Source organism: Rhinopithecus roxellana, chromosome 2 (assembly GCF_007565055.1).
Source record: "Rhinopithecus roxellana isolate Shanxi Qingling chromosome 2, ASM756505v1, whole genome shotgun sequence".
Classification (NCBI taxonomy): domain Eukaryota; kingdom Metazoa; phylum Chordata; class Mammalia; order Primates; family Cercopithecidae; genus Rhinopithecus; species Rhinopithecus roxellana.
The window spans coordinates 127,731,520-127,803,608 of NC_044550.1; the positions used below are offsets into that span (position 1 = coordinate 127,731,520).

A 72,089-nucleotide genomic window follows, 5' to 3' on the forward strand; every position below is an offset into this window, starting at 1 on the left:
TGTGTAAAGATTTCTTGAGTAATATCCCATAGGCACAGGCAACCAACAAAAAAATGGACAAATGGTATCACATCAAGTTAAAAGCTTCTCCACAGCAAAGAAAATAATCTACAAAGTGAAAAGACAACCCATAGAATGGGAGATAATATTTGCAAACTATCCATCTGACAAGGCATTAATAACCAGAACATAAAAGGAACTCAAACAACTCAATAGAGAAAAATCTAATAATCCAATTTTAAAAAATAGGCATCCTCTGGTGGATGCTGAGATTTAAAATAATAATAGGCCAGGTGCAGTGGCCTGCATCTGTAATCCAAGCACTTTAGGAGGCCAAGGTGGCCAGATCACTGGAGCTTAGGAGTTTGAGACCAGCCTGGGCAACATCGCAAGACCCTGTTTCAATAAAAAGAAGAAAAAAAGAAGAAAATAATAATATTATAATAAATATGCAAAAGCTCTGAATAGACATTTCTCAAAAGAAAACATACAGATGGCAAATAGGTATATGAAAAAGTGCTCAACATTATTATCAGAGAAATGCAAATCAGAACTATTATGAGATGTCATCTCATGTCAGTTAAAATGGCTTTTATCCAAAAGACAGGCAATAAGAAATGCTGGTGAGGATGTGGAGAAAAGGGAATCTTCATACACTGTTGGTAGGAATGCAAATTATTACAACTATGATGGAGAACAGTTTGGAGATTCCTCGAAAAACTTAAAAAAAAAAAAAAAAGAGCTATCATATAATCCAGCAATCCCACTGCTAGGTATATACCCAAAAGAAAGGAAATCAGTATGCACTCTCATGTTTACTGTAACACTATTCACAATAGCCAAGATTTGGAAACAACCTAAGTGTCCCACAGCAGATGAACGGATACAGAAAATGTGGTACGTGTACTCAATGGGGTACTATTCAGTCATAAAAAAGGATGAGATTCTGTCACTTGCAACAACATGCATGGAACTTGATCATTACGTTAAATAAGCCAGGCACTGAAAGACAAACTTCACGTTCTCATTTATTTATGGGAGCTAAAATTTAAAATAATTGAAGTCATGGCAATAGACAGTAGGATGGTTACCAGAGGCTGGGAAGGGTAGTGGGTGGCAAGTGGGACGGGTGGGTGCAGTGGGTGTATGGTTAATGGGTACAAAAAAAGAGTAAGATCTAGTATTTGCTAGCACAACAGAGTGACTATAGTCAAAAATAATTATACATTTTAAAACAACTAAAAGAGTATAACTGGATCGTTTGTTACACGAAGGATAAATGCTTGAGGGGATGGATATCCCATTTACCCTGATTTGATTACACATTGCATGATGTCTGTATCAAAATATTTCATGTAACCCATAAATATATATTTCTGTGTACCCCCCCCCAAATAATACATTTTAAAATAGAAATTTTGTACCTGGAAGTGAGGTTCTGCTGTAACAAGAACCTAAGACATATGGCATTCACTTTGGGACCAAGTAGCAGATGGATGCTGCCAGGATCATGAGATTGCTAGTGAAATCCTAAAGGGCCTCAAGGAGGGCGTTAGCAGAAGCCCAAAGGGCTTCCAAGGACGATGTCAGAGGGAGGAAAATGTTATTGGAAGCTAAGAGACCCTTTCTAAGCAGTAAAGCTTAGCAAAACTGTTACCTGAGGTATCACCAAAAATAGAAAATGTGCCTAATGATCTAGCTAAGATTTCCTGGCAGTGTTGAATCTGAGTCCATTTTGCTTTTTCTACTTATCCAAAATAAAATGAGGAAGAGGTATAAAGAACAAATTATTCCACTCCCAAATGGAATTTGGAAGAAATATTAAGGCTCAGAATAGCCTGAAACTTTCAATGGCTCTCAAAGACCTAATCCAAAGTGGGGCAGTAAGATCCTTTGCTCAAGACCTCAGGAAGATGACATTGCATCTTAAGACATTTCAGACATGTAAATGGCCCACGTGCCTTACCAGCATGCCTTTTAGACCCTGTCCAAGGCTTAGAATCTCAAGGATGTTGTTCATCAGCCTCACAGGGAGCCCAACATAGAAAAAGGACTATTTCCAATAGATTTTATGAGTGGCTCTTGTGTAATAGAATAGATTATAAATTGATACATGAGAAATACACAGGAAAAAGAAGTATGTCAGCTTGGACAGGGGTAGTAGTAAAAATAGGCCTTTGGACCCCCAAATTCTGTGAGGGAGTAGGCTTTACAAAACAAACAACAAAAAAACCTACTCAGCTGCAAACACAAGTGCCTCAATAGAAAAGGAAAAATCAGAGGGCAGGGTCAAAAGCCCCAGAGAACCACCACCAGGGAATACACCTAGACCCCAAAGAATGGCCACATTATGCTGGCTAGACTTCAGAATTGCAAGCCAAGCCTTGCCTTTTCTGTTTTTGAACGGGAATCTCCAGAGTAGTGATGTTATGCCTAACAGGTGAACAAAGCAGATAACTTCTTAAGTTCAGGCCTTCAGATTGAGAGAAATGGTATTCATGACGCTTTTATTTATGAAGCTTTACCCAAGGAGCCTCATCCATACCTTACCCCGATTAGATGATCAGCTCCTAGACTTTGAGCTGTTGTAATGGCATAGGAAATGGAGGTCCTCGGGAGAGGGATGTGAATTACAGCGGCCAAATGATAGACTGAAAGATGGTTGTGGTATCTTCCATCCCACGTGTTCTTTCCAAAATGTGACTAGGTGGGGGTCTATTGGTCCAGGTTCCTAATGTCCACTACAAAGCAGTGTAGTATTTGCATATAACCTATGTACATCCTCCTGTATACTTTAAGTCTTTTATAGATTACTTGTAATACCTAAAGTAAATGCTATGTAAATAGTTATTACAATGTATTGTTTGGAAATAACAAGAGTTCAATACAGACACAACCATCCATTTCTCTCCCTCAAATATTTTCAATCTGCAGTTGATTGAATCTGCAGATATGGAACCCACAGATACACAAGGTCATTGTATACCAATTTTTTTTTCTTTTTAACATCTTAGTCTCTGTTATGTATACCAAATTTTTATTGTTTTAGAATTTACAAATTCTTTAAAAATGACAACTTGCTTTTTTAAGGCAGTTCCTTATTACTCAATTTATCTACATAAATCATATTCATTATATTTTTACTTTTTTTAGACATAGGGTCTCATTCAGCTGCACAGGCTGGAGTGCAGTGGTGTGATCACAGCTCACTGCAACCTAGAACCACTGGGTTCAACTGATCCTCCCAACTCAGTCTCTCAAGTAACTAGGACTACAGGTACACGACACCATCGCCAGCTAATTTTTATTTTTTTGTAAAGATGGGGTCTCACTTTGTTGCCTAGGCTGGTCTCAAACTCCTGGACTCAAGCAATCCTCCCACTTCAGCCTCCCAAAGTGCTGGGATTACAGGCATCAACCACTGCCCACTGCCTCCAGCCATATATTATTAAATATTACAGATGACTTTATTTCCTTTACCTACATGATTATAACTAGCTTAAAAATAAATCAATAAATTACAAACAATAAAACCATAAAATCAAGGAAGATGAGGGCTGCTGCATGTTCCTTTACATTTTATTTGCCATAAACATTAAGATAATACAGCAAATACCGGAGAAAAAACGCTTTTTCATAATTTCCTAATGTAAAGCTTCACACTTAAAAATTATGCTTGCTCCCCCCACCCACCCCAATTCAACATGCAGATATCATTTATTTTCATATATGCTGATTCTAGAGCACTGTAATCTCTTGATGGTTTTATGAGAGTATCTTTGCCCTTGCAACAATTTCACAAACTGTATACAATCATGGTATAATACCATCATTCAAATGAATCCCCAAGGTAAGGACATTTACACAATATTAACACTAAAAATCTGTTTTTTTTTAACACGCCATAGAAGTCAAACTACAAAAACCCAGGATCTTGTTTTAAATGTGTTTATGAAGACTGCTGCTGATCTCAAAGCATGCAGGTAATCACGACCACCTAGATGAAGCTGGATGTTGAAACTCCTTCAGTAGGTCCAATGATGTAATTTTTCACTCATCCCAAGTATCTCCATATTTGTTTACTTTGACTAGGAAAAAAGCACAAATAATTGATGATTCCAAGCAATAATAAGTAAAAGATTATTTTAAGTTTGTTGCTATGATGAAAAGTTATGTTTCTCTCTCATTTGAATAAAAGCACATGAGAGTCAAATTATAATTACAAAAAGGGGACGGCCAGACTTTTGTCAACTTGGGGTTGGACAAATGCATTGTATCTAGAATTTTACATAAATAGTTAGTCCTCATAACAAACTTCTAAACACAATTCTCATTTTAATGGTGAGAAAACAGATTAGTAACTTGCCCAAGGTACAAGCCCTAACAAGAACTGAGATTTGAGTAGAGGTCTGTTTAGATCCAAAGCCTGGGTACTTTTACATCTTTACTGTACTACCTAAGTAAGTGTGGCACATATTAAGTCACATGGAAAAAAAAATTAGTGGGAAATAATAAAACAAACATTTGAATTTTCGTTTTTCACAAAAAATACAGCAGTAGAAATGGTCAAGTGTTCAAGTTGGAATTAACTCAATCTTCTCTCTCAGGGCTGTAAATACTACTATAAGAAGAAAATACTACTACATTTCACAGGTACTCTACATTTTACATTTTGAAACATGCTCCACTGTCTATTCTACTCCTTTACTTTTTTGCTCCTCTTCAACACAGCCTCTGTCTATGAGTAATCATAACAATATAAAGCAGCAGTTATCACAGTGTGGACTCTTTTCAGGGAATACATGAAGTCAAAATTATTTCATTATTATATTGACATTATATATCCTTATCCTTCACATTTTGCCTTTTCCCCTTGCTCTCATTCCCTCATGAGTACATGTTACACGGTTTTCTAGAAGCTACAGGATGTGTGGTGACATTGCTCTGGCAGTTAATAGAATACGTGCTTGAATTTTTAAAATTTCTGAGTCTTAATTTCTAATTAGACAAACATCTAATTAGGTGAAAACGTTAAGTGACACTTTCGACCCTGTGAATCTACCCTGTACTAATCTCAATAATATTTTAGAAAATCACTGAAACTATTTCATAACAAGTCTTTTCTTTAAATTATATAAAGCACACAAAAAGCCTTTTACCAAAAAAAAAAAAAAAAAAAACCATTTCACATTCTTGTGTCATGTAACAGAACTTGAAGACTTCAGTCAAAAATCACAAATGTCAAAATCCAGCAAATACTAAAGGTCTACAAAATTTCCTTTCTTAACCTCTATTACTATAGAAGCCTAACCCAAAATACTCAATTTCTGATACAGTGTAAGGTACTATGCTATGCAGACAATAATAGAAAAGATTACAAAAATAAGAAAAATATTACTTTCTGCCCTCACAGAGCTTACAATCTAAATCCTCAAATTAATTAGCAGAACAAAGTACCAACGAGTCTTTACTTATTATAGATAGCAATAGCCACTAGATGGATAGTTTATACTAAATGTTGTTTGATGATAAACATTCAAAAGTATGGTAGATCCCTAATTTATTTCAAAGGTAGATTTTTTTACATCAATAATATGATGCAGATATTATCTATCTTTGTTATAAAAACAGAACTCCAAATGCAGCAACCACTAATGATTAAAAATAAAATTAGCTCTAAAAAATGACCATAACAACAAATACGAAGGACTTCCATGTATTTTTGCATTATCTGTGGCATATGACCTTCAAGAAGGTACCAAAGATCTATTCTTTCCATTTTTAAAGTAGTAAATAGAAAACCTTGAAACAATGACACATACTCTGAAATTCCTTAAGAGAAAATCATAAAAATCCTATACTGAAATAGCTACAAAACCCTATTCAAATGCCCTCTTCCTTTAGAGGTAAACTTGTATCAAAAAATTTACTTTGGCTAATGTATAGCTATTTCAAAAAGACTTAAAAGAAATCAGCATTTAAAAATTCACAATTATTTTTTAAAAGTAGGTTTTTTTTGCTTTTTTCCTCTTTAAGAAATGCCTTAGAAGCTGGTGTATATGGTATATAACTCTTTCAATTTCACAAATGTACAAGAAAGGTCAGGCACAGTGGCTCCCACCTACAATCTCAGCATTCTGGAAGGTCAAGGTGAAAGGACTGCTTGAGCCCAGGAGTTTGAGACCAGCCTTGGCAACATAGGGAAAAACCCACTGTATCAAAAAAAAATTTTAACAGCCAGGGATGGTGTCATACACCTGTAGTCCCAGCTACTCAGAAAACTGAGGTAGGAGGACTGCTTGAACCCAGGAGGTCAACCATGATTACACCACTGCACTCCACCCTGGGTGACAGAATAAAACCATCTCAAAAAGAAAAAACAAACAAAAAAACACAGAAGAAAAAAATAAACAAGAGAAAAACCCAAACGTACAAAGAAAATCAATCTCATTACTCAATCATTCCGTGGTTAGGCCACAAGTGGTATTACAGCACAATGCCAACCTCAGGTCACTACAGCAACTTATGTGATAGGTGTATCATTAGGAAAATAAGACTATCAGATCTCCAAGGAGATTTTTTATAAGAGAAAAACAGTCAAATGAGTATATAATCTCTACCCTGTGTTACAAAACTAATACTTACTGTCTTAAGTCTTACTATTTGGAGTTCATTATTTTCTTTTTTTTTTTTTGGACACAGAGCCTCTCTCCATCATCCAGGTTGGAGCGCAGTGGCGTGCTGTCAGTCACTGCAACCTCTGCCTCCTGGGTTCATGCAGTTCTCCTGCCTCAGCCTCCCGAGTAGCTAGGATTACAGGCATGCACCACCATACCTTTTTTTGTATTTTTTTTTTTTTTTGTATTTTTAGTAGAGACAGCATTTCACCATGTTGGCCATGCTGATCTCCAATTCCTGGCCTCAAGTGATACACCCAACTTGGCCTCCCAAAGTGCTAGGATTTCAGTCATGAGACACCGCACCTGGCCTTGACTTCAGTATTTTCTAACACAAAATGGCCTTTAGAACACCTTAAAAATGGAAGAACTGGCCAGGGTACGGTGGCTCACGCCTGTAATCCCAGCATTTTGGGAGGTTGAGGCAGGTGGATCATGAGGTCAAAAGATTGAGACCCTCCTGGCCAACATGATGAAACCCCGTCTCTACTAAAAAATACAAAAAACTAGCCGGGCGAGGTGGCGGGCGCCTGTAGTCCCAGCTACTCGGGAGGCTGAGGCAGGAGAATGGCGTAAACCCGGGAGGCGGAGCTTGCAGTGAGCGGAGATCCGGCCACTGCACTCCAACCCAGGTGACAGAGCAAGACACCGTCTCAAAAAAGAAAAAAAAAAAAAAAAAAAAATTACAAAAAATTAGCTGGGCGTGGTGGCAGGTGCCTGTAGTCCCAGCTATTTGGGAGGCTGAGGCACGAGGATTGTTTGAACCCAGGAGGCAGAGGCTGCAGTAAGCCAAGATTGTGCCACTGCACTCCAGTCTGGTGACAGAGCAAGAGCAAGACTCCGTCTCAAAAAAAAAAAAAAAAAAAAGGAAGAACAGATAACTGTAAAGTACTATTTTAAAAATATTTTACTTTGGTTAACTGCTTAAAGAGTTAAATCACGTATTAATTAATTTTTTTATAGTACTGTTTTAAAGTAATGTTTTAGTTTCCAATCCTAAACAGTACAGTGATTCAGACTAAACTATCATACCTTCTTTTTTTGGCACTCTTTCATGCATAGGACTGACTGAGGGGTCAGTCTTTTGTGTTAAAGATACTTCATATGACTCTCTGTTCTTATTCCTTAATTCCTCATATGTAATATTTTTTCTTTTAGGACTTTCTTCAAGGTTGGGATCAGGTCCTAAAACAACAAACAGTTAATAAATGGTAATAAAAGGATTTGTATAACTCTAAAGCAACCAAATTTTACAAATGCTCCTTACCTACGATCAAAATAGTATAAAGAATCAAATTATTACCACCATTTCACAGGTACTATACTTTCACCAAGATAATTATCAAACTGAAACCTACTTCCGCCTATATTTTTAAGCTTTTATTTCTAAAAATTAAAATGGACATCAAAGATTTTAAAAACTAAACCACAGCCAGAAGAAAAATAGGTATCATAATATATAACCGTACAATTTAAACTCATTAAAATACCAGTGTTTTAAACTGGAGTTATTCATACTGTATACAGAATTAAAAGAGAAATATATTCTACTAGTGACAACTGAATAACACTTGACATAGTACAGATTTTACTCAATATATAAATAGTCCTATAACCACAGACTCTATGAAAACAACTACAGCTATTTTCAAAAATCATTTATTTTACCATTTTATGAAATTTAAACAAAAATACTTGAAAACAGGCCAGGCACAATGGCTCACGCCTATAATCCCAGCACTCTGTGAGGCTGAGGTGGGTGGGTCACCTGAGATCAGGATTTCGAGACCAGCCTGGCCAACAGAAAAACCCCATCTCTACTAAAAACACAAAATTAGTTGGGTGTCGTGGCACACGCCTGTAATCCTAGCCTAAGGAGGCTGAGGCAGTAGAACCACTTGAACCAGAGACAGGGAGGTTGCAGTGAGCCGAGATCGTGCCATTGCACTCCAGCCTGGGCAACAAGAGCAAAAATCTGTCTCCAAAAAGAAAAAAAAAAAAGTTGAAAATAATTACTTGAAAAGTATAAAACATAGCCTTTAATCTGAATATGTATTGTTTTCATTCTGGTCTAAAAGATGCAACGTTGATGCAGAAGAAAGTATCAACTGTTATTTTGGCCTGGGAACTAACATTTATTCTTTATTTCTCCCAAAGAGAGTCAAAATGTGAATATTACATATTATCATAGAGTCAAATGTAAATATAATGCAGTGGTTCCTCCTAATATTGGTTGACAGGATCAAATAGTGAACACAGTTTGTAAAATTTATAAACAGCAACAAAGGCCATATGAACATTAAAAAAAAAAGATGCTAACATTCAGTGAACAACTATTTAACTTACAAAGTCTTACATACCACATACCACACCAAAAGTACTATTTTTCAAAGATGTTTTCAATGAGACATATAAATCGGGCATATAATTTTAATATTAATTTTTTAAAAAATAATTTTTGTGATATTTAGAACTCAAAGGTAAGATTCCAATGAATAATTAGAATTTTCTAAGCAACATAACTATACATTAAATAATGTTTTCAACCATAAACTTCCTTTTTTTCTTTTTAAGACAGAGTCTCACTCTGTTGCCCAGGCTGGAGCGCAGTGGCGCGATCTTGACTCACCAAAACCTCCGCCTGCTAGGTTCCGGTGATTCTTCTGCCTGAGCCTCCTGAGTAGCTGGGATTACAGGCATGCGCCACTATGCCCAGCTAATTTTGTATTTTTAGTAGAGACAGGGTTTCGCCATATTGGTCAGGCTGGTCTTGAACTCTGACCTCAGGGGATCCACCTGCCTCGGCCTCCCAAAGTGCTGAGCCACTGCACTCAGCCGTTTTCAATCATAAACTTTTATTCTGCTAAATAAATATATACTGTACTGATATAAAGCAAAGAGGATTTAAATTTCTCCTAATTAGTTCTTGTATTATTATATGATGGTTCAAAACTAAATTTTTCTTACTAAAAAAAGAATGTAAAGGAAAACATTGCAACCTTATATTGGGATTAAAACACTTCGCATTTCATTAGTAGTAAGTAATTACTGAACTCATTTCCCTTCACCATATATGTTATATTAAAAATTCTGAAGGAAATCGTGGGTACTTCAGGAACCTTGGGTTCTTAACCCCACTCTGCTGACAATTAGGAAATGTCCTTGGGCAAATCACTAAGCTTCATTGAATCCTGGTTTTCTCAATTGTTTAATATGGTAGTTTGAGTAGATGATCTCTGAAGTTCCTTCCAGGTCTAATACTTTTTCTTATAAAAAATATTTTACTGTTATAAAATTCTGGAACAAATAATGAAAATATAAATAAGACAGAAGAAGACAGAAGAGAATTTCGCATATTGTGGAGAGAATATGATTTACTATTTTCAGAAGGTTACAAAGAACTGGAAGGACTAAAAAATGAAAAATGTAAAGTGGCACTGATTTAAATGTAACTGTAATAAACTCTAAGTCTCCTAATAGCAACGAAGGAGTGCTTGCTATTTTAAAAGATTAATAACTCTCTGAATTCCTGGAAAACAAAAGCAGAACTAAAGTAGGACTTAAACCAAAGAAGATGCCATGGTAAGGGAGGACAGCATCTGGGACAAAGCAAAAGCAGGCCACTGCTGGCCCATGTGGAGAGCAGTAAAAAAGTAGCCACTTTGATTTTCTCTAGAAAAGTGGGTCAGAAGGCAGAGCAGTGGATGGATGGATGGCTGCTGTGGAAGGCATAAAATAATATTAACACATGGCCTTGCTAAGTAGTCTGTGGGTAGAGACCAAAGGGTTTTTTGTTTGTTGGCTTTTGTATGGAAAAGAAACTATATAACAGAATTTCCTAATGCAAATGGTGGGAAGGATGCAAGTCATTACAAGGAAAGAGTTAGTGCATGTCTAGAACACAGTAGTGCCCCCTTATCTGTGGTTTCGCTTTCCAGGGTTTCAGTTACCTGCAGTCAACCATGGTCTGAAAATATTAAATGGAACATTCCAGAAATAAACAATTCATAAGTTTTAAATTACACCCTGTTCTGAGTAGTGTGATAAAATCTTGTGAGGTTCCACTCTGGTCCATCCAGGACTTGAATCAATCCCTTTGTCCAGCATATCCACACTGTCTACACTACACTGCCTATTAGTAAGTAACTTAGTAACCATCTAGATTAAAAAAACATAGAACATAAAGGATTTGGTAATATCTGAGGTTTCAGGCATCCAGAGGGGTCTTCAAACTTATCCCCCATGGATAAGGGGGGACTACTGTACAAGAATAATGGATTTGAACTTCAGACTGGTTAAATGAGACACAGTGAGGAACAAGGACGGCTGCCTTTGGAGATAAGATGGTGACTTTAGCCATTCTCTCCTAATCTGCCCATTCCCTTCCTTCCTTTTCTGACTAATTTGATGCCTTTGCTTCCAACCATTAAAGAAAAAAATAAAAAATCAGAGTTGAGGATTAAGAAGCTCTCAGTAACTTTCATCCAAACTCTTTAATCATCTGAACTTCCATTCTTTCCTGTCTCTTCCTTAATACAAGGGTAATACTCACCCCTTTGCCCTGACTTTTGCTCTGAAGTAGTGCTGTCCAACATAACTTTCTGCAATGATGAAAATGTTCTATATTGGCACTAACATGGTAGCCACTAGCACATACGACTGTTGAGCAAGTGAAATGCTACCAGAGCAATTGAGAAATCGAACTTTAAATTTCATTTAATTTTAATTAATTTAAATAGCCACATATGGCTAGTGTCTACTCTATATTCTGAGCTACCTAGAACCCCTTCTGCATTCTCTAGAACCTTCTCTGACCTATAATCAACTTCTCCCTTTCCACTGTATACTCTCCCCTCCCTTTAACTTCTTTCCCTCTGATCTTTTAAAATTTAAAGAGTATACTCTACAAAGGTCCATAATCCCTTATCCAAACCTTGGGGTCCGATATGTTTCACAATTCAGTTTGAGATTTTAGAAAAATACTATAGTAAATACCCCTTATATTACTTAATATCCATCCATTCAGAGGTTTAGGACAGAAATGAGTAAGCAAACACATTAATGGAAAAATTTTATCTGGCAAAGTAAATAAAATCTACATTTATATAACTTATGTGAATTTAGGTCAGGGTATTCTGCTAAATGAATTCAGGTCAGATTTTGTTATTAGTTTAATTATTAAAAAACAAAAACAGGCTGGGCACGGTGGCGCATGCCTGTAATCCCAGCACTTTGGGAGGCCGAGGTGGGTGGATCATGAGGTCAGGAGATCAAGACCATCCTGGCTAACACAGTGAAACCCCATCTCTACTAAAAATACAAAAAATTAGGCCGGGCGCGGTGGCTCAAGCCTGTAATCCCAGCACTTTGGGAGGCCGAGACGGGCGGATCACGAGGTCAGGAGATCGAGACCATCCTGGCTAATAGGGTGAAACCCTGTCTCTACTTAAAAATACAAAAAACTAGCCGGGCGACGAGGCGGGCGCCTGTAGTCCCAGCTACTCGGGAGGCTGAGGCAGGAGAATGGCGTAAACCCGGGAGGCGGAGCTTGCAGTGAGCTGAGATCCGGCCACTGCACTCCAGCCTGGGTGGCAGAGCAAGACTCCGTCTCAAAAAAAAAAAAAAAAAAAAAATACAAAAAATTAGCCCAGCGTGGTGGCAGGCACCTGTAGTCCCAGCTACTCAGGAAGCAGAGGCAGGAGAATGGCATGAAGCCAGGGGACGAAGGCTGCAGTGAGCCAAGATCGCACCACTGCAGCCCAGACTGGGCGACGGGGCAAGACCCTGTCTCAAAGAAAAAAAAAAGAAAACTTGGCTTAAACCTTTTTGAATTTCAGGATTTTAGATAAAGAATTATAGACCCGTATTTCCTGTTTCTAATTCCTCATCTTACACTACAGACCAGACTGAAGGAAAGAAACTAATGTTTTTTGAGTCTATTATTTGCCAGGCATTTCCTCTGATTATTTCATTTAATTCCAACAGTTCATTAAGAGAGGTTATTATCATCTCCATTCAACTGATCAAGAAACTGAAAGGATTATAAAGTAGTTATAACAATATTACTACATTATTATAATGTACTAGTAGTTTTACAAGGTCACATAGCTAGCAAATGTCAATCATGATTCAAATCCAAGCCTTAATCCAAAATTGATGCTGTTGCACTTATATGTGTGATCTTCAAAGCTAGTATTTACAAACTTCACAAAACATTTTCACATGGATTTTCTCACTTGACAACAGTTCTTTCTTATATTATAGACAAGAAAGTTGAAAGCCTTTAAAACCCAGCCTATCAAATGTAAAATGTAACCTTTTTAAATCGTTCCTGGAGCCTCTACTTCCTGAGACATGATTTATCATTTCTTCTTCACTATTCCACTAAGCTTGCCTTAGTATTTTCAATTACTGGGACATACTAGTAATTTATCCTTGTATTTCTGTATCTTCTAACAGACTGAGAGTTTTTCAGGCAAAAGAACCAAGCGTTATTCATCTTCTTCCACGACTAGCAGAGTCCTCAACATCTACTGGTCCTCAAGAAAAGTTGAATGAATGAAGAAACAAATGAACAAACATGCTGAGGTTAGGTTGATGATTGATGGTAGAACACACAGGTGATATCCAGCAGAAAAGGTCATCAAATAAAGTTTATACATACGTTGGACCATAAAATGTTGAAATTCATTTCAAGAGAAGTTTCTACCTTGGACAATATGATCAGTAATACCAGTGGGAGCAGATTCATTCATAGAAGAACTGAATGGAATTGGCTCATAATGAGGAAGCATTTCTATGTTGTCTGCTGCTGAGGATGTCACAAAAGATGATTGACCACTCACATTTGAGTCATATTTTGACTTCTGGTAATACTGCCTGTAAATAAAAATCATATTAAGAAATATGAGTCATTGCCTGTATCTTGAATAAGTGTTAAAATAACTTCTTTCATATATCTTATTTCCATAACTATATATACATATACTTTTTTTTTTTTTTTTTTTGAGACAGGGTCTCACTCTGTCACCCAGGCTACAGTGCAGCGGTGCAGTCTTGGCTTATTGCAATCTCCACTTCCTAGGCTCAAGTGATCCTCCTACCTCAGCTTCCCAAGTAGGAGGGACTATAGGCATGCGTCACTACTTGGTCGTTTGTAGAGATGAGGTCTCACTATATTGCCCTGGCTGGTCTCGAACTCCTGGGCTCAAGCAATCCTCCTGCCTCGACTTCCCAAAGTGCTGGGATTACTGGCATGAGCCACCCATCTGGCCTCGAAATAACTTTTAACACAGTTATTTATAAACAGTAAAATGAGGTCTGGTCTTTCTGCCAACAAAACACTTTTAAAAAGTCCTGACCCACTTATACATCTTAAAAGTGGTCACTGTCAATATAGAAAAATAGGAAATGTATACTCAACTTTCTATTAGCCTTTCAAGATAATTTTAATATGTTTAAAAGTTCTTCGAAAGAAAAAGCACCTTAAATCAGGTCTAATTTCAATAACCATGTTCATTTCCCATGTCAATTGAGAAGGTAATGTCACAGCTAAGAATCTATATAAACACTAATCTGCTAAAGCAGATACAAGTAATTCTCTCTCATGGGGATTACATTGCCTGCCTATCTGTTTAAGAAGCACTAAAATGAAAAGTTGGTATCTGTTAAGAGATGGATGGCATTGATAAGATTTGGGAATTCAAAATAAAAGTCCAAACTATAGTAACCAAAGGTCTGCCAAATTGAATCAAGACAAAATCCTTTATTCTAGAACATGTACTCCCAGTAGGATACAACTCTACATTTAAAACAATGAAGGCCAGATGCAGTGGCTCACCACGCCTGTAATCCCAGCACTTTGGGAGGCCAAGTGGGGCAGATTGCTTGAGCACAGGAGTTTGAGATCAGCCTGGGAAACACAGTAAAACCCTGTCTCTACAAAAAATACAAAAAATTAGCTAGGCGTGGTGGTGTATGCCTGTGGTCTCAGCTACTCCAGAGGCTGAGGGAGGATGATCACTTGAGCCCAGGAGGCAGAGGTCACAGAGAGCCGAGATCACGCCACTGTACTCCCAGCCTGGGAACCAGAGTGAAACTGTCTCAAAACCAAACAAAACAAAAATGAAGAACCAGGCACAGTGGCTCACACCTTTAATCTCAACAATTTTGGAAGCCGAAGCAGGAGGATCAATTGAGCCCAGTAGTTCAAGACCAGCCTGGGCAACATAGTGAGATCCCCATCTCTATAAAAAAAAATTTTTTTAATTAGCTGGGTGCAGGGGCTCACGCCTGTATTCCTAGCTACTCCGGGAGCTTGAGGCAGCAGGGCCTTGTGAACCCAGGAGTTCGAGGCTGCAGTGAGCTAGGATAATGCCATTGTACTCCAGCCTGCGCGATAGAGGGAGGCCTCATCATTCATTCATTCATAAATAAATAGTGGCAAGTCTTGCTCCAATTTTTGAAACAAATTACTTTTAGCCTACAGCAAATGGCAAGTATCCAGTGGTCCTTCAGGCAATGTTTTTGGGACGTGAGTTATAACAACATCTAGTTGTTTCTTAAAAATTAAAAATCTTAAGTAAAGATCAGAATCTGGCCTACCCAGGTGGTGAAGATCGTCGTCCTTGTCCTGATCGTAAAGCTTCTCCAAGCGGGGAATTTTCAAGGTTCTTGAATTTCTCTTGGCAAGTTTTCACGTAAGAAAGTTTTCCAGCAAAGTATCCCATGATACAAGCAACTTATTTGTAAAATCAAACAAGAAGTGTAACTGAATGTGCCTTTCAGACAAAAGTATTTTCTAAAAGAAAAATTTGTTTTAAAGTGTGATTCTAAATATGTCTTCGGTTTAGAAAGACTGAGATTTCCTGAAATAATGGTAGAAGAAACCAAAACTAAATCAGATCAGAGTTCATAGACAGAGTCTATGGATGTAATTCAGTTTCCAAAAAAAAGTGTGCCAAAATAAAGTTGTTATAAATAAATTGAATATGGTATACTAATTACTTTGTAAAATATATAGGAAAGATTTAGTAAAGGTATAATGAGAAGAGGAATGGATAAGAAATAAAAGCATCCAAACATTTATTTATTTCGAGTTCTAAATAAACAGAACTAGATCACAAGGATTTAGGCCATTATTTTCCTACAAAACAGAAAATCATATGCACAGCCATTTTCACAAGATTGTTTTAAAATAAAACTAGGTGTAACAAATCCCTTAAAGTAATAAATTACGAACCATAACCTAAACGTGGCAATTACTGCATCACATGAGTTTCCAATACAAAAGAAAGGCTAACCTGAAAGACTCATGAAAAGCCTCAGGCACTTCTTTGAAGAGCAATGTAGCTTCTTTTTCTATTAACTTTATTGCAATGTGTAAATAAGTTACGCTTATTTACATATTAAAATGTAAATTAGAGAGATTTCTTTTAAAAATTAAGCTTAATTTTAAATATACTTTGATTAATCAGAATATGTGCACAACTTTCTTTCCCCATAGACAGACCAAAAATGTATTTTCAAATACTTTACCCTTACAAAATAAATTTAAATTAATAGTTCTATTACATTAGAAAGACACAAAAAATGCCTATTTCAACTAATGATTTTTTATGCTAACAATAAAATATCCAAGTAATCCACTTAATGAAATGCTTTAACAAACTGATTTATCACAGCACGTAACCACATAATATGAGTAAGACATGATAAAACATTTGATAAAAATAATTTTATTTAAGTTTTAAAAAGCTATGAAAACTACAATGTTGTTTATACTTACATATAAGTTTAGGGATGGAACCATATTTGGGATGACTTGAAAGTATTCCTAAAGAAAAGAGTTAAGTATTTCTTAGTAACATTGTTAGAGAAAGAAAACTCAGTAAAGGCTATCTTTAAATATAATCTTACAACATTAGCTTCTTCCATGACCCTAGAGAACCCTAGACTGTTTAAGAGGGAAAACCAAATGAATTCAATATCAAGAGAAATATGACAAAAATCCAAAAGACTCTACAAAGTATTAGAACAGGTAAATTTAGAAAGATCACTTGATATAAGGTCAATAGACCAAATAAATGTGTGTGTGTGTGTGTGTGTGTATGTATGAAAAACTGTTTATACCAACAACAAACCAAAAAAACAAACGTTTTTTACAAGACAGAATTAATTATAGCACCAAAAAAAAACACTCAAAACCCAGGAACAAATCTACTGAAAGATATGAAAGATCTCTACACTGAAAGTTATAAAACGTACTGAGAATTGAAAGACTCAATATTCTAAAGATGGCAATTCTCCATAACTTCACCTATAAATACAATGCAATTCCAATTAAAATCAAAGTTTCACAAAAATTGAAAAGTTTATTCTAAGAGTCATGTGGAACACAAAGGGCCAAGGCAACACTGAAGAATTGTATTATAGAACTGACTACCACCAGATAGCAATATCTACATGATAAAGCTGTAGTAATTAAGACACTCTGGTATTAAGTACAAGAACAGGTAAACTGACCAAAACTAAGAGTCCAGAAACAGATCCACACCTGCACACTTGATTTATGACAAAGACAACACTGCAGCATAGTTTTTTCAAATACAGTGCTGGGTCAATTAATATCCATTAACAGGGGAAAATGTACCTTGATCCTACATCGAACAATAATCCAGATGGCTTAAAAACTTAAATATGAAAGATTTTTTAAAAAAATATTATAGAAGAAAGCATGAGACCATCTTTGTGTCCTTGGAGTAGACAAAGATCTTAAAGAGTCAACAAAAAGCACTCATTAGAAAGAAGAAACCTGATAAATTCGACTCTATTAACACTGAAAACTACAGTTAAACACAGTGGGGAAAAAATAATCACCATATCTATATCTGACAAAAGACTCAGTTCCAAAATATACAGAGAAGTCTCACAAAACCAATAGGAAAAAAGACAATACAATGGAAAAATGGTTAAGAGACTTAAACAGATACCTCACAAAAAAAGATATGCTGAAATGAAGTATAAACAAATGAAAAGGTCTTCAACTTAATTGGTCACAGGGAACTACAAATTCAAGCCACAATGCAATCAATATTTGTGTTCATTTACCACAATGGCTAAAACATAAAAGACATAAAAATAGCTAGTGTTGATGAGAATGTAGGAGTATAAATTGGTCTACAGTTTGGTAATAACTACTAAAGCTAAATAAATATATACAAAAGCTATGACCCAGCAAAATGTCTATCAAAAGGCACCATATTCTTGGCAGAACTAATTGTAACAGTGAAAACTGAAAACTACCGACTATCAATGTACAGTTCAGACAGATAAACTGATGTATTCACACAGAGGAAAACTATATGACAACTACATGCAACAACGTGGTTAAGTGCAATGATGTGCTGGTAAACCAGCACTCCCTACAAAAAGCTCTAATTTTAATGTTTGTCAGTTTCCATGGTGTAAAGCTACCAATTCTTTTTTTTTTTTTTCAGATGAGTCTCGCTCTGTCGCCAGGCTGGAGTGCAGTGGCACCATCTCAGCTCACAGGAACCTCCACCTCCTGGGTTCAAGTAATTCTCCTGCCTCAGCCTCACAAGTAGCTGGGACTACAGGCACACGCCACCATGCCAGCTCATTTTTTGTATTTTTAGTAGAGACAGGGTTTCACCATGTTGGCCAGGATGGTCTCAATCACCTGCCCTCAGGATCCGCCTGCCTTGGCCTCCCAAAGTGCTGGGATTACAGGCGTAAGCCACTGTACCCGGCCAACTACCAACACTTTAAAAACCAGCTTGCTGAAGTTTCCGAAAATTTAACAGCCAATTCTCAGGAGCCAGTACAAACCAGTTCCAGCACACTACTGGATAAATCTCACTATGTTGAAAGAACTTACATAAAAGAATACTTCAGTGTGTGATTTCACGTAATTAAAGTACAAAAACAGACAACTAATCTGTGCCTTTAGCCTCAGTTCCTTCATTTATATCACTGGGATGATAACAGAAAAAGGAAATGGTAAGAATATCTCTATTTTTACATTAAAAAGTTGTTCCTTCATACTGTCACCAACTAGTTATAGACCACTTCCAACATAAAGGCACTAAATACTGGATATTAACAGGAAACAAGACACACTCTTTACTCTCATGGAATTTACAATCTAGAGAGAGAGTTAAGACAAAGAGAATAGCGTCACGGTTGCTATTCATCCCCTCAAATATTTGAGTACTATGTGCACTACGTATGCCCTCTGTCAGGTACTAGAAATAGCTTATTTTCCTAAGGAGAAGTAGCAAGAATGGAAGCAAACAGATTTGTTGAAGGTCAACGCAATACTCTTTGTGACATATGGTTATGTTAATTATAGTGGCAGTACAGATGGAGGTAGGTAGTTAATAAAGACATTTAAGAGCTAAAAGACATTAATTGGACAGGGCAGATAAGGGATGGATGTGAAGGATAATGTCCCAGTCTCCTGGATAGTACTAATGCCACTCAGTCATGAAGGGAAAGGAGGAATTGGTTTTGTGGAAAACGATGAGTTCCGTTTGAGGAGCCTATAGAAGGGTCATCCATACTATATATTATATCCAGAATATAATAATACCAACATTTCCAAAACAAGTAGACAAAAAAACCTATACAAGAATGTAAGCACCAAGAGGTCATGAATTTTTGTTGTTTAGTTCTATACAACAATGTACAGTACATATCAGACACTCAAAAAACATGAAACAACGGAGGAATCCCCTGAGGCAGGAGAAAAATCTTAGGAATATGCCTTCATGGAAGCCAACAGAATAGACTATTTCAAGAAAAACTGGCTAAAGTTATATAATGTTGGTCAAGAACAAAAACTGTCCATCATATGTAAGCAACAAACAGGTTGTTCGTTTTTGTACTTTTGAACTTATAAATGGTAGAATATATGGATAGTCTCACACTGACTGCAATGGGTTAAATGAAGTAAAAAGTGAAGTGCTCATTCATGAAGTCTGGCTCTGGCTTCAAATATGAGGCAGTTGGGAGTAGTTGGAAAAAGAAATGAGGGAGGATTTTTTTCTTTTTAATATTCTCAAGTTAGAGGAGACCTGAGCATGTTTAAATGGTTTTGGCAGATCAGGAAGAAACAGAGGGAACATCTAAGACCACGTGGAGTATGACACACTGTGAATGAAAGGAGATACAGGCAGCCCTCCGTATGCACGCGTTCTGCAACCAACTGCGGATAGAAAATATTCAGGAAAAAAAAAACTGCATCTATACTAAACATGTACAGACTTTTATCTTGTCATTATTCCCTAAACAAATACAGTATAACAACTGTTTACACAGTGTTTACATAGTCTTAGGTATTGTAAGTAATCTAGAGATGATTTAAAGTATACAGGCAGATATGCATGTAAACTTTACTAGGCCATTTTATATGAGACTTAAGCTTTCGTGGATTTTGGTATCTTCTGGAGGGTCCTAGAACCAATTCACAGATACAAAAGGACCACTGTACAAAATGTCAGGGATTATGATTAAATGCAAAATGCCTTCGTGGGTTCCAAATTCTTTTCTTAAAGTCTCTCCCAATTTTTACCTTTTTTTTTGAGACAGAGTATCACTGTGTTGCCCAGGCTGGAGTGCAGTGGCCCCATCACGACTCACTGCAGCCTCCGCCTCCTGGGTTCAAGCGATTCTCCTGCCTCGGCCTCCTGAGTAGCTGGGACTACAGGCGCGCGTGACCACACCCGGCTAATGTTTTTGTATTTTTAGTAGAGATAGGGTTTCATCATGTTGGCCAGGATGGTCTCGATTTCCTAACCTCGTGATGCACCTAACTCGGCCTCCCAGTGTCACTTCTACCATACCTTCAAGTAGGCCAAAGTCTTCAACTGCACCTAAACCCAAAATCTCTAAAAAAGTTTCTCCTCTTCATAACCTAATCCAAATTATAATTTCTCCTGGCTCTATTTCAGCTATTTAATGGAGTTTGCACTCCTCCCTGAATGATTTTGTCTTTTCAGTTCAGTCCTGATTGCCTCTCCCAATAGTCATGCCTATTTGTCTTGATCATCAGGTCCCTCCTTCCTGGTATGTTCTTTCTTTTCTTTTAATCTAAATCCTGTCCATCCTTCAAAATTTACTTCTTTCAAGAAACTTTCCTTGATTACAAAAGCCCTACAAGGATTTTTCTTCTTTGAACACCTACAACTCTTAGAGTCGCTACTATACAATTCAGTAGTGTATTAAGTATGTAATTAAATTTTCTATTTGCTTCAACGTATGTTCACATCTACTTGTTTCCTCCAGTGAACTACTAGCAGCTATTAAATTTCTTTTGTATAACCTTCTGCATACCTAGCGCCAATCATTATTATTATTATTATTTTTTTGAGACTGAGTCTCGCTCTGTTGCCCAGGTTGGAGTGCAGTGGCCGGATCGCAGCTCACTGCAAGCTCCACCTCCCGGGTTTATGCCATTCTCCTGCCTCAGCCTCCTGGGTAGCTGGGACTACAGGTGCTCACCACCTCGCCCGGCTAGTTTTTTGTATTTTTCAGTAGAGACGGGGTTTCACTGTGTTAGCCAGGATGGTTTCGATGTTCTGACCTCGTGATCCGCCCGTCTCGGCCTCCCAAAGTGCTGGGATTACAGGCTTGAGCCACCGCGCCCGGCCGCTCCAATCATTATTAAAAGACACACTGGATTAAAACAGATAAAAGAAGCAGAACAATAATAAACACTGTTAATTTCATCCCTGTGCCACTTTTTCCTACAAAGAAATGTAATTCAAGTGTTTTTTTTTTTTCTCTCTCACAATGCAGAACCAATCTCAGTCTGTAAAACAGCTTAGTCTTAAGGACATTTAAGTGCATATATCTTGACTTGCTTCTATGTTTAAGATTTTTGTCATGGTACTGTATTGTAATAAAGTTCTTCAGAAGTTCCTTAAATAAATTTTTACCCAAAAAAATCCTCTCATTTGCCTCCAAAACTATTTTATCAACTAATTGTGTCAAAACTAAGTACCGTACATCATATCCTAATGTAAAAAGGCCAAATCTTCCAATCATTAAGTCACATTTTTGAAGGTGCCAGTTAATGAAAACGATAGGCCTCTAGGTCATCCTAAGGTCACCATCCTTTTCCAGGATACCTTCCCATTACCAGATGGATAGTTCATGAAGTAAATGAAATAAGCAACTCTACTGCTTACTCCACTAAATTTTAAATGCAGGACTCAAGACATTTAATACTTAATCTAAACTCAATTCCACATGAATACACTGTACTATTTGACCCAATAGACTTTAGGACAAGAAAGTCTCCTCGGTGGCTTGTTAAAAATAGATCACCTGCCAGACCCCTGAGATTCTAATTTTTTAAATAATGCTAACTCACCTCCACTCATCCCCACCAAGTGGTCAGACAAAGCTGGTTTAGAGAGCTACTGATCTTTAAATCATTATGTAAGAATCACTTGGAGTTTGTTAAAACACAGACTCCTGGTCCCCATGAATGTGCATTCTAACAAGCTCCTAGGCGATAATGTTGCTATTGGCCCACCTAGACCAGGTTTGCCCTGCTAATACTGGTGTTTAGTTACTTTCTTGCTCTTGAAGGTTGTTAATGATGCTATTAGTGCAGGAGAAATTCTCAAGTCATGATATTTGAGCCAGTGGGTCCACAGAGACAAAACATTTAATATTGTAGAAATTCATCAATGAATTTCTACACAGTGTTTAGTATGATACATTGTTACCCTTACTTTTTCTAAAGATCTGGAAAATACCACAAAACAAACACTGTATCCAAAATGCTAAATAAATTCAAATTTTAAATATTTACCTTTACTAATTAATCCTTGAGTAATCAACATACTTGTTGCAGCCAAAGGCACAGCTATAGGAGGAAAAAGACCTTGTTAATGTCAACAAAAGTAAAAGATTTTGTCTAAAGTTCATTAGATAAATGACTATCAGTAAAACCATCTGGGAATTATATTGCAAAACTAAGATCTGTAAAAAAGACTTCCATTTTTAAAAGCTGTACTGCATACATAGTGGAAAAATTAAAGGAGCATTTTAAAATTAAGAAAACATCACAAAATATTAAACAATATAATTCATTAGCCATCTAGGCTTAGGTTCCAAATAGCCAGCTGTTCATTAACAGCATCAACTAAGACAACACAGTAAAAATGACTAAAAATTACTTCTGAAGTTACAGAAGGGGAAAAAGTTAATGAGGGAGAGGTAAGAAACAAGTTACAAATAAGAACCACTACTGAATAATGACTAAATTCTGTGCATCATGCTAAAAGCCTTATGCGCATTATCTCACTTATTACACTTTTTGTCATATTTCTATAAGGTAGATAATGTTATTACCACCCTTTTAAAGATAAGGAAACTGAAGCTTAGAGATGTTAAGTAATTTGCTCAAGGCCAAACAACTAGCTGAATGGTTGGTGGCAGATTCTAATAAAATCTGTCTGATACCAGATCTCAAGCTTTTAAGCTCTGTATTACACTGTCTAAACCAAAATACAAAATATATTTGACCGTAATCATACGGTGGCTGGGGCAAAAATTAAAAAGCACATATTTTAAACATTAATGTTCTTTCTTCTAAACTAGTGAACGCCTTGAACTATATGAAAATATTACATCTGTATATATGCCTAAAACAGAGAGTGAAAAATCCAAAACTCATAATCTTGAAGGGGATTATAACTTAAAAAGAGCTATGAATCACTGTTTTGGACAACAGCACTGTCTAACAGAATTTTTTGTGATAATGAAAGTTGGTCTTTGAGTTACCAATCCTGTGATCAACTTGGTCTTGGTACTTGACTTATAAACAGTTCCCCCCATTGATATGTGTGTTGGCTCACTGTGCCTAAACTGTCTGAACAAATACAGTTCATGCCAAACACCTGCTTTCATTCTGGGAGTCTGGAATTTTGGAACCTGTTAGGCAGAGGGTGCATAAGTGACCAGCCCCCAATAAAAACCATGAGCACTGAGTCCCTAATGAGTTCCCCTGGTAGATAAAACTTCACACATTGTTATGACTAGCTGTTGGAGAAATTTACACTTCCTGGGAAGTCTCTCCCTGGGGAGAGAACTCTTGGGACCTGGTTTCCGCTGGACTTCCCTCCATGCTCCCTTTCATGATTTTGCTTTATATCCTTTCACTGTAAGTTATTTTAAAGTTAAATCGCTACATGTGGCTACTGGCTGCCACACTGGAGGGTGCTGTTCCAGATCTGAGGTTGGCAAACACATTCTATGAAGAGCCAGATGGTAAATATTTTGGGTTTTGTGGGCCAATCTCTGTCCCAGTTACTCAACTGCCATTTTAAAGCAAAACCACCCAGAGACAATCCAAAAACACATGAACATAGCTGTGTTCCAACAAAACTTTATTTTTAGATGCAAATTTACGAATTTCATGTAATTTCCACAGGTAATGAAATATTCTTCTCCTTTGATTTCTTAACCATTTTATCATATTTTATTTTTTTAGACAGGGTCTCACTCTATCACCAGGGCTGGAATGCAGTGGTACAATCTCATCTCACTGCAGCCTCAACCTACCGGCTCAGATGATCCTCCTGCTTCAGCCTCCCAAGTGGCTGGGACAACAGGGATGCACCACCATGCCTGGCTAATTTTTTGTCTTTTTTTTTTTTTTTTTTTTTTTTTTGTAGAGATGAGGTTGCGCCATGTTGCCCAGGCTGGTCTCGATCTCCTGGGTTCAAGTAATCAGCCCACCTTGGCCTCCCAAAGTGCTGGGATTATAGGCTTGAGTCACTGCACCCAGCCTCTTAACCATTTAAAAATGTAAAAACAATTCTTAGCTCATGCATACAAAAACAGATTTGGTCCATGGTCTAGTTTGTTCAACTCTGGTCTAAACCATACATGGACAATTTAAGAACCAAAGTAATTAAGACATTTGAATTATTACACAGATTTCATGATTAAAATCCATCACTTTGGAATAGGGCATTAACTTTGCCATCAGACACAAATTGCACAAACGCTAAGGTTTGAATTCATGCCATCCTACTTACTAACAGATTTTACCTTTGCTGGAAATATGGTTTCTTTAATGTTGGCTGGTTAGAATGCCTTCATGTATTATCATTTAAAGTTTTGCAAAGGACAAATCCCTTTTAATTACAGCACCAGTACAATTTGCAATCATTTTTCTCCAGCTTGACTCAAGGATTGCAACATGAAGCACTGAAGAATCATATAAGAATAAAAGGCAATGAGTTAGTTGGCCATTTCTACAATGGATAATGCTTTCCCCATTTAATGCAGAGTAATAGTGTGTTCGAGGAAATTCTAGTACTAGTTCTGCCATTCACCACAATGTCTTTGCATAGCTTCTTCTCATGCTATAAGGGATAATGGAGTAGACCTAAGGTCTCATTCCAACTCAGGTATTCTACTTTATGTCACAGAAAAAGATGATGGTAAGACTGAAAGAGGCTTCAAAGATTATCTAGTCCTCATTCTAATCAGAGTACACTGACATCCAGAAAAGACAAGTCATTTGCTCAAAGTAACACAGCTGGTTAGTTTGTGGTAATGCTGAGATCAGAACCCAAGTCTCCTGACTCCCCAGTCAGTGGCCTTTTCCACTACAGTATGTAACTTCTGTTTTGTTAAATAATGTTTCTATAGGCAAATCAATAATACTGCTGACCAAAACCTAGTGCACATCATTACCACAGTCCCAAACTAAACTCCATATGTACAAGAACTCCTACGATTCTTTAAACTCTTCTCCCCTCACAGTAACAAAAAGCTACTCTATATTCCTAACTGTAGTCAATAAAATTTTTATTTCATTAATCACAATAACACTAATAGCTATTCAATAAAGATAGCCAACACTTAATTAAATTGCATTAATCCCTATAATAATTTCATGAGCTAGGCAGTTATCCCCATTTTATGGATAAGGAAATTGTAGCACACAGACCTCAGGAACTTGCCCAAAATCTCACAGCTACTGTGAGTGGAGCTGGGATTTGAATCCAGCCAATCAGGCCCCAGAGTCTATACTCTTTTTTCTTTCTTTTTTTTTTTTGAGATGAAGTCTCGCTCTGTCACCCACGCTAGAGTACAATGTCACGATCTCGGCTCAATGCAACCTCTGCCTCCCAAGTTCAAGCCATTCTCCTGCCTCAGCATCCCAAGAAGCTGCGACAACAGGCATGTGCCACCACACCTGGCTAATTTTTGTATTTTTAGTACAGACCAGGTTTCTGCCACCACACCTGGCTAATTTTTGTATTTTTAGTACAGACAGGGTTTCACCATGTTAGCCAGGCTGGTCTTGAACTCCTGACTTCAAGTGATCCGCCCACCTCGGCCTCTCAAAATGCTGAGATTACAGGTGTAAGCTACTATGCCGGCCCATACTCTTATCACTCTTATCATTTGAAAACTAGTAGTACACATGTATGAAATATTATTCATAGACTCCAGCTGATACAAATAGGAAATGATAAATCTTTTCAGTAATTCTGGAGGTTGAGAACTATTTTAACATGAATGTGCAATAAACTGACCCTATATGTACAGGGTCTTCCCTACCCGTGTGTTTGGGCACAGACATACTGATTTTAGGTCAGTGCATAGGGTCATGATTTTAAGCACCTAGAAGTAAGATGCCTTCATAGTTGTATTTCAGATTAATGGAACGTAGGTCAGTATAGAAACAAAGTTATCTTAAGGAAAGAGAACGGTCCCTAGATCAACAAGTCTAATTTTAAAACAGGGTAAGTATATTCAACCAACTTAAAAAATGTATAAAAAATTACCTTAGTAAGTGCTTTTTTATAAATTTGTAAATGCTTTTACCACCTTTTTCTAATCAAGTCACGAGGTGATACTCTCCAAAGTAGCATAGATGCCATTATTTGTTTGTATAAATATGTCACATACAGCACAAACTATCTAATTCGAAAGTACAAATGTTAAAATACAAAATTTCATAATGCATGATTATCATCCTTCTAATAATTACACATTGAACTTCCTATCATCTGGTTACAACCAAGCTTCTACATTTCAATGTTTGATGCTATAATATGCAACACCTTGGTTATCTAAGAGTCAAATGCTACCTATTAATACAGTAATTTTTTGGCTGCTGTACTTTCTCAGTAATGTAGATATGGTATAAAATTAACAAGCTGTCTTTCAGCCTGTCCCTATTACATGCTTTTTGTCTTTTTGTTTGTTTGCTTTTTGAGATGGAGTCTCACTCTGTCATCCAGGCTGGAGTGCAGTGGCATGATCTCGGCTCACTGCAACCTCCGACTCTTGGGTTCAAGCAATTCTCCTGTCTCAGCTTCCTGAGTAGCTGGAATTAAAGGCACCTGCCACCATGCCCAGCTAATTTTTGTATTTTTAGTAGACACAGGGTTTCACCATATAGGTCAGGCTGGTCTCGAACTCCTGACCTCAATTGATCTGCCCACCTCAACCTCCCAAAATGCTGGGATTACAGGTGTAAGCCACCGCACCTGGCCGCTTTTTGTCTTTTCAATCTGTGATTTATCTGTTTTAATACACAGAAATTACTTAGCTTTGTACTATTCATATACCATATGTCCCACTATTAAGAGTCTGGTATACATGAGCATCCTGACATTGTTCACCACCCTTTAATGTATTTTTGGCATAACCCCATCACAGTTATTTAGAATATTAAACATGTGCAACAGCATACATTTATCAGCCAGAAATAAATCTGGACACCTTAGCATCTATTTAACCATTAGCCCAACACTAAAATAATCCCAAACCCCCTCTATCAGACTTGTCTTTTTCTTAATCCTGTGTCATCAAGACTTGAAAATAGATCATTTTATACTATCTACTCTATATAATCTTCAAAGATTAAAAAAAAAAAAAAAAACTGTTGCTACAGTATATAGCCATGTTCTCTAAGAAATTCTTCCCATTCTGGCCAGGCACAGTGGCTCATGCCTGTAATCCCAGAACTTTGGGAGGTCAAGGTGGGCAGATCACAAGGTCAGGAGTTCAAGACCAGCTTGGCCAACATGGTGAAACCTGGTCTCTACTAAAAATACAAAAACTTAGCTGGGCATGGTGGTGTGCGCCTATAATCCCAGCTACTCAGAAAGCTGAGGCAGGAGAATTGCTTGAACTCGGGAGGCAGAGGTTGCAGTGAGCCAAGATCACACCACTGCACTCCAGCCTGGGCAATAGAGCGAGACTCCTTCTCGGGAAAAAAAAAAAAAAAAGAAATTATTCCCATTCTATAAGCCATGAAAATTTTATAGAAGTCCTTAATATATGATGACTATGCATCTAAAACAATTATTCTCAACTTGTTCCAATTATGCTTCCAGTTGAGAATAACTGTTTTAGATGCATAGTCATCATAAATTAAGACGGACGTCATCACCTAATTCTTATTCAGGTTCTTTTTAGCTTGAAACATCTGCAAGTCTCTGAATACTGGTGGATAAAATGACAAAGATTCTACCAGAGCTCCTATATCTTCCTAACTGCTCTTGGTCTTTGTTGATTCTTTCACTATCACTTGTTCCCTTATCCATGGGTACTATCCAAACTTTATCCTTTATTCTATCAATCCTAAGTATTAATCACACGGCAGAAACTATTATCAGTTTCACACATTTATCTCTACACTTAATTTATAGGCGAATTCACCAACACAACTCCACAATAAACTAATTTTTCATGTATACTTTTGTTTCTATCTCTAGTTGCTTAGCCACAATCGAGTGTTGCAGCATGAACTCAAAATGTCTGAACTAAATTCATCTTCAAACAAGAACTCCTTCTAACTGAACCTTTTATTCAGTAATATCATTATTGAGTGTCCTAAGCTGGTTATCTTAAAGCTATTACCTCCCTCTTACCATTCCTTCATTCCCCCTTAGTCGAACTTTTTAAAAAATCCTGTTATTTGTCCTTTAAAAAATCTTTCGTTGCCAGCTCATCTTTTCCAGTCCAAATGACACAATAATCAACTATATCTCATCGATGACTATATATATATGCCTAAGTTACTGCCAAAAGCTCAAAACAGATTTTACCTAGTACAACTTTTCACCCTTCTACCCATCTTGCACACTGTTAACTAACCTTCCTTAAAAAAACCTTACATATCACCCCCCTCTGCTCAAGAACCTAAACAATATAATGGATCAAATCTTTAACTCATTACTATGTTTTATGTTTTATCCTCAATGAAAGACCTCTGTTCCAATCAATTCAGGCTCATGGCTCTAGCAGAGATAAAGTTATTGCAAACTCTGCCTTTGTTCACCACTCCTTTCATCCAAATGCTCCTCTACCTTTCCTCTTCACTTCTCTACTATCAATGTTTTTATTTTTTTTTAATCTTTTGCGGGGGGTTAGGGACAGGGTCTCACTATGTTGCCAAGGCTGGTCTCAAACTCCTGGTCTCAGGCGATCCTCCTCCCTCAGTCACCCAACGTGCTAGGGCCAGGTTCAGTGGCTCATGCTTGAAATTCCACCTTTTGGAGAGGCCAAGGCAGGCAGATCGCTTGAGCTCAGGGGTTCAAGATCAGCCTGGGCAACATGGCAAAACCTAGTATCTACAAAATAAAAAACAAAACAAAACCAAGGTGCTGGGATTACAGCCACCATACCTGGCCTATAGTATTATTACTATAAAGTATTGTTTGCTTAACAAATAAAGGTCTTTTTTCAACTCAGGTGTGCTACCTTATGTTACAGAAAAACACAACTGAAAAACTGAAAGAGGCTTCAGTTTTTACCAAATTGAAATTTGGTAAAATTTTGAGAAAATTTTGAGTATTAAAATGCAAAAAGTTATTCAAATTTTTCAATTTCAGTAAGTCAATTCTAATTAATTTATCTCTTTAAAAAGTCTTCTACAGTTACACACTTAATCTCTAAGTGTTTCACGTATTAGTTTTGTCTCACCACATATAAAACTACTTCAGGGCTGGGCACGGTGGCTCACACCTGTAATCCCAGCACTTTCGGAGCCCAAGGCGGGTGAATCAACTGAGGTCAGGAGTTCGAGATCAGCCTGGCCAATATGGTGAAACTCCATCTCTACTAAAAACACAAAAATTAGCCAGGCATGGTGGGTCACATCTGTAGTCCCAGGTACTCGGGACGCTGTGGCGGGATAATCACTTGAACCCAGGAGGATGTTGACATGAGCAGAGATCACACCACTGCACTTCAGCCTGGGAAAGAGAGTGAGACTCCGTCTCAAAAACAAAAACAAAGAAAACTACTTCAGGACAAAGACTGTCTTTCATAAAACTTATCTTCCCAACAGGTACCTTGCACAGCTTGCACATTTTAAGCATACATATCAGGCTGACTGATGAAAACATACATCCTCCTTAATGGCTTAAGTTGACCTTTTTTTCTTCTTCTTTTTTTTTCCTTTGAGACAGGGTATGGCTCTGTCACCCAGGGTGGAATGCAGTGATGTAATCATAGCTCACTGCAGCAGCCTCTATCTACCCAGCTCAAGGGATCCTCCTGCCTTAGTCCCAGCCTCTCAAGAGGTTGCGACTACAGCTACCTACCACTACACCCCGCTAATTTCTTTCATTTTTGGTAGAGACAAGGACTCTCTCTGTTTCCAAGGCCAGTCTTGAACTCCTGGACTCAAGCAATCCTCCTGCCTTTGCCTCCCAAAGTGCTGTGATTATAGGCATGAGGCACCGTGCCCAGCCAAGTTGCCTTTTTCAAAAAACATTTGCTGGGTGCGGTGGCTCATGCCTATAATCCTAGCACTCTGGGAGGCCAAGGTGGATCACCTAAGGTCAGGAGTTCAAGACCAGCCTGGCCAACATGGTGAAATCCCACCTTTACTAAAAGTACAAAAATTTGCTGGGCATGGCTGCACATGCCTGTAATCCCAGCTACTCGGAAAGCTGAGGAAAGAGAATCGTTTGAACCCAGGAGGCAGAAGTTGCAGTGAGCAGAGATCACGCCATTGCACTCCAGCCTGGGCGAAAAGAGCCAAGCTCCGCCTCAAAAAAACAAAGAACAACAAAAAAATTCATCTTCCTTTTTACCTGAAAGGACTACAGTTTCCAAGTAAAACAATACCAATTCTTTGTTCAATAGTGAGAGTATATTTTGGGTACTACTTCCAACAATCTCTGTATTTAAAAAATAAAATCTTGATATACACAAAAATATATACGTTTTTCTAGTCAGAAATCAAGAGCTGGTAGTATAACAACATTTCACAATGATTAAAATGGGAACTAACCTGTTATTATGTAACGGTTAAAAGCATTAAGAGTAAAATCTGTTTCAGACAGACTTGGTTTCAACTCCAAACATCGTAATTTATCACCTGTGTAACACTAAGTGTTGCCATTTAACATCTCTAAACCTCAATTCCTTCACCTGTAAAGTGAGGGTAATAATAGTTATCAAGCTTATTGAGTTGTTTTTATATAATCCATGTACATACAGTAAATGCTAACTATTACTAATATCAACAAAATTACCTCATGGTTTTGTTAAACAAAAAAATCTGGAAATAATTACTTTAAAATGTGTGCAATTCCTTTATTTCCTTAATCAATCTCTTTTAATAACAACCACACTATGCAAAAAGTTTGCTAATTTGTTCTATACGGAGTTATTATAATTTCAGGTTCAAATTCAAGTCAAAATTTCAGGTACAAATTTTGGATCAAAATATATTAATTAGAAAATTGAACTCACATCTGAACCAGAAGCTTTCATCATTGCATTCTGCGAAGACTCTCCTTTCTTCCTCTGTTGGAATGTAATCAGGCCCTATGTCTTTTTACCAGAGAAAATCAGAAAACATTAAATTATCCACAAAACTAAGTCTGAAAAATTATCTTAGCCTAAATATTAACAAGAGGCACCCACTTTTTTTTAAACTCAAATAATAAAACAACTGGCTTATGCACTTTTTTTTTTTTTTTTGAGACAAAGTTTCACTCTTGTTGCCCAGGCTGGAGTGCAATGGCACGATCTCGGCTCACGCAACCTCCACCTCCCGGGTTCAAGCGATTCTCCTGCCTCAGTCTCCCAAGTGGCTGGGATTACAGGTACCCATCACCACACCAGGCTAATTTTTTGTATTTTAGTAGACACGGGGTTTCACCATGTTGGCCAGGCTAGTCTCGAACTCCTGACTTCAGGTGATCCACCCACCTTGAGCTCCTAAAGTGCTGGGATTACAAGCCATGAGCCACCAGGCCAGGCCACTTATACACTTTTAACAAACTTTGACTTCAAATAGAACTAATGCTACTATCTGCTAGTCAGGACTGGCTACCTAATATGCTGGGTCCAGTGCAAAATAAAAACGTGGGACTCCTTGTCCAAATGATTATGAATTTCAAGATAACAAGAGTAAGAACATGAAACCAAGTATAGGGCACTGTCTGCACATGCCCATGAAGCCAGCCCACCTGCCACTGTTACTCAAGGCAGTGAAATTTCCTTTACATAGGAAGTGCTTCTAATTATAAATACTTAATAGATAGTTACGGGGAATTGGTCTTGGAACCTCTGCATTCGGCTCTCGAAATTCAGTCCTCCCATTCATTTTTCCTGTATCAAAAACATTACATATTAAGTATTAGAAACCATCACTAGATAGGTCAAAGTAAATCAAGACGTATGACATGGTAAAACTACTAGTCTATACAGCAACCAATCAACAAATATTTACTAAACACTACTATATCTTAAGTACTTCACATACAAATACCTAGATGAAAAAATAACAGACCTACTGATTAATTTGGAACTCACTATTCAGGTTAAGTCCCTTAATTGAAAAAGCATAAGCATTTTATAAGTTAATAATGTTTTTTAGTATCTAGATATCAATAAAATAACAGATGTATCTTTTCCTCCTGAAAATGGGTTCTTTCACATCCTATGTTTTGGTTGTTTCTCAAATCTATGCACAATGATTAGGATAATTCCCCAAAATAGAAGAGAAAAAAAATTTCAAGTCATTTCTGAGCTTCCATATTAAAAAATGAAATAATCATGAGAAACATTCAACCTCTCCCACAAATGGGCACTCAAAAGTTACGGAATAACAAGGATATCATATCCTTCTCTCTGTGATGTAAAACTAACAGCAAATTCTGTATCTCCAAATTTCCTTCCTCCCCAAGAATATTAAGAAAAAAATGCAAACATTCCAACAATATACATTTTTTTATTTGGTTGGTTTTTTTAGAACTCATATATTGGGACTTAGATCAACAGATCAATTAACTGCATTTTACAGAATGTTTACGTCGGATCATGATTATTCTCATTTTAAAAACAATTTGCATGGAAACAGGAATGGCATGCACAATGAGGATGGCAACTGAGCTCTTCCATAATTCATTTAGTCAATAAGCCATGAGGGCCTACGACATGCCAATCCCTTAAATAGAGAAAAGGAATAAAAAGGGTCAGCTGAATTCATGGATGGATGAAGCCTGCTGAATTAACTACTTTTACCCTACAATCGTATGAGAAAAAATGAAACCCTCTTATTTCCCATAACAGCATCCTTCCCAGAAACACCAGGAAAACTGTCAGGGCTGACAAGGCCCTTGAGACAATACCATTTTAAGTTCTCAACACAAAAGCAAGCTGGATTAAAGCCTAAGCGGCCTATAACCGCTGATTCCCGCACTCCATCCTCCACTCACTGTGTCCGTCTCCCACCTGCCCTTACAGACTAAGCAACAACCCCACACGCATCCGTGACCACGAACTTCCCCAGCTCACACCCCCAGAGGCACTCCGTCGCTTCCTGCCGTCACGGGCACTCAGGAGGCCGAGACCCGAGCGCGATCTGTCTACCCTCACAGGCAGGAAAATGGCGGAAGGTGCGAAAGTCGTGGATGGCCGCGAAGGTGGTGAGGGGATACGCGGAGAGCAACAACGGGGCTGTCTGGGTCACCTCACCTACCTTCCGACCACAGCAGCAGGCGACGGCAAGGCGAACCCAAGCGATCAGGGACAGAAGGCCCGGAAGGGAAACTCGAAAGGGGGCAGGGAGAGAGAAAAGTGCAAGGTACCGCGGGGAGGGGGAGGGGGCGAACAGCCGCAAGACGTCATCCAGACAGGGGCTCAAAATGACCGCGACCCGGAAGCACAGTCTACTTACGGCAGGAAATGACGTCAGACCTCACTGCGCGGTGTAAGAGCCAGCAGCCAAGGAACAGACGCATGCGTATACTCGTCCCTCCGCAGTTCTCTTTCAGGCCGTGGTACTCCTGAGCCGGACTACGACTGCGCAGGCGACAGCGGTGGACCAAGAACCGCGGCTCGCCAGTTCCCTGGATGGCGGGGAACGGCGTGGGGGGGAGGCTTTACTTTGGACTGTTGTGACGCACGTCTCTGGTCTTCTCCTGGCAGGCTGGCGGGGACGTTCTGGAACCCCCTGTTGTCCCTTTTTTCAGAGTTAGCGACTTTATAAATTATCTTTTTTATAAGATAATTTCATTCTTTGAGCCTGTAGGCTAAGTAGTAGAAAGTAATTTTTTAATTTTTTTTATTATCCTTTAAGTTCTAGGGTACATGTGCACAACGTGCAGGTTTGTTACATATGTGTACATGTGCCATGTTGGTGTGCTGCGCCCCTTAAGTGGTCATTTACATTAGGTATATCTACTAAGGCTATCCCTCTCCCATCCCCCCACCCCACCACAGGCCCTGGTGTGTGATATTCCCCTTCCTGTGTCCAAGTGTTCTCATTGTTCAGTTCCCACCTATGAGTGACAACATGCGTGTTTGGTTTTCTGTTCTTGCAATAGTTTGCTGAGAATGATGGTTTCCAGCTTCATCCATGTCCCTCCAAAGGACATGAACACATCTTTTTTATGGCTGCATAGTATTACATAGCATATATGTGCCACATTTTCTTAATCCAGTCTATCATTGATGGACATTTGGGTTGGTTCCAAGTCTTTGCTATTGTGAATAGTGTCACAATAAACATATGTGTGCATGGGTCTTTATAGTAGCATGATTTATAATCCTTTGGGTATATACCCAGTAATGGGATGGCTGGATCAAATGGTATTTCTAGTTCTAGATCCTTGAGGAATTGCCACACTGTCTTCCACAATGGTTGAACTTATTTACACTCCCACCAACAATGTAAAAGTGTTCCTATTTCTCCACATCCTCTCCAGCACCTGTTTCCTGACCTTTTAATGATCACCATTCTAACTGGTGTGAGATGGTATCTCATTGTGGTTTTGATTTGCATTTCTCTGATGGCCAGTGATGATGAGGATTTTTACATGTGTCTGTTGGCTGCATAAATGTCTTCTTTTGAGAAATGTCTGTTCATATCCTTTGCCCACTTTTTGATGGGGTTTTTTCTTGTAAATTTGTTTAAGTTCTTTGTAGATTCTGGATATTAGCCCTTTGTCAGATGAGTAGATTGCAAAAATTTTCTCCCATTCTGCAGATTGCCTGTTCACTCTGATGGTAGTTTCTTTTGCTATGCATAAGCTCTTCAGTTTAATTAGATCCCATTTGTCAATGTTGGCTTTTGTTGCCATGGCTTTCGGTGTTTTAGTCATGAAGTCCTTGCCCGTGCCTATGCCCTGAATGGTATTGCCTAGGTTTTCTTGTAGGGTTTTTATGGTTTTAGGTTTAACGTTTAAGTCTTTAATCCATCTTGAGTTAATTTTTGTATAAGATGTAAGGAAGGGATCCAGTTTCAGCTTTCTACATATCGCTAGCCAGTTTTCCCAGCACCATTTACTAAATAGAGAATCCTTTCCCCATTGCTTGTTTTTGTCAGGTTTGTCAAAGATCAGATGGTTGTAGATGTGTGGTATTATTTCTGAGGGCTCTGTTCTGTTCCATTGGTCTATATCTCTCTTTTGGTACCAGTACTATGCTGTTTTGGTTACTGTAGCCTTGTAGTGTAGTTTAAAGTCAGGTAGCGTGATGCCAAAATCTCCTTAAAGCTGATAAGCAACTTCAGCAAAGTCTCAGGATATGTGCAAAAGTCATAAGCATTCCTATACGCCATTAACAGACAGAGAGCCAAATCATGACTGAACTCCCATTCAAAATTGTTCAAAGAGAATTAAATACCTAGGAATACAACTTACAATGGACGTGAAGGGCTTCTTCAAGGAGAATCAAACCACTACTCAACGAAATAAAAGAGGACACAAACAAATGGAAGAACATTCCATGCTCATGGATAGGAAGAATCAATATCGTGAAAATGGCCATACTGCCCAAGGTAATTTATAGATTCAATGCCATCCCCATCAAGCTACCAATGACTTTCTTCACATAATTGGAAAAAACTATTTTAAAGTTCATATGGAACCAAAAAACAGCCCGCATTGCCAAGACAATCCTAAGCCAAAAGAACAAAGCTGTAGGAAGTAATGTTTAAGCATGCGTACCTGGTTATCTGTCACACCCTCTTAAGCCAAGTTTCCAACGAGTTCTACAACCTCTGGCAGGGTACCGTGATCTCTCTGACCTATGGTTTTTCTCACCCGAAAAGTGGAATTACGTATAGGGTTGTTAGAATTAACACATCTAAAAATGGTCTTACGTGCTCTATCAATGTCTATTAATGTGGGGTTCATGATTTCTGCTCATCAGACATGGTGCTGCCACACCCAGCCAATCACCGTTTACTCATTTTCATACATTCCTTCCTTAAGTATTTATTAGTGCCAGGTACTGGAAGTTATTAGTGACTAAACAGTGGGCAATCCCAGTCCTACTAATTTTATCAACCCCTCAAACCTCTAAGATTTCTCATCTCTTTCTGAGCCCCTTTGCCATTTTTTCATTTAATATTTACTCTCCTGAAGACATATTTAAGAGAGACAGTCAGGTAAAATTAATCCAACCCTGTGTTTCCTTCCTTGGAGTCTACTGATAGCTCCAGTCATGCACTGAATGTAAGGCCCATCATGCTCTGGCCCCTGTGCCTTTTGAGCATCACTTTCTTTTATTGCAGTGTTCACTAACAAGAAACAGCCTGGAGGTCTTTGCCCTCAGTGTTCTCTGTGCACTGTTCCCCCAGCACAACTCTACTCTCTGCTTTGTCAATTCTATTGCTATTTCAAAATTCTGCTTTTGCATCACCACATTTGTGATGCCTTCCCTGAAACACACCCCAAATAATTAATCACTCTTCCTTCTTAGTCATTAGCTTGTCCATATTGCTGTCCCTGCAGTGTACTTTTGCACTATATAGTGATGTTTTTTATGTATGTCTGTCTCTGTTACAGAGCTCCTTTAGGGCAGAGACCTTGGCTTGTAAGTCTTTGTAGAACCAAATAAATCCCTGAGATAATCAGTATTAGTAACTAATACTCATTTTGTTCCTGGGACATGCTAAGTTCCTTCCGGGCCCAGGGCCTTTGCAATTGCTGTTCCCTCTTCTAGAACATTGTTCTTCCAGATGTTCAACATGGCTCCTTGCCTCAGACTTCAATTGATGTCACCACATCAGAGAGGCATTCCTTGACCACCCAATTAATATGGCACCCCAGTCACTCTCCATGTTACCTTGCTTATTGTTTTCATAGTATTTTTTATGATCTAAAACAATGATTTGTTTGTGTATTGTCTGTCTCTCTTCACTAAAAAGGTCTATGACAGTAGGAGCCGCATTTGCCTAGCATCAAAATGATTAGCACATGATCATATGAAGTCAACAAGTACTTCTTAAATGGATTTGTTGAACGCATTTTTATAAGAGAAGAAACAAAAATAAGAAAATTAAAAGACATTCTGGGTGGTGAGCTTTATGTTAAAGCAAAGTCTTTTTTTTTTTTTTTGGACAGGTCCTTGGTCTATTGCCCAGACCATACAGTGGTGCCATCTCCACTCACTGCAACCTTCGCCTCGTGGGTTCAAGCAATTCTTGTGCCTCAGCCTCCCGAGTAGCTGGGACCACAGGTGTACACCACCACACCCAGCTAATTTTTTTATTTGTAGAAGAGACAGAGTTTCACCACTTTACCAGGCTGGTCTCCAATTCCTGGCCTCAAGTGATCTGCTCACTTTGGCCTCCCAAAGTGCTGGGGTTATAGGCATGACCCACTGCACTCAACCTTAAAGCAAAGTCTTTTTCTTGACTTCCTGACTAGATTCCAGAATCCAGTTGTATCATATTCTTTATACTTACTGAGCCAGGCCTAACACATAGCACATGGTAGATTGATAAGTCTATTTTCTGCTGTCCCCTAATTTCTCAGCAATTAATAAGTTGGGTTTCTGTTGATAATAGGGTATGAGCTCTTTCTGTGGGAACAAATAGGATTCTAAAACATTCAAGTAAACTGTCATTTTGCATTTGTGCTGGCATTTAGAGGTTATTGAGTCCTGTGGTAATTTGGGTAATGCAACAATCAGAGAATTCAAACATAAATTGGGCAAGATCTAAAGACTTACTGGAAGTTGATACACATTTGCTAGAGATGGGCTGTAGGATTTATTAGCCAACTCAAACTAATGTGTTCTAATCTGGAATGGTGAGATCACTAGAAATCAGTCCACCTGGATTAAATTAAATCAACACTCTTCATGATACCTCCCTTGAGTTAAGATCTAATGAAATGTACCATAAGAAATTTCCACTTATTAGACATCACTTTTTAAAAATTAATTATAAAAGGATAATTTACACTCATTAAATTATACAAATGAAATCAATGTAGTGAATTTCTACTTGATTTCAGTGTCAATAAAAAATTTATTTTCAAATGAACTCTTGAACTTCCATAACTGATAACTATTCAGCAATTATTCAAGCAATTATTGTTCAATAAATTGTTATTCAGTATATTTCTATTTATGTTCCATTAGAGCAGAGAATGTGTTTTATTAGTTCACCAGACTATCTAGTTTAACACATATTTATTGTTCAAAATGTAGCGTCATAGAAGCCAAAGGAAAAGAATCTTATAAGAAGGAAGAAATTGTCAATTATATCAAATGCTGGTAAGGATGGAGAGCTATCCATTACATGCAGCAATAAGAAGGTTATTTATAAGTTTTGCAAGTGTAGTTTTATTAAAATCTGGATTACAATGGGTTGAGAAAAGAGTGATTGGAGATAATGTGAGGAAAAGTGTACATTACTCTTTCTAGAAGTTTAGCTGTTTGGAGAAAGCAAGACAGAGTGGTAGCTGGAGGAAAAAATAAAAATGGATGAAAGTTATTTTTTGTTTTGGGGTTTTTGCTTTTATGATTTTTAATTGAGATAATGTACATATTTATGGGGTACAGTGTGATATTTTGAAATATGTATACAATTTTATACATTGTATAAAATACATTATACACTTAAACATTATAATTTATAATGTATAAATTATACATTTATACATTATACATTTAAACATTACCTCAATAGTTTTTGTTTTTTAATTCCATAGACTTTTAATTGTAATTGGCAAAGGGAAAGAATCAGTAAAGAGAAGAGTTGAAAATATAGGAGAGAGGCCAAGCACAGTAGCTCATGCCTGTAATCCCAGCACTTTGGGAGACCGAGATGTCAGGAGTTCAAGACCAGCCTGGCCAACATGGCGAAACCCCATCTCTACCTAAAAGTACAAAAATTAGCCAGGCGTCGTGGTGCATGTTTGTAATTGCAGCTACAGAGAGGCTGAGGCAGAAGAATTGCTTGAACCCGGGAGGTGGAGGTTACAGTGAGCCAAGATTGCACTACTTCACTCCAGCCTGGGCAATGGAGTAAGGCTCTTGTAAGAAGGAAAGAGAGAGAGAGAGAAGGGAGGGAGGGAGGGGAGAGAGAGAGAAAAGAGAAAGAAAGAGAGAGGGAGGGAGGGAGGGAGGGAAAAGAAAAGAAAGAAAAAGAAAAGAGAGAGGAAGGAAGGGAAGGAAGGAAGGAAGAAGAGAGAGAAAGGGAGGGAAGGAAGGAAGGAAGGGAGGAAGGAAGGAAAAGAAAGAGAACATACAAGAGCGATAAGGGATAATTAACAGCATAGGGCGAATTTCTTAACTAATATTCCCATGGATGTGTTATAGGTATGCCACAAGCTATTGATCCACTCATTCAGCCTTTGCAGAAGTCTGTGGGCAGAGATCTTGGGCCAGTTTCCTGCATTATAAGCAACCTTCTTGGGGGGTCCTCTGAGGTGAGTTAGAGGAAAACAAAGTCTAATGGCATTCCTATGTACCCCACAAGTGATGAGAATGATAAGCAAAATTCAGCTTTTCTTTCTCCATACTAAGTCTCAGAAAAATCAGCCAAAGGGTACGTTGCTGCCCAGCATGGGCAAGGGGTCTATGGGGCTGCTGGATTTATTCATGTGTTAGATACCCTGGATGCATACCCTAGATACCCTGGATGCATGGGATGGTGGGCATCCCAAGGTGCAGCTAGTAGAGTGAGGGCACAAGGAGTCAGGATAGGGTCCCCAGGCAGGTGCAGCTCCAGGGAGTAACCCCAAGGAGCAACCCCATATCTCAGTCTTCACATTAATTGGGCATGTCTGGACTTTTGGGTTTGAAATGTCCTTTTTGTGGTGTCCACCCAGCTGCAGGGGATCTCATAATGCAAATTACAGTTCTATTATTATTTTGACTTACTTGAAATTAAAAACTCCAGCCAGGCATGGTGGCTCATACCTGTAAGTCCCAGTACTTTGGGAGGCCAAGATGGGCTGATCATTTGAGCCCAGGAGTTCCAGACCCACCTGGGCAACATTGTGAAACCCTTTCTCTACTAAAAATACAAAAATTAACCAGATGCAGTGGTGCAAGCCTGTAATTCCAGCTACTCGGGAGGCTGAGGTGGGAGGACCACTTCAGCCCAGGAGATCAAGGCTGCAGTGAGCTATGATTGCGCCACTGCACTCCAGCCTGAGCAACAGAGCAAGACTCTGCCTAAAACAAAAAGTTCATTTGAATTTAAAATTCACCTGAATTGTTATTCATGACATTTGTGTTACATTTCTTTCTTTTTTTTTTTTTTTTTTTTTTGGAGATGGAGTCTCGCTCTGTCGCCCAGGCTGGAGTTCAGTGGCCGGATCTCAGCCCACTGCAAGCTCTGCCTCCTATGTTTACACCATTCTTCTGCCTCAGCCTCCCGAGTAGCTGGGACTACAGGCGCCCGCCACCTCGCCCGGCTAGTTTTTTGTATTTTTTAGTAGAGACAGAGTTTCACCGTGTTAGCCAGGATGGTCTCGATCTCCTGACCTCGTGATCCGCCCGTCTCGACCTCCCAAAGTGCTGGGATTTCAGGCTTGAGCCACCGCGCCCGGCCTCTGTTACATTTCTTAATGAGAGAAAAGAGGCCAGTGCAGTGAGTGGTTCACACCTGGCCAAGGCAGGAGGATCGCTTGAGACCAGGAGTTTGAGACCAGCCTGGGCAACAAAACAAAACCCTATCTCTAAAATAATAATAATAATAAGCTGTGTGTAGTAGTGCATGCCTGTAGTCCTAGCTACCCAAGAGGTGGAGTTGACAGCATCACTTGAGCCCAGGAGTTCAAGGTTGCAATGAGCTATGATTGTGCCTGTGTACTCCAGCCTGAGCAACAGAATGAGATTCCATCTCAAAAAAAGAAAAAAAAAAAAAAAAAAAACAACAATTTTAGAGTCTTTGATGTAATTTCCATTGTAAATACTGAATGGTTATAGCATTCCAAATTTCTTGTTAATGGAAACTATTAAAAATTCAGGCCAGGCGCAGTGGCTCACACCTGTAGTCCCAGCACCTTGGGAGGCCAAGTCAGGTGGATCACCCTGAGCTTAGGAGTTCGAGGCTAGTGTGGGCAACATGGCAAAACCCCATCTCTACAAAAAATACAAAAAATTAGCCGGGCATGATGGTGCATGATGATGTAGTCCCAGCTACTCAGGAGGCTGAGGTTGGAGAATCACTTGAACTTGGGAGACAGAGGTTGCAGTAAGCCAAGATTGTGCCACTGCACCCCAGCCTGGGCAAAAGAGTGAGGCCCTGTCTTAAAAACAAAACAAAAATTCAAAGAAAGCTAAGTGTAGTGGCTCACTCCTGTAATCTGAATACTCTGGGAGGCCAGAGCAGAAGGATCACATGAGGCCAGGAGTTTGAGACCAGCCTGGGCAACATAGCAAGACTCCATCTTTACAAAAAAAAAAAAAAAAAAAAGTCAGGTATTGTGGCACCCCTGCAGTCATAGATAATCGAGAGCATGAAGCAGGAGCATCACTTATGCCCAGGGATTTAAGGCTCCAGTGAGCTATGATAATGCCACTGCACTCCAACCTGGGCAACAGAACAAGACCTTCTCTAAAAAAAATTAAAAATGAATAAAAATAAAAGAAAATTCAAAGAGATCGTCCTTTAAAAAAGGAAATCTGTATAGCCATTTCAAATTTTTTTAAGTGTGATAATATGTCTTTTTTTTAAGTTTTACTTTTAAGTTCTGAGGTACATGTGGATAACGTGCAGGTTTGTTACATAGGCATACAGGTGCCATGGTGGTTTGCCGCACCTGTCAACCTGCCATCTAGGTTTTAAGCCCCGCATACATTAGGTATTTGCCCTAATGCTCTCCCTCCTTTTCCTCCCTACCCCCCAACAGGTCCTGGTGTGTGATGTTCCCCTCCCTGTGTCCATGTGTTCTCACTGTTCAACTCCAACTTATGAGTGAGAACATGTGGTGTTTGGTTTTCTGCTCCTGTGTTAGTTTGCTGAGAATGATGGTTTCCAGCTTCAACCATGTACCTGCAGGACATGAACTCATTCTTTTTTATGGCTCCATAGTATTGAATGGTATATATGTGCCACATTTTCTTTATCCAGTCTATCATTGATGGACATTTGGGTTGGTTCCATGACTTGGCTATTGTAAACAGTGCTGCAATAAACATACATGTGCATGTGTCTTCATAGTAAAATGATTTGTAGTCCTTTGGGTATATACCCAATAATGGGATTGCTGGGTCAAATGATATTTCTGGTTCTAGATCCTTGAGGAATTGCCACACTGTCTTCCATAATGGTTGAACTAATTTACACTCCCACCAATAGCGTAAAAGCGTTCTGATTTCTCCACAGCCTCACCAGCATCTGTTGTTTCCTGACTTTTTAATAATCACCATTCTGACTGGTGTAAGATGGTATCTCATTGTGGTTTTGATTTGCATTCCTCTAATGACCAGTGATGATGAGCTTTTTTTTTTTTTTTTTAATGTTTATTGGCCATGTAAATATCTTCTTTTGAGAAGTGTCTGTTCATATCCTTTGCCCACTTTTTGATGGGGTTGTTTTTTCTTGTAAATTTGTTTAAGTTCCTTATAGATTCAGGGTATTAGATGTTTTGTCAGACAGGTAGCTTGCAAAAAATTTCTCCCATTCTGTAGGTTCCCTGTTCACTCTGATGATAGTTTTCTTTGCTGTGCAGAAGCTCTTTAGTTTAATTAGATCCCATTTGTCAATTTTGGCTTTTGTTGCAATTACTTTTGGTGTCTTAGTCATGAAGTCTTTGCCCATGCCTGTGTCCTGAATGGTACTGCCTAGGTTTTCTTCTAAGGTTTTTATGATTTTGTGTTTTACATTTAAGTCTTTAATGCATCTTGAGTTAATTTTTATGTAAGGTGTAAGGAAGTGGTCTGGTTTCTGTTTTCTGCATATGGTTAAGCCAGTTTTCCCAGCACCATTTATTAAATAGGGAATCCTTTCTCCATTGTTTGTGTTTGTCAGGTTTGTTGAAGATCAGATGGTTGTGATGCATGGTGTTATTTCTGAGGTCTCTGTTCTGTTCCATTGGTCTATACATCTGTTTTGGTACAAGTACCATGCTGTTTTGGTTACTGTATCCTTGTAGTATAGTTTGAAGTCAGGTAGCATGATGCCTCCAACTTTGTTCTTTTTGCTTAGGATTGTCTTGGCTATATGGGCTCTTTCTTGATTCCATATGAAATTTAAAGTAGTTTTTTCTATTTCTGTGAAGAAAGTCACTGGTAGCTTGATGGGAACAACATTGAATCTATAAATTACCTTGGGCAGTAGGGCCATTATCACAATATTGATTCTTCCTATCCAAGAGCATTGAATGTTTTTCCATTTGTTTGTGTCCTCTCTTATTTCCTTGAGCAGTGGTTCGTAGTTCTCCTTGAAGAGGTCCTTCACATCCCTTGTAAGTTGTATTCCTAGGTATTTTATTCTCTTTGTAGCAATTGTGAATGGAAGTTCACTCATGACTTAGCTCTCTGCTTGTCTATTGTTGGTGTATAGGGATGCTTATGATTTTTGCACATTGATTTTGTATCCTGAGACTATGCTGAAGTTGCTTATCAGTTTAAGAAGTTTTTGGGCTGAGACATGAAGTTTTCTCAACATACAACTATGTCATCTGCAAACAGAGACAATTTGACTTCCTCTCTTCCTATTTGAATACCTTTATTTCTTTATCTTGCCTGATTGCCCTGGCCAGAACTTCCAATACTATGTTAAATAGGAGTGATGAGAGAGGACATCCTTGTGCAGGTTTTCAAAGGGAATGCTTCCAGCTTTTGCCCATTCATTATGATATTGGCTATGGGATTGTCAGAAGTAGCTCTTATTATTTTGAGATATGTCCCATCAACACCTAGTTTATTGAGAGTTTTTAACATGAAGAGATGTTGAATTTTATCAAAGGCCTTTCCTGCATCCATTGAGATAATCATGTGGTTTTTGTAATTGGTTCTGTTTATGTGATGGATTACATTTATCGATTTGCGTATGTTGAACTAGCCTTGCATCCCAAGCATAAAGCTGACTCAATCATGGTAGATAAGATTTTTAACGTGCTGCTCAATTTGGTTTGTCAGTATTTTATTGAGGATTTTTGCATCAATATTCATCAGGGATATTGGCCAGAAATTTTCTTTCTTTGTGTGTGGCTCTGCAGGTTTTCATATCAGGATGATGCTAGCCTCATAAAATGAGTTAGGGAGGAGTCCCTCTTTTTCTATTGTTTGGAATAGTTTCAGAACGAATGGTACCAGCTCCTTCTTGTACCTCTGGTAGAATTCGGCTATGAATTCATCTGGTCCTGGACTTTTTTTGGTTGGTAGGCTATTAATTACTGCCTCAATTTCAGAGCCTGTTATTGGTCTTGAGAGTGTATATGTGTCCAGGAATGTATCCATTTCTTCTAGATTTTCGAAGTTTATTTGCATAGTGTGTTTATAGTATTCTCTGATGGTAGTTTGTATTTCTGTGGGATCAGTGGTGATATCACCTTTATCATTTATATTGTGTCCATTTGATTCTTCTCTCTTTTCTTTATTAGTCTAGCTAGTAGTCCATCTGTTTTGTTAATCTTTTCAAAAAACCAGCTCCTGGATTCATTGAAGTTTTGAAGGGTTTTTCATGTCTCTATCTTCTTCAGTTCTGCTCTGATCTTAGTTATTTCTTGTTTTCTGCTAGCTTTAGAATTTGTTTCCTCTTACTTCTTTAGTTCTCTTAAGTGTGATGTTAGGGTTTTGATTTAAGATCTTTCCAGCTTTCTGTTGTGGGCATTTAGTGCTATAAATTTCCCTCTTAACACTGCTTTAGCTGTGTCCCAGAGATTCTGGTATGTTGTTTGTTTGTCCTCATTGGTTTCAGAGAACTTATTTATTTCTGCCTTAATTTTGTTATTTACCCAGTAGTCATTCAGGAGCAGGTTGTTCAATTTCCATGTAGTCATGCGGATTTGAGTGAGTTTCTTAATCCGGAGTTCTAATTTGATTGCACTGTTGTCTGAGAGACTGTTTGTTATGATTTCCATTCTTTTGCATTTGCTGAGTAGTGTTTTACTTCTGATTGTGTGATCGATTTTAGAATACATGCTATGTGGTGCTGAGAAGAATGTATATTCTGCTGATTTGGGGTGGAGAGTTCTGCAGATGTCTGTTAGGTTCACTTGGTCCAGAGCTGAATTCAAGTCCTGAATATTCAAGTCCTTGTTAATTTTCTGTCTCGTTGATCTGTCTAATATTGACAGTGGGGTGTTAAAGTCTCCCATTATTATTGTGTGGGAATCTAAGTCTCTTTGTAGGTCTCTAAGAACTTGTTTATGAATCTGGGTACTCCTGTATTGGGTGCATATATATTTAGGATACATAGCTCTTCTTGATGCATTGATCTCTTTATCATAGTGTAATGCCCTTCTTTGTCTTTTTTGATCTTTGTTAGTTTAAAGTCTTTATCAGAGACTAGGATTGCAAGCCCTCCTTTTTTTTTTTTTTTTTTTTTTTTTTTTTTTTTTTTTTTTTTTTTTTTTGCTTGGTAGATCTTCTTCCATCCCTTTATTTTGAGCCCATGTGTGTCTTTGCATGTGAGATAGGTCTCCTGAATACAGCACACTGAGGGATCTTGACTCTTTATCCAATTTGCCAGTCTGTGTCTTTTAATTGGGGCATTTATCCCATTTACATTTAAGGCTAACATTGTTATATGTGAATTTGATCCTGCCATCATGATGTTACCTGGTTATTTTGCATATTAGTTGATGCAGTTTCTTCATAGTGTCATCGGTCTTTATATTTTGGGTTGTTTTTGCAGTTGCTGGTACCAGTTTTTCCTTTCCATATTTAGTGCTTCCTTCAGGAGCTCTTGTAAGGCAGACCTGGTGGTGACAAAATCCCTCAGTATTTGCTTGTCTGTATAGGATTGTATTACTCTTTCGCTTATGAAGCTTAGTTTGGCTAGATATTAAGGATGCTGAATGTTGGCTCCCACTCTCTTCTGGCTTGTAGGGTTTCTGCAGAGAGATTCACTGTTAGTCTGATGGGCTTCCCCTTGTAGGTGACCTGACCTTTCTCTCTGGCTGCCCTTAACATTTTTTTCCTTCATTTCCACCTTGGAGAATCTGACCATTATGTGTCTTGGGGTTGCTCTTCTTTAGGAATGTCTTAGTGGTATTCTCTGTATTTCCTGAATTTGAATGTTGGCCTGTCTTGCTGGGTTGGGGAAGTCTCCTGGATAATATCTTGAAGTGTGTTTTTCAACTTGGTTCCATTCTTCCCATCACTTTCAAGTACACCAATCAATTGTAGGTTTGGTCTTTTCACATATTCCCATATTTATTGAAAGTTTTTTTCATTCCTTTTCATTCTTTTTACTCTAATCTTGTCTTCATGCCTTATTTCATTAAGTTGACCTTTAATCTCTGATATCCTTTCTTCCTCTTGATCAATTCAGCTATTGATACTTGTGTATGCTTCATGAAGTTCTCCTCCTGTGTTTTTCAGCTCCATAAGGTCAGTTATGTTCTTCTCTAAACTGGTTATTCTAGTTAGCAGTTCCTGTAACCTTTTATCAAGGTTCTTGGCTTCCTTGCATTGGGTTGGAACATATTCCTTTAGCTCAGAGGAGTTTGTTATTACCCACCTTCTGAAGCCCACTTCTGTCAATTCATCAAACTCATTCTCTGTCCAGTTTTGTGTCCTTGCTGGAGAGGAGTTAAGATCATTTGGAGGAGAATAGGCCTTCTGATTTTTGGATTTTTCCGCATTTTTGCACTGTTTTTTCCTCATCTTCATGGATTTATCTACCTGATCTTTGAGGCTGATGACCTCTGGATGGGGTCTTTATGTGGGGATCCTTTATGCTGATATTGATGTCAGTTTTTCTTCTAGCAGTTAGGCCCCTCTTCTGCAGGTCTGCTGCAGTTTGCTGGAGATCCACTCCAGACCCTGCATATCACCAGGGGAGGCTGCAGAATAACAAAGATTTCTGCCTGCTCCTTTCTCTGGAAGTTTCCTCCCAGAGGGGCACTGGCCTGATGTCAGCTGGAGCTCTCCTATATGAGGTGTTTGTCAACCCTTGTTGGGAGGTTTCTCCCAGTCAGGAGGCATAGAGGTCGGGGACCCACTTGAGGAGGCAGTCTGTCCCTTAGAAGAGCTGGTGTGCTGTGCTGGGAGAATCCCTCTTGTCAGGATCAGCTGCTCTCTTCAGAGCCAGTAAGCAGGAACGATTAAATCCTCTGAAGCTGCGCCCAAAACCGCCCCTTCCCCCAGGTGCTCTGTCCCAGGGAGCTGGGGGTTTTTGTCTGTAAGCACTTGACTGGGGCTGTCACCTTTCCTTCAGAGATGCCCTGCCCAGTGAGGAGAAATCTGGAGAAGCAGTCTGGTCACAGCTGCTTTGCCACACCCAGCCCAGACCTCCCAGCCTCCTTAGCTCTGTTATGAGAAAACTGCCTACTAAAACCTCAGTAATGGCAGATGCCCCTCCCCACACCAAGCTCGATCATCCCGAGTCGACTGCAGACTGCTATGCTGGCAACAAGAATTTCAAGCCAGTAGTTCTTAGCTTGCTGGGCTCTGTGGAAGTGGGACCCACCGAGCTAGACCACTTGGCTTCCTGGCTTCAGCCCCCTTTCCAGGGGAGTAAACGGTTCTGTCTCGCTGGTGTTCCAGGCCCCACTGGGTTATCAAAAAATACTTGTGCAGCTAGTTTGGTGTCTGCCCAAACAGCCCCCCAGTTTTGTGCTTGAAACCCAGGGCCCTGGTGGGAATCTCCTGATCTGCAGATTGCAAAACCTTGGAAAAAGTGTAGTAACCCAGCTGGGTAGCACAGTCCCAGGTGCCACTGGGGTATGAATAAATACTTCTACAGCTCACTTGGTGTCTGCCCAAACAGCCACCCAGTTTTGTGCTTGAAACCCAGGGCCCTGATAGGAATCTCCTGATCTGCAGATTGCAAAAACCATGGAGAAAGTGTAGTAACCTAGCTGGGTAGTACAGTCCCTCATGGCTTGCCTTGCCTAGGGTAGGGAGGTTCCTGGCTCATTACACTTCCCGGGTGAAGTGACACACCACCCTGCTTCTGCTCACTCTCCATGAGTTGGACCCACTGTCTAACCAGCCCCAATGAGATGAACTGGGTGCCTCAGTTGGAAATACAGAAATTACCTGCCTTCTGCGTTGGTCTTGCTGGGAGCTGCAGACCGCAGCTGTTCCTATTCAGTCATCTTGGCCCCTCTCCCACCCCTTTTTTGGGGGAGGAGGGAGTCTCGCTCTGTCACCCCGTCTGGAGTGCAGTGGCCCGATCTCCGCTCACTGCAACCTCCACCTCCCAGGTTCAAGTGGTTATGTTGCCTCAGCCTCCCGAGTAGCAGCATCACAGCGGTGCACAACCATGCCCAGATAATTTTTGTATTTTTAGTAGAGATAGGATGTTGCCGTGTTGGTCAGGCTGGTCTCAAACTCCTGATCTCAGGTGATCCTCCTGCTTCGGCCTCCCAAAGTGCTGGGATTACAGGCGTGAGCCACCGTGCCCTGCCACCATTTCAAATTTAAGCCTAATAGTAAATACTAAGAAGTTGTATTTTGAGAAGCAAGCCCAAGTTTTAAAAGATATTATTTCAAAGTTTTATAAAATTCCATATTTATTCATAAAAAGCCAGTATTTATTATCTTTTATTGTCTTCCTTTTTTTTTTTTTTCTTTTAAATGGACTCTTGCTCTGTCACCAGGCTGAAGTGCAGTGGCGTGATCTCAGCTCACTACAACCTCCACCTCCCAGGTTCAAGCAATTCCCCTGCCTCAGCCTCTTGAGTAGGTGGAACTACAGACATGTGCCACCATGCCCAGCTATTTTTTTGTATTTTTTAGTAGAAATGGAGTTTCACCATATTGGCCAGGATGGTCTCAATCTCTTGATTGTATTTTGTATTTTTAATTGCAATTAGCGTATATCAACTAAACGCTATATAGATGTCCCGATCACCTCCAGTTTATTCTAGTGAACTGCACAAAGATTAGCGTTTTTCTATGTGTGCCAGGATATAAAAGATATTGGGACATATTGGCATAGAATGTCTAAACAGAGAGAGAGAGAGATGCACAGGTGGATAAATCAACATAAATGGGAGAAGGGCTGACCCATCCTGTGTCACTAGGAGGAAGAAGGTAATGAAAGTTACAGAATACAGGCTACTTTATATATTTGTGATAGAAAGACAAAGTAGTTGAGGATATTGGCAAGAGAATGGTTGAAATTATGGGCAATGGAAGTGAAGCTGAGTAGGGATGAAAGGAAGACAATCAGATAGGGATAAAGTTAAGAGTATCAAAGATCTGGCAGTCAGCATGATGCCAAAGAACAGGTATATGCGGGATTACCTATGTGGGAAAGCTGAAAGAATATTTTGTTGACTAGATGGGGAATGTAAATATTTCATATTCAATGAATTTACACCTTGATCACAAAAAGCTTTGTTGTCATTAAAGCAGAGGTAATGGGAAGTGAAAGGGAAAGTAATGTTGGGACCCTGGGGGTTCTGAGCTGCTGGCTAGTTCAACAGTTTGATTCCCTCCAAGCCAATGAAGTAGAGATTTGAGAATTTTACAAGAACTGAGGCAGCCCTGTCCACATTGTCAGAACCTAGTTTAGTTCTTGAGCCACAGAAGTAAAGATTTGTTCATATGTAAGATCCACTATAGTTTTCAGACTCTTTATCAAAGTGCAGCACTTCTTAAAGACCCTCCAAAAAGCAGGCTTACCAAGAAATGTAAATTCCCTGGCAGGTTTTGCAGGTCATTCCAAAAAAGCATAGTTTCATGCAAATGAAGTTTCAAGACAATTACCTCCCAGATATTTCTTGCAAATACATTGTCAATCCTAAGTGTTGTCTAGAGAGAAATCGTGCATCTGGCACTGTGTGAATTTCTTCTAGAAAAAATTTTTTCTTTGCTTTGCTTTTTTTTTTTTTTTTTTGAGATGGAGTCTTACACTGTTGCCCAGACTGGAGTGCAATGGCATGATCTCAGCTCACTGCAACCTCCGCCTTCTGGTTTCAAGCAGTTCTCCTGCCTCAGCCTCCCAAGTAGCTGGGATTACAGGCGCATACCACCATATCTGGGTAATTTTTTGTATTTTTAGTAGAGATGGGGTTTCACTATGTTGGCCAGACTGGTCTCGAATTCCTGACCTCATGATCCGCCCGTCTCGGCCTCCCAAAGTGCTGAGATTACAGGTGTGAGCCACCGCACCCAGCCTCTTCTAGAAATGGTTTAAGAGGACTTCAGAAATCCTGGATTCCCAGAATGTATCTGAATATATGGACTATTCTTTTGAGGTATATTTTGTTCTTGTTTTCCTTTTTTCAGCAGAAGATGAAGAGAAGCATCAATAAAATCATGGATCCTGTGTGTCAGTATTTATATGAACCTAAGAAGAATCTATTAATATCTCTGAGATATTAAATCATATAAAGTTATAAAGTACCTAACACAGCATCCAGGACTTGGTTTGCAGGCAGAAAATGTGAGTTCTTTTTTGTTTTTCTTGAAGATTTAAAGAAGGAGTTTGGAAACTACTAGAAAGGAGTTTGGAAAAGAGAGAGACAGAGGTAAGCATAAAAGTGACACAGCCTAGACTGTTAATTTAGAACCATTCCTGGTAAACTATTGCAAATAGTTTGTCTAACTTTGTGATTAAAATTTAAAACAAATAGTTCATTTTTAAAGGGAAAATAGGGCTTCCAGTGATCACTATTCCAGCTCTAATCAATGCTGTTGTGTAAATTATATTATTTTTGGTTTTGCCTTAATTCCAGCTGTATCTCCAGTATTCTGAGTATTGCATTCAAACACCAATCTGTCGACTTTGTTATAAATATGCAGAGTCAGCTCTTAGTCAAAAGTTAGAGAAGGACAGTTTTTTCCACATCTAGGTGACTTTATAAATTCACTACGACAAATATTTGAAGGAAAAAAAAAAAGGCTTTCTGAATAGCCATCCCCTACTTCTCTTTCTTGAACAGTTTCATTTTCAGGCAGAAGCAAGGATTAGAAAAAAAAAACCTCCACAGGAGGGGACCCTTACTACAGTGCTCCTCATACTGTCAATCAAACTGAGAACCATCTGTCCCACTTTAGATTTCAGGAGCCATCTTGCACATCTGCTGTGCCTTTTCTATTGCCACTTATAGAATGCACTAAGAGCTGTTAGATGAATTAGGGGAACCAGAGTGCAGCTGCATGTAACTGGTTTGAATTTTGCAGCTGGGTCCTACACATCAATCTCAGTCTTAAAAAAATTTTTTTAATGAGATTAGAACTACAAAATTATTTATAATAGTAACTTCTAAGAAAGTGGGTCTTAAATTTTTATTCTCTGAAAGTTTAAAATATATACTTTTACAACTCTCATCAAATGTTCATAATTCAAGTCAACTATAACATTTAAATAGTTATTATAGTTATTCACGAGCTCCTCTTAAGAAAAAGTGTCACATGAAAAAAAAATGTTTTTACAACTTTGACTCAAGAGCCAAATACTTTCTGATATGGAAGCAAGTTTGATGCCTGTTATAGGAATGCTAGAAGTTTCCAGGCCACAAAGCTAAAATATTAGCAGCTTTAGGCCAGTTTTTGTTTGTTTGTTCCCCCTTTGGGACAGGGTCTCACTCTGTCACCCAGGCTGGAGCACAGTGTAGCTGATCGTTGGCTCACTGCAACCTCCACCTCCCCAGCTCAAGTGAGCCTCCCACCTCAGCCTCCCAAGTAGCTAGGACTATAGGCACATGCCACTACTCCCAACTAATTTTTGTATTTTTTGTACAGATGAGATTTCACCATGTTGCCCAGGCTGGTTTCGAACTCTTGGGCTCAGGTGATCCACCCACCTCCGCCTCCCAAGGAGCTGGGATTACAGGCGTGAACCACCACCCCCAACCAGTTCCTGCAGCATTTTCATATGCCTGTAGGATAACACTTACCACATCACAGTTGTGTGTTTACCTGTTTTGCCCACAAAACTGACTCTTACAAATAAAGGGACCCCCCCACCATTTCAACAGTATCACGTATACCAGGCTCTTTTGAAAATGTTTCATTAAATGAAAAATTATAATATGTAATAGAAAAAGTGTTGTGATATTTCTTGAAAGATGCAACTGGAATTCCACAGGCCCTTAACTTGACATCCATCCTGCATCATGCCAGATAGAGGTCATGACAAGAGCCTGTGGAATTCTTCTGCACCTGTACCCATATAGTATCTTTTCCTCCATGGCACACACAGCTCTTCTGCCTGTGCTCTTATCCAAGACCAGCCCTGTACTTGTGAGGTAGATTCCATCCTCTCTCACCTACTCAAGGTATTCACCTACTCAAGGTTGAGCACCTACTCAAGGTACTCACCTCCAGCAGTTCTACCCATTCTGTCTCCCATCCTTGATTTCTCTTCACTATAAGAAAATTCCCATCAGCTTATAAATGAGTTATGATTCTCACCTTTAACAGCAACAGAAATCCCAAAGCTTTTCCTGACCTCATATCCTCATTTATTTGCTCTTTTATGGCAAAACTCCTTGAAAGAATTATCTCTACTTCCTGTGTCCAATTCCTATATTCCCAGTCTCTCTTGGACTCACTCCAAACACTTTTACCATAGGCAAATGTCCTTGTCAAAGTCTCCATGACCTTTGTGTTATTAAATCAATCTTTCAATTCTCTATCCTTGTATTATGTGACCTATTCTAAAGCGTTTGACACAGTCAATCACTCCTTTATTCTCTTCTGTTGTTCCAAAATTTGGCCCCCTTTTCTTTTTTCCCTCTATCTCACTGACCACTCTTTTTCAGTTTCCTTTGCTGGTTCTTTCTTGTCTTTCTGATTTCCACATTTTGGGGTGCACTTTGACTCAGCTAGACCTTGGACATCTCGGTAGTCACTTTCTTGGTAACCTCTGGTTTCAAGGCTTTAAATACCATACGATAAATGCCAAATTTAGTTTAGTTTAGTTTAGTTTAGTTTTGTTTTGTTTTTGAGACCAAGTCTCACTCTATTGCCCAGACTGGAGTGCAGTGGCATGATTTTGGCTCACTGCAACCTTCGCCTCCTGGGTTCAAGCTATTCTCCTGCCTCAGCCTCCCAAGTAGCTGGGAATACAGGCATGTGCCACCAAGCCTGGCTAATTTTTTTTTTTTTTTTTTTTTTTTTGTATTTTTAGTAGAGATAGGGTTTCACCCTTGGCCAGGCTGGTCTTGAACTCCTGACCTCAATGATCCACCTGCCTTGGCCTCCCAAAGTGCTGGGATTACAGGCATGAGCCACTGTGCCCAGCCCCAAATTTAGTTTTCTAGTATAGACCTCTCTCTGGAACTTCAGATGCATATGTCTGCCTATATGTATCTTCAGATGCATATGTCTGCCTACATGTATCTAATTTGAATCTCAAACTTTACGTACCTCAAACCAAATTCCTGGTCTTTAACACCACAACAGAAAAAAAAAAAAATGAAACTCTTCTTTTCAGTCTTCTTCATCTTCTTCATCTCATTTGAAGGCTGTTCCTGTTTCCATTTCATTTGACTAAAATCTGTGGAGGCATCCTTGACTCTTCTTTCTCTCTCACTCTACATAAAATTTCTTTGTGACTCCTGTTGGACTTATCTTCAAAGTATATCCATAATCTGATCCCTTCTCATTATTATGATTATTATTATTATCATTATCATTATTATTATTATTTTGAGATAGGATCTCACTCTGTTGCCCAGACTGTAGTGCAGTGGCACGATCTTGGCTCACTGGAACCTCCACCTCCCAGGCTCAGGAATGGTGAACTGTATTATGTAGATATCTGAGGGCAATTACATAGAGCCTAAGATGGGTACCTGCTTGGCATGTCTGAGAAAATGCAAGAGCAGTGCTGCTGGAGTGTAATTAATGAGGGAAAGAATGGTGGAGTATAAGGTCTGGAGGAAAGGAGGAGAAAGACTACAGGGCCTCCTATGCCATTGTAAAGACTTTGGCTTTTATTGGAGAAATGGAAGCCATTTGGAGGATTCTGAGTAAAGGAGTGGCTATCTGACTTTTAACAAAATCACTCTGGCTACTGTGTTAAGAGTAAAGTGAAGCAAGACGTGGAGGCCAGTTAGGGGACTTCTGCAATAAGTTAGGCAAGAGATCATGGTGATGTGAATCAAGGTGGTAGTGGGAGATCTAATGAGAAGGGATCAGGCCAGGTGCAGTGGCTCACACCTGCAACGCCAGCACTTTGGGGGTCCAAGGCAGGTGGATGGCCTGAGCTCAAGAGTTTGAGATCAGCCTGGACAACATGGCAAAACTCTGTCTCTATTAAAAACACAAAAAATTAGCCAGGCATGGTGGTGTGTGCCTGTGGTCCCAACTACTTGTAAGGCTGAGGTGGGAGGATCACGCCACTGCACTCCAGCCTAAGCGACAGAGCAAGACTCCGTCTCAAAAAAAAAAAAAAAAGAAAGAAAAAAGAAAACTGCAAACTCTCTTCTTTTTCTCCCATCCTCAATCACTACCCATTGCAGACATTTCTCTTGTTCCAAAATTTGGCCCCCTTTTCTTTTTTCCCTCTATCTCACTGACCACTCTTTTTCAGTTTCCTTCGCTGGTTCTTTCTTGTCTTTCTGATTTCCAAATTTTGGGGTGCACTTTGACTCAGATAGACCTTGGATATCTCGGTATGCCTCGGGAGGATCACGCCACTGCTTTCCAGCCTAAGTGACAGAGCAAGACTCCGTCTCAAAAGGAAGGGAAGGGAAGGGAAGGGAAGGGAAGGGAAGGGAAGGGAAGGGAAGGGAAGGGAAGGGAAGGAAGGGAAGGGAAGGGAAGGGAAGGGAAGGAAGGGAAGGGAAGGGAAGGGAAGGGAAGGGAAGGGAAGGGAAGGGAAGGGAAGGGAAGGGAAGGGAAGGGAAGGAAGGGAAGGGAAGGGAAGGGAAGGGACGGGAAGGGAAGGGAAGGGAAGGAAGGGAAGGGAAGAAGGGAAGGGAAGGGAAGGAAGGGAAGGGAAGGGAAGGGAAGGGAAGGGAAGGGAAGGGAAGGGAAGGGAAGGGAAGGGAAGGGAAGGGAAGGGAAGGGAAGGGAAGGGAAGGGAAGGGAAGGGAAGGGAAGGGAAGGGAAGGGAAGGGAAGGGAAGGGAAGGGAAGGGAAGGGAAGGGAAGGGAAGGGAAGGGAAGGGAAGGGAAGGGAAGGGAAGGGAAGGGAAGGGAAGGGAAGGGAAGGAAGGAAGGGAAGGGAAGGGAAGGGAAGGGAAGGGAAGGGAAGGGAAGGGAAGGAAGGAAGGGAAGGGAAGGGAAGGGAAGGGAAGGGAAGGGAAGGGAAGGGAAGGGAAGGGAAGGGAAGGGAAGAAGAAAACTGCAACTCCTCTCTTCTTTTTCTCCCATCCTCAATCACTACCCATTGCAGACATTTCCTGTCCCACTTCTATTCCCTGCCTTTTTTTTATTGCTCCACTTTGGTAGCACTTACTACACTCTAACCTCTCATTTTACTTATTCCTTGTCTGTCTCTAGGTAAACACCAGGAGGCAGGATTTTAATTTATTTTCACTGATGCATCCCTAGTGCCTAGAACAGTGCCTGACACTCAGGTGCTCAACTAATATTTCTTAAAAGACTAAATAAATAAATAAATAAATAAATAAATAAATTATAGTCATTAGTGAGTATATATCATATGCCAGGGACAGATAAGAGTCTCCCTTGAGCCCAGGAAGTTCGAGGTCTGCCTAGACAATGTAGTAGGATCTCATCTCTTAAACACACACACACACACACACCCAGTTCCTAAAAAGCTAATGCACTCTGCTCCTAAAAACCTAGACATTTTTGGCAGAGATAATAATAGTACCTAGTATTTCTCAAGCACCAGGCACTGTTCTAAGAATTTTACATGTATCATTTCATTTAGTTCTCGAAATAAGAGGTCGATAGTATTAAATAATATTTTACAAACAAGGGGACCAAAGCACTGAACTTAAGAAGAACACTCAATGTCACAGAGCTAGTAACCAGTGATACTAGCATTCAAATCCAAACAGTCTGATTTTGGAACCCATATGGTTAAGTACTTAAGTCTGCAATTTATAATACAATAAAGTCACTACTGTGATTAAAGGGAGCCTAGTTCATTAGAGGAAAACATAGCAGGGCAAACTTTCTGGGAGAGGTGATTTTGAGGGACTGCAATTAGTTAGCCAGGGGAAGAATAAAGGAATGGGTGCTTAGGGCAGAAAGTGCAGCATATGCACAAACAGGTGAAAGAGTGGGGTGCTTGGGCATCCTACAAATGTTATTAGTAATAGCTAGAGAATAAGGTGGCAGAGAGAAGGTGATAAGAGCTGATAAGGTAGACAGAGGCCATATCATGAAGGGCCTCAAATGTCATAATTAGGATTTTACATTTTAACTTTTTTTAACTTTTAAAATATTTATTTATTTATTTATTTATTTATTTATTATTTATTGAGATGGAGTCTCACTCTGTCACCCAGGCTAGAGTGCAGTGGCGCAATCAACTCACTGCAACCTCCACCTTCCAGGTTCAAGCAATACTCCCTGCCTCAGCCTTCCTAAGTAGCTGGGATTATAGGCGACCACTACCGCTCCCAGTTAATTTTTTTGTATTTGTAGTAGAGACGGGGTTTAGCCAAGTTGGCCAGGCTGGTCTCAAATTCCTGATCTCAGGTGATCCGCCCACCTTGGCCTCCCGAAGTGCTGGGATTACAGGCATGAGCCACTGCGCCTGGCCTTTACATTTTATCTTGAAGGCAATAGGGAAGCCATAGATGGATTTTAAACAAGGAAATGGAAATAAAATAAGATTTGGGCTGGGCACCGTGGTTCGCGCCTGTAATCCCAGCACTTTGGGAGGCTGAGGTGGGCAGATCATGAGGTCAGGAGATCGAGACCATCCTGGCTAATATGGTGAAACCCCGTCTCTACTAAAAATACAAAAAAATTAGCCGGGCGTGGCAGCATGTGCCTGTAGTCCCAGCTACTCCATCTCGAAAATAAATAAATAAATAAAAATAAGATTTGAATTGTAGAAAAATCACTATGAGCTGTGTAGGTAACAGATTAAATTAAAGGAAAGGAGAACAGCTATATTAATTAAGGCTGTTTTAGTAATACAAGGAAAAAGAATAAAAAAGGCTTGAACTAAGATGGTTGAAGTGGTGATAAAGATAGGTGAACAGATTTCAGAAATAATAAAAACATATAATCAAAAGGATGTGGTTACCAACTAAGGAGAGTTGTTAAAGAGGAAGAGGACAAGAATGACTCTCAGGTTTAGTAACAGTACTGGGTAGTAGAACCCCTGACTGCCCTAGAGAATACTAGAGGGAGAAAAATTTGATGGAGGGAGAGAAGTATATCAGCTGAGTGTTGGATGTGCTGAGTTTACAATTGTCTTAGTTCCTTTGTGCTGCTATAACAGAATGCCACAGGCTGGGTAATTTACCAAAAACAGAAATGTATATCTTGTAGGAGGCTGAGAAGTCCAAGATCAGTGCACCAGCAGGTTCAATTGTATGGTGAGGGCTGCATTCTTCAGAGGGGAGGAACACTATGTTTTCATGTGGAGGCAGGGGTTAGGGCAAGCCAGTCAAATGCTGCGATGCCTCTTCTATAAGGTCCTTAATCCCATTAATAAGGGAGCAGCCCTCAAGGGATCATCCCTTGAGGCACTATCTTTTTTCTTTTTTATTTATTTATTTTTTTATTTTTTGGAGATAGGTCTCACCCTGTCACCCAGGCTGGAGTGCAGTGGTGCAATCACCATTCACCGTAGCCTCAAACTCTCAGGCTCAGGTAATTGAACCACCTCAGCTTCCTGAGTAGCTGGGATTACAGATGCATGCCACCATACCCAGCTAATTTTTTTTGTATTTTTTGTAGAGATGAATTTTCACCAACTTGTCTAGTCTGGTCTTGAATTCCTGGGCTCAAGTGATCCTCCTGCCTTGGCCTCCCAAAGTGCTGGGCTTACAGGCTTGAGCCACTGCCCTCAGCTAGCCCCACCTCTTAATATCATCACATTTGCAATACCTGGGTTTTGGAGAGAGCATGCACAACACATAGCAGAATACCCAAGTGAAGAGCTGTAGTGAACAGTTGGATGTATTGGTCTGGAGCTACTAGCTCTATGACACTGAGTGTGCTTTGGTCCCCTTGTTTTTAAAAATAGTATTTTAATAGTATCCACCTCTTATTTTGAGAACTAAATAAAATGACACGTGTAAAATTCTTCTGATACAAAGCGACAGTGCCTGATCTGGGGCTCAGGAAAACAGCCAGGCTATGGACATCAGGCCACAGATGAAGCTGATGTTGTAGTAGCAAAAGAGTAAAATGAACCCTGGGAAACACCCACGTTTAAAACAGTGACTTTGAGCATTAAATCACCTTGGGAAGTTTTTAAAATACAGATTCTCTGGAGCCCCTCCCCAAATCTACTGAAGCAGAATCATCAGAGATGAGAAGGAGGAATCTAAATTTTTAAGTGCTCTCAGTTGATTTTGCTTGGGCCAGCCTGCAACTGGAAACGGGTGATTAAAATGACGCAAAGAAGAGATCAAGAAACATACTTTTAAAAAGAGGCAAGAAAGGGAATTAATAATAATGCCTAACATTTATTACACACTTAGTATGAGTCAGGTACTGTTCTAAACATTTTAGAGCAATATAATATGAATCCTTATAACAACCTGATAGATACTTGGTAGTATTATCCTCACTCCTCACTCTATAGATGAGGAAGTTGAGATACAAGGGTGGCATATAATTTACTGAAGTTCATATTGCTAATAAGTGGTAGATCCGGGATTTAGATCTAGTCCCTGCTCTAGATCAGTGCCTCTCGGATTTTTTTTTTTTTTTTTCTTTTTCTTTTTGGAGACAGGAGCTTGCTCTTCACCCAGGCTGGAGTGCAGTGGCTCAATCATAGCTCACTATAAACCTAAACTCCTCCTGAGCTCCTGCTCAGACCTACTCAATCAGAATCTGAATTTTAAACAAATTCATAAGCACTGTAGTCTCAGCTACTCAGGAGGTTGAGGTGGGAGGATCACTTGAGGCTAGAAGTTTGAGACCAGTGTGGGTAACATATCGAGACGCTGTCTCTCCAAAAATATTGAAAAAAATAGCCACCTGTTGGTGGTGTGTGCCTGTGGTCCCAGCTACCCCAGAGGCTAAGGCAGGAGAGTCGCTTGAGCCCAGGAGTTTGAGGCTGCAGTGAGCTATGATGGCACCACTGCACTGCAGTCTGGGCAACAGAGCAAGATCCTACCTCAAAAAAGAAAGAAATGGGCTAGGTGCAGTAGCTCAGGCCTGTAATCCCAGCACAGGGATTTGGGAGGCCGAGGTGGGCGGATCATGACGTCAAGAGATCGAGACCATCCTGGCTAAGATGGTGAAACCCTGTCTCTACTAAAAATACAAAAATATTAGCCGGGCATGGTGGCACGCGCCTGTAGTCCCAGCTACTCGGGAGGCTGAGGCAGGAGAATCTCTTGAACCTGGGAGGCAGAGGTTTCAGTGAGCCAAGATCACACCACTGTACTCCAGCCTGGCAACAGAGCGAGACTCCGTCTCAAAAAAAGAAAAAAAAGAAAAAAAAGTTAATTTAAAAGGGCAAGGGCAGTGATAATTCTGTGCTATCAAACAGAGGATGAGCCCAATCAATCTTATTCTGTGTATCTGTCGTCTAATTTAAAAATCCAGAATTTGAAATGAGTTTTAAACATCCTTTATAAATTTAAAGAAAATGGTAGAGTGTTCCTGAGTAGAAAAGAGAAAAAGAAAAAAAAATCATAAAAGTGATTTAAGAATGAAAACTAACAAATGCAAAGTCCTTTTCCAAAGTTGTCCAAAAAACTGTTCTAATCAAAGCAAAAAACTGTAATATTTTCTTTAAAATGTTTTTCCAAATTTATTTATTTATTTATTTTTTGAGACAGAGTGTCAGTGTTACCCAGGCTGGAACACAGGGGCATGATCTCGGTTCACTGCAATCTCCGCCTCCCGGGTTCAAGCCATTCTCCTGGCTCAGCCTCCCTAGTAGCTGGGACTACAGGTGCCTGCCACCACGTGTGGCTAATTTTTGTATTTTTAGTAGAGACAGGGTTTCACCATGTGGGCCAGGCTGGTCTTGAACTCCTGACCTCAGGTGACCTGCCTGCCTCAGCCTCCCAAAGTGTTGGGATTGCAGGCGTGAGCCACCACCATGCCCGGCCTGTTTTTCCAAATTTAAATGACAAATGCTAAAGAAGCCAGACATGAAACTGAATGAAGAAAATTGAGATGGATTTAATTTTAGAAAACAAGAGTATGAATATTATCTTTTCTAGAGATCATTAGTTTATAAAGCCAGCACATAACTGTATAATTCATATACCCCCAAAATACAAAAATAAAATTGCTCAGCATTAAACAATTTTTTTTCTAAACAACTGTTAACTAAACAGACTGGAATATACAATACAAAGGAAAATTTGCATAAAAGGGACAAGAGAGATTTCTGATAATTTTTTTTCTTTTTTTTTAAGAGATGGGAGTCTTGCTCTGTCACCCAGGCTGGAGTACAGTGGCACAATCACAGTTTGCTGCAGCCTTGAACTCCCAGGCTCAAGTGATTCTCCCCTGAGTAGCTGGGATTATTACCACATTATCAGTCTTATGTCTTTTTTCACATTTATCTAAAGTAAGTTATAGAATTGACCAAACAAGGATTCAAATTGCTTACCATCTGTATAGTCCCTATATTAGTTATCCATTGCTGTGTAATAGAATATCCCAAGATTTAGCAGCTCAAAACAACATACGTTTATTATCTCATAGTTTTTGTGGCTCAGAAATTTGGGAGTGGGTTAGCTGTGCGGTTCTGGCTCAGGGTCTCTTACCAGGCTGTGATCAAGATGTAGGCTGGGGTTACAATCATCTGAAGGCTCTCTTGGGGCTGCAGTATCCACTTCCAAGGCAGCTTACTAACATGATTGCTAGCAGGGATCTCAGTTCATCTTCTTAGTGCTGGTTGAGTGTCCTCGTGATCAGGCATCAGGCTTCTGCAGAGTAAGTGATCTGAGAAGGAGAGGAGGAAGCTGCAATGCCTTTATGACCTAGTGTCAGAGGTCACACGCTGTCACTTCCTCCATATTTATTTGCAGTGGGCTACAGTCACACCCCCGTACTCCAGCTTGAGCAGCAGAGCAAGACCCCTTCTCTAAAAACAATAGTTGAACTAAACTGTAATCCAATTGCCAAAAACAACTAGCTCACATCATAAGCAGATCGATATGTACCATAGCAAATGCTTATTGTTGTAGCTTCCCAGGTGGCTCTCTTCCTTCTTTTGGTAGCAATGCCTTGATTTTCTTTTGCAAAACAACGCGTTCCTCACTTTCAGTTAGTGTGGTGATGTTGCGGCTGATTCCACCCCTTGGTTCTACCTATGGGCTCACGACTCAAGCTAGGCTCTTGTCCACACTGAGATTTGAGCTGAAAGTATTGGCAAAAGGCATACTGCTTCCACTGGGATTGCTCAACTGTTGATGCCTGCCTGGGAAGGAAGTCACTACAGAGGAAAGCAGAGACCAGAATGGAAGAAAGAGGTTTCTTGATGCTATCTTTAGAATAGTTGGATCCAGCTGCACATGGAGTACAGATATACCTCTGGACTTTGCAGAAAAGAAATCCTTTTTTAATCTAATGTAGTTTGAACTGGTGTCTAATTTTTGCTATAAAGAGTCCTGATTAATACATGGACCAACATGAAAAGGTGTCTATGAAATACAGCAAAGCCAAAAAGGCAAGATGCAAGACACATATAGATGAATTCATTTTTTTGTCAAAAAAGAAAATAAAAATTGTACCTAGTATATACCCCCTAAAATTAAGGTAAAAACACTTCTAATAAAATAAAATAAAAATAATAATCCTGGAAGAATATATACCAAACTATTACGAGTGTTCAACTCAAAAATAGAGAGAAAGAGAGAAAGTGGATGGAGTTTCTCTTTGGAGAATGGCATACAGGGGATTTTTGCTTTCTATATATTTTCTTATTTAAACTTTTTTTTATATTGACTATATATATAGCAGCAGGTGGCCAGGATTCAATTCCTAACCTGATCACCTGACCTATATGACTTTGAGCAAGTTCATGTCTCTGAACTGACCTTTATTCTTCTGTGAAAAGTAGAACATGGTAATAGCGCCTAGGTCACAAGGTTGTTTTGAAGAATAAATTAGATAATTCCTTTAAGGTGCCTGGAAAAAATATGAAAAAAATACACCAAAATTGTAATAGTTGTTTTTTTTGGGGGGGTGGGGGGTGGGGGGAAGGGATGGTGAAGTTACCAATACATTTTATTTTCTCCTATAAGCTTTCTATATTTTTAAAATTATAATGAAAAAATGAAATTAGTATGTCTGGTTTCCTATAAAATGCAATAATGGTTGAGAGAAAAAAATGTTAGCAATAATATCAGTATCTCAGAGAACTTTAGCACAATTTCCCATTTAGATGGTAGGTCTGTAACAGCACTACTAGATTTACACCCAGATAAAAATGTGTGGGGCCAGGTGGGGTGGCTCATGCCTCTAATTCCAGGACTTTGGGAGGCCAAGGCAGGGGGACTACTTGAAGCCGGGAATGCGAGACCAGCCTGGACAACATAGTGAGACTCCCACCTGTATCAAATAAAAAACAAAAAATTAGGTAGGCATGGTGGTGCACACCTGCAGTCCTAGCTCCTCCAGGGGCTGAGGCAGGAGGATCGCTTGAGCCCAGGAATTTGAGGCTTCAGGGAGCTATTACAGCACCAGTGCACTCCAGCCTTTGAGCGAGATTTTGTCTCTAAAAAATAAAATAAATAAAAGTGTATGAGGAGGGAAATCCTGGGAAAGTTCACAATCAAAAGAAAACACTTGAAGGAAGTAATAATAATCTCTTGTATTCGTACCGCGCTTTTTACTTTACAAATGCCATTGAATTGTCCAAAAAGCCCATACAGGTATTGTTATTTCCGCTTTACCAACAAGAAGCTGATGCTCAAAGAGATTAAATGACAAAAATCACACAATTTGCAAATAACAAAGGTGGGTCTTGAATTCAAGTTTTCTAGGTTAAAAAGAAAAAAAAAAGGTGAAAAAAAGAACATAGCATTAGTGTGTTTCAGAATCTGGAGAACCTTTTCCTAGAAGTTGCCCATGATCATAACATTGGATATTTTTTCCTGTGACTTATTTATTTATTTGATGTGAAGTTTCACTCTTGTCACCCACGCTGGAGTGCAATGGCACAATCTTGGCTCCCTGCAACCTCTGCCTCCCGGGTTCAGGCGGTTCTCCTGCCTCAGCCTCCCAAGGTAGCTGGGATTACAGGCATCTGTCACCACGCTCGGCTTATTTTTGTATTTTTTTTTTAATAGAGACGGGGGTCCCACCATGTTGGCCAGGCTGGTTTTGAACTCCTGACTTCGGGTGATCCACCTGCCTTGGCCTCCCAAAGTGCTGGGATTACAGGCGTGAACCACCACACCCAGCCGTGTGATTCATTTTGAAAGGTCTTTTCATGCCTTAGGGAAATTCCACAATATTACTTTTATCCTTTAAAAGTACTTTGTTTTTGAGGTTGTTTAGTTTTTAATCAGATAAAAATTTTTAGTGCATGATTTCTTGTATAGTTTTTCAAAAATAATCAAATTTTGGAATATCTCCAAAGGTTTTTAGTGTGTGTAGATTTGCACTGGGATAGAGATGAGAAAGGAAAATAGCAGTAAAACAAGGAACTCTTATTGGCCAAAACTGGAGAAAATATTTACAATCTAAACATTAATGAACATAAAGAAGTCAAGGCATTGAAAGGTAATCAGTCTACATAGAGAGGGAAATGACATGTGGATTTGTAAAAATAGACAGGAGCCTTAAATAAATCTGAGCCTTAAATAAATACATAGTGTGTTTGTCCTAAAGGCAGTGCAAGAAGTCTGCCTCTCACACAAAGACCAACAGGGGCCATTAAAGGGAATTTTAGGAAGGGAGTGACATTGTCAGAATGGCAACAGAGGAAGTTGATTTTGGCAGCTGCTTTGGGAAAGGACTTGAGGAGGAAAATAATCTGGAAATGAGGCTTTTCTCAAGGGGAATAATGACTATACAATGCACATAGGTGAAGTTATAAAGATGGAAAAGATTGAGCACAAAAGAGCCATCTATTTCAAACTTTTATGGAAATGTTCTGGTTTTTAAATCATTTTAATCAAATCTTATTTGTCATCTATCTCTCCACTATACTTTGAATATAGCTTTCATTAAGACTTACTCAAAATCACTGTAATAATAGCATATTATAAAATTGCTTGGACCACCTGCACTGGTAAAATCAGCCCTCTTCCTACTATCATACCACTTTTAGCAGGATAGAAGGGAAGGCCACACAGCTGGCAAGGCTGCCACCTGTCTCTCTCCTACTAGGGGCTAAGAAATCAGGTACAAAGCTGGGGCTATATGTATTAACCATATGTAGCATTCCAACAAGGCTCAAGGATGTTTGATCAGTTTCCTAGTGCAGCCATCTGGGCATTCCAAACTCCAATAATAAACGTTAACACCTTGGACTTGAAATGTTAAAATAAAACACCCATTGTTTCAAATATCATTCTGTGTCATTAATTTATGTTAAGAGTATTGGAGGGTGGGTAAAAGGCTGTTAGACTCAGACTTTTAATACCTTTTAGCTTGTTGGGACATGAGTTTAAATTCTTTGAACTGTAGTCCTCCTTCTATTTATCCAGCACAGTTCATTGTTGGATAAACACTTAGCAGCCTGTAAGTTTTCACTTGGTTTGGTTTTGTTTTAAACCGTTGCTAATTTCATTTGCTCTGAGCTGCTTTGAATTTTTAAACAATATCCAGATAAATGGTGAATGTTAATAAGTGTTTAACAGTTAGGAATTAATATTGCAACTGCCAAAAAGAAAATAATATAATAACAGCAATTATTTTTTTCTCTTTTTTTTCTTTTTTTAGAGGCAGGGTCTTGCTTTGTCACCCAGGCTAGAGTATAGTGGCATGATCATCGCACACTGCAGCTTCAAACTCCTCGACTCAAGCAATCCTCCCACCTCAGCCTCCAGGGTAGCTGGGACCGCAAGCATGTGCAACCATACATGGCTAATTTTTAAATTTTTTTGTAGAGATGGGATAACTCCCTATGTTGCCTATGCTGATCTCAAACTCCTGGCCTCGAGCAATCCCCTCACTTCAGCCTCCCCAAATGCTAGGATTAGGCCAAGTGCAGTGGCTCACACCTGTAATCCCAGCACTTTGGGAGGCCAAGATGGGTGGATCACCTGAGCTCAGTAGTTCGAGACCAGACTGGCCAACATGGTGAAACCCTGTCTCTACTAAAAATACAAAAAATTAGCCTGGCATGGTGGTGGGCACCTGTAATCCCAGCTACTCAGGAGGCTGAGGCAGGAGAATCACTTGAAGCTGGGAGGCAGAGGTTGCAGTGAGCTGAGATTGTGCCACTGCACTCTAGCCTGGGTGACAGAGCAAGACTCCATCTCAAAAAAAAAAAAAAAAAAAAAAAAGGTACATACACACCATGGAATACTACTCAGCCATATAAAATATTGAATTCACATCTTTTGCAGCAACACAGGTGGAACTGGAGGCCATTATCTTAAGTGAAATAACTTAGAAAGTCAAATACCACATGTCCTCACTTGTGAGAGCTAAATAATGTGTTCAATGGACGTAGAGAGTGAAATAATAGACAATGGAGACTCAGAAGGGTGAAAGAGTGGGAGGGAGTGGGGGATGAAAAATTACATAATGTGTACAGTGTACACTATTCGGGTGACGGTTACACTAAAAGCCCAGACTTCACTATGCAATATATCCATATAGCAAAACTGCACTTGTACCCGTTTAATCTGTATAAAACTAAAAATAAAGAAAGCATGCTTACATTTGTCTTTTATAGCTGTAAACTCATGTAATATGAACCAAAGAAGAAACATGTTTTTTTTGTTGTTTTTTTTTTGAGACAGAGTCTCACTGTGTCACCAGGCTGGAGTGCAATGGCATGACCTTGGCTGACTGCAACCTCCATCTCCCAGGTTAAAGCGATTCTTCTGCCTCAGCCTCCTGAGTAGCTGGGACTACAGGTGTGCACCACTACGCCTAACTAATTTTTGTATTTTTAGTAGGGATGGGGTTTCACCATGTTCACCAGGATGGTCTTGCTGTCTTCGTGATTTGCCTGCCTTGGCCTCCCAAAGTGCTGGGATTACAGGTGTGAGCCACCGCACACGACCACATGTTGTAATTTTTTAAGAAAAGAAGACTGATACCCATCTTCCCTTAGGTGACCACCATAATTAATCCCATTATGCCAAATGTCGTAAACTTCAGAGCAAACAGAAGTCCAAACCAGCTGCTTCATTCATTATCATTCAGACAGTTTAGTATATTCATGGATCTGAGCCAATTTCCCACTCCTCCCCAACCAAACAAATTCTTCCACTGTGTGCTTTGGAATTCATGTTTCCTCTTTCTCTAACTGAAGTTTGACTCACCTTTGAAGAAACTACACTCTCAGCTCTCTCAGTGGTCACTATGTTTTCTCCTACATCCTATTTTTATAGGACCTAGAGGTGATATCCTTGTTTCTTGTCGTTGCTTTTAGGTATTTTTATGATTCCTCTCCCTAAAAATAGAACAAAAGGAAACAAAATAAACAAAACCCCTTAACTTTTTTGAAGCACATGTCAACAGACCACTATTCTTCTTTATTGAGTCATCTACCAGCCACTTGCTAACTCTTGCTTATTCAACAAAGATTTTAGCATCAAGGTTTCTCTCTCTCTGTCCATCACTATCCCATACTCCTATGGTTGGTGACTTTAGCATCCACAAAAAAATAATCCTTGTAAACACCCTACCCTCTCAGTTCCTTAATCTTCTCTCTCCTTCCTTTCTTCCTTCCTCCTTTCCTCCCTTCCTCCCTTCCTCCCTTCCTCCCTTCCTCCCTTCCCCTCCCTCCCTCCCTCCCTCCCTCCCTCCCTCCCTTCCTTCCTTCCTTCCTCTTCCTTCCTTCTCTTGCTCTTTCCCTCTCTCTTTTTCTTTCTCCCTTTTTCTCTCTTTTCTCTCTCTCTCACAGGGTGTTGCTCTGTCACCCAGGCTGAAGTACAGTGGTATGATCACAGCTTAGGGCAGCCTTGACCTCCTAGACTCAAGTGATCCTGTTACCTCAGCCTCCTGAGTAACTGGGGCAACAGGTATACACCACCACACCCAGCTAATTTTTTCTATTTTTTTGTAGAGACAGAGTCCCACTTTGTTGCCCAGGCTGGTCTCAAACTCCTGAGCTCAAGCAATCCTCCTGCCTCAGCCTCCCAAAGTGCTGGGATTACAGGTGTGAGCTACCACATGTGGTCTTCTCATTTCCAATATTATTTTCCTCCACTCCATTTCAACAAAACACCATCATGGTCATATATCTTGATAAATGGGAATTTATTATTACCATATCACTATATCACCCCCAAAATATTGTTTATTTATTTATTTTTCTTTTTTATTGTTCATGACCTAATGGGCAAGAACAAAAATATTGACTTCTAGAATCCTATACTCTTATGATCAATAATGTGTTCACATGGATATAGAGAGTGAAATAATAGACAATGGAGACTGAGAAGGGTGAAAGAGTGGGAGGAAGTGGCAGATGAAAAATTATACATAATGTGTACAGTGTACACTATTCAGGTGATGGTTACACTAAAAGCCCAGACTTCACTATGCAATATATCCATATAGCATACAGCATGATATAGGATATAGCAGGATATAAATTCTCTCTAGTGTCCTCATCTTTTTTCAAATATGTGGCACAACTTTCTTCAAATGTGGCATGTTTTCCTACTTTCTTTTATAGAAATAGTCCATTCAAAATGTCTGTTTTTACTGTCTTTGTTACCTTGCATTTTCAACTTGATTCACTTCTTTTCCAGTATTACAGTATCCCAACTACTCCATTCCAGCATTACCCTAGAAAACTGGAATGGACTATTTCTCCAAGCCTACTCTTGTCCAGATTCAACAGCAAGCAGGGCACAATGGCTCATGCCTATAATCCTAGCTACTTGAGTATGAGAGGATTGCTTGAGCCTAGGAGTTCGAGGCTCAGGCTGGGCAACATAAGAAGACCCTGTCTCTAAAAGGGTGGAACTCTTTCTAGCTCTACCCTTATCACCACACTCAACCATACCCTTTGGAGTAGCCAATCCAGTGACCTACTACTTCTTCACTATCCATTCCATGCACATTACTTTCTTTTATTTCTGGAGAAACGTAACTCTGTCTTAAATGTAATTCTCTGTATATGTGCTGTCGAAGCGAGCACAAATGTAATTCTCTGTCTACTTCACACTAGCACTGAGCAGTTGAACATTGCTAGAAAAAATATGTAACTCCATCCTGGCTAACACAGTGAAACCCCGTCTCTACTAAAAATACAAAAAAATTAGCCGGGCGTAGTGGCAGGCGCCTGTAGTCCCAGCTACTTGGGAGGCTGAGGCATGAGAATGGCGTGAACCCGGGAGGTGGAGCTTGCAGTGAGCCGAGATCGTGCCACTGCACTCCAGCCTGGGCTGCAGAGCGAGACTCCGTCTCAGAAAAAAAAAAAAAAAAAAAAAAAAAATGTAACTATGTTGACTGGTCTTCCTTCAAAAATGTTTTAACCATACATCTCAGATCAGCCCTGACTCTGTTTAACAACCTTGCTACATTTTCTCTGGCCTTTTCCACCCTCCTAGATAATTATTTCACACCTTCTCTTCTTTCTTCAAACCTCAAACATACTTACTCCATTTCTAACTTTTAGATAATGACCACCCTTTGAATTGGAGAAAATAGAAGCAATAAGAATAAAAACCACCTCATTTTTTCTTCACTTAATCTATCAGCCTGCCAGGATCTGTAGATATGCACTTTGCCTTCCCTTCTGCTCCCTTGCATAAACCATCAGTGCTCCCATCTGAAGCTAACATTTCCACATTAGATCCCATCCCTTTGGCCCACCAACGATTTCAATATCCCCTGCATCCACAATTTTTTCTTCTCTTCTTGACCACTCCCATCAGGATACAGCAGGATATAAATTCTCTCTAGTGTCCTCATCTTTTTTCAACTATGTGACACAACTTTCTTCAAATGTGGCACGTTTTCCTACTTCCTTTTATAGAAATAGTCCATTCAAAATGTCTATTTTTACTGTCTTTACTTTGTCACCTTGCATTTTCAACTTGATTCACTTCTTTTCCAGTATTACAGCATCCATTCCAGCATTACCCTAGAAAGCTGGAATGGACTATTTCTCCAAGCCTACCCTTGTCCAGATTCAACAGCAAGCTGGGCACAATGGCTCATGCCTATAATCCTAGCTACTTGAGTATGAGAGGATTGCTTGAGCCCAGGAGTTCGAGGCTCAACATGGGCAACATAACAAGACCCTGTCTCTAAAAAGAAAAAAAAAAAAATTCCACCAGTGATCTCTATCTTGCTAAATCCAGCAGTGGCATGTCAGTTCTCATTCGGCTTGGCCTCTTAACAGTATTTGATTTGACAATCATTAATTCCCTCCTTAAACATATCTTTACTTGGCTTCCAGGGTCTCCATTCTTCTTGCTTTTTCTACTTCACTGGTCACTCCTTCTAAAGACTGTCTTTTCATTCTTTCTTTCTTTTCCTTTTCTCTTTCTTTCTTTCTTTCTTTTCTTCCTTTTCTTTCTCTCTCTTTCTTTCTTTCTTTCTTTTTCTTTCTTCTCTTCTCTTCTCTTCTGTCTTTTCCTTAATTCCTTCCTTCCTTCCTTCCTTCCTTCCTTCCTTCCTTCCTTCCTCCCTCCCTCCCTCCCTCCCTCCCTCCCTTCTTTCTTCCCTCCCTCCCTCTCTCTCTCCTGTCTTCTCCTTCTTTCTTTCTTTTTTTTCTTTCTTTTTGAGACAGGATTGTGCTCTGTCTCTCAGGCTGGAGTACAATGGCATCATCATAGCTCGCTTTATCCTCAACCACCTAGGGCTCGAATGATGCTCTCACCTCAACCTCCTGAGTATCTGGGCCCACAGGCACACATCACCACACCTAGATAATTTTTTCTATTTTTTATAGAGACAGGGTCTCACTTTGTTGTCCAGGCTGGTCTCAAACTCCTGGACTAAAGCATTCCTCCTGCCTTGTCCTCCCAAAATGCTGGGATTACAGGTCTGAACCACTGTACTCAGCCCACACCCAGTCTTTACCCATGTTTACAAGGCCCTAATGTTTTGATCCACCTCTCTGACCTCATCCTTATAACTCTCCCTCTTCTACTGCTCTTCTTTGAACATGCTAAACTTGTTCCTGTCACAGAGGAAAAACAAGGCTTGTAAAAAAATCTGATTTTGCTTTTAGGATAGACAAAAACTTAGCAGTGTTTGGGTTAATTAAGCATGCTGCAGCCCAAATTAATCTATCAGTTGATGCAAATTGCATTTATAATCTCATATATATTTGTGGATTGATTGTTAAGGTGATGAGACAATGAACTCCATGGACATGTCAGAAGACTCATAATCATATAGTACTTTGGTTGTTGCTGACGCTAGTTGCTCTTTAGCCAAGTCCACCTTGATTTGGGTTATTCATGTCACAATGCACTACTTTTTTTTTTCTCATGGGATATGAGAAGGAACATATTGCTGTCATGATTAATAAATTAATAAGCATTCATGAAATCTATCTTGGGGTTATTTTTTTAAAAACCCAAGGCTCTGGTTCTTCTCTGCTCCCTTTTTCTTCATTCCTCCTGTGGAAAAATGCCCACAAATCACTTTTCCCACTTCTTTTCTCTTCCCTTTATTCTCATTCTCCTCTCAAAACCTGTTAGGAGAATTCAACTTGCCTCTAATTCTAAGCTAGATTAGGCAATAAACAACCTGAGGGCAGAGACTGTGCTTGTGTTGTTTGCTGCCTTCATAGTACCTACCACATTGCTTTGCATATACTTGGCACTAAAAATAATTGTGGAATGAGCATGTGAATGGAAAATGGAAATTGCTAAGGCTGCAGACAGCCTTAGAAGCTACTAGTAAAAAAGATCTCATCTTTGTAGAAATCAAAATATTTCCTGAAGAAAGGTATTGTCATGTCAGAAAGTTCAGCAACTATCCTTTAAGAAAATTCCTAGGAGCATACATTACTCCTGTAAAGCTAAGGCTGAGACCTTCGACAATGGCCATGATGGTGAAATTCACAACTATTAAATTTTAGCCTTAGCGTAGCCTTACAGGCTCTGGAATCCAATGTTGTCAACATTGTAAGAAGAGATCCACTCTTTAGGACTGGACTGGCATTATCCAAACTTGTAATAATGGTGTATAAACCAGAATGCCAATTTATTACTTTATAATGAGAACTATAATGACTATAGGAATTGGAATATATGAAGTCTGTATAATCAGTTCATGCCTGTAGGTAGACCTATCAACTAAGCCATATCAACTAAGAAGGTTTCCTGGTGAGCAGAAATTTGGAGACGCATTGTAGCATAAAGATTAGGACTCAGACAGACTTGCT

At 39.4% G+C, this 72,089-nt stretch overlaps 1 protein-coding gene across 2 annotated transcripts; it reads right to left on the reverse strand.

The window, feature by feature from the left end:
* Window positions 1-3,558: 3,558 nt before the first annotated feature.
* On the reverse strand, window positions 3,559-33,895 carry OCIAD1 (OCIA domain containing 1). Of its 2 annotated transcripts, none has more exons than XM_010354962.2 (9): window positions 33,688-33,895; window positions 32,253-32,315; window positions 31,452-31,532; window positions 22,522-22,575; window positions 16,465-16,512; window positions 15,282-15,417; window positions 13,387-13,556; window positions 7,710-7,862; window positions 3,559-4,088 (listed from the first exon to the last, which is right to left on the reverse strand). In XM_010354962.2, the coding sequence occupies exons 2-9, from the start codon at window positions 32,308-32,310 to the stop codon at window positions 4,051-4,053; spliced, it is 738 nt and encodes a 245-aa protein (XP_010353264.1). In that variant the 5' UTR covers window positions 32,311-32,315; window positions 33,688-33,895; the 3' UTR covers window positions 3,559-4,050. The 2 variants fall into 2 exon arrangements, with proteins under 2 accessions (XP_010353264.1, XP_010353265.1); XM_010354963.2 differs by lacking the exon at window positions 33,688-33,895 and adding an exon at window positions 33,506-33,591.
* Window positions 33,896-72,089: the final 38,194 nt, after the last annotated feature.

Coding starts and splice junctions, on each gene's coding strand:
- OCIAD1 (XM_010354962.2), bottom strand. CDS start 32,310: ATGAATGGGAGGACTGAATTTCGAGAGCCGAATGCAGAGGTTCCAAGA. Junction 15,418..16,464: donor TTCCATCCCTAAACTTATAT/GTAAGTATAAAC, acceptor TTTACAAATAAG/TTGCTTGTATCATGGGATAC. Junction 13,557..15,281: donor CGACGATCTTCACCACCTGG/GTAGGCCAGATT, acceptor TTTTATTTACAG/GCAGTATTACCAGAAGTCAA.